General features: G+C 37.1%; 2 protein-coding genes across 3 annotated transcripts; both read left to right on the top strand.

Moving 5' to 3' along the window:
• The first annotated feature begins 14,691 nt into the window (after positions 1 to 14,691).
• LOC143379362 (aldo-keto reductase family 1 member C3-like) lies at positions 14,692 to 28,520 on the top strand. Of its 2 annotated transcripts, none has more exons than XM_076831933.1 (9): positions 14,692 to 14,802; positions 18,557 to 18,724; positions 19,534 to 19,650; positions 20,509 to 20,586; positions 20,981 to 21,103; positions 24,145 to 24,254; positions 24,512 to 24,677; positions 26,989 to 27,071; positions 28,272 to 28,520. In XM_076831933.1, exons 1-9 carry the CDS (start codon positions 14,719 to 14,721, stop codon positions 28,312 to 28,314), a joined length of 972 nt encoding a protein of 323 aa, XP_076688048.1. In that variant the 5' UTR covers positions 14,692 to 14,718; the 3' UTR covers positions 28,315 to 28,520. The 2 variants fall into 2 exon arrangements, with proteins under 2 accessions (XP_076688048.1, XP_076688047.1); XM_076831932.1 differs by lacking the exon at positions 14,692 to 14,802 and adding an exon at positions 14,952 to 15,387.
• Positions 28,521 to 34,936: 6,416 nt separating this feature from the next.
• Positions 34,937 to 57,196, top strand: LOC143412178 (aldo-keto reductase family 1 member C4-like). Its single transcript, XM_076872975.1, has 9 exons — positions 34,937 to 35,020; positions 45,014 to 45,181; positions 45,979 to 46,095; positions 46,887 to 46,964; positions 47,382 to 47,504; positions 49,511 to 49,620; positions 50,135 to 50,300; positions 55,567 to 55,649; positions 57,154 to 57,196. Exons 1-9 carry the CDS (start codon positions 34,937 to 34,939, stop codon positions 57,194 to 57,196), a joined length of 972 nt encoding a protein of 323 aa, XP_076729090.1.
• Positions 57,197 to 72,089: the final 14,893 nt, after the last annotated feature.

Genomic DNA, 72,089 nt, shown 5'->3' with positions numbered 1-72,089 from the left:
CAGGCAAGGAGGGAACCCTTCCAAACTCATGAATATAGCATCATCTGATTAAAAATCAGATGAAGATACATCAAAGAACAAAAATTTTGGACCAATATCCCTGAAGAGCATAGATGTAAAAATTCTTAATAAAATACTGGAAAATCGCATATTTAGAAGATAATGTAATGGGGTTCATTTCAGAGATACACGAATGGTTCAACATAAGGAAATCAAGAAATGTAATCCATCACATCAATAGAATTAAAGACAAGAATCACCTGATTGTCTCAATAATGCAGAAAAAGCACTTGACAAAATACAGCATTTATTCATGCACAAAACACTAGAAAAATTAAGGATAGCAGGAACATATCGAAACATTGTAAAATCTACATATGCTAAACCCAAGGCCTAAATCATTCTAAATGGAGAAAAATTGAATGTATTCCCTCTAGAGACTGGGTCAAGACAGGGGTGCTCTCTTTCACCACTCCTATTCAACATTGTCCTTGAAATTCTAGATAGAACAATTAGACAAAAGAAAGAAAGGAATACAAATAAGAAAAGCTCAAACTATCCCGTTTTGACAATGATATGTTTCTATATTTAGAAGACCCCTCCCAAAATCTCTTCTAGAAAGCTATAGAACTCAAAAAAAAAAAATTCAGCAAAGTAGCAGGATATAAAATAATGTCCATAATCATTTGTGTTCCTCTACACTAATGATGAACCAGTTCAAAAGAAATAAGGAAAACTCTTTGAATCACATTAACATCAAAAAATAAAAATTTGGGAATTAATCTAACAAATGGGGTGAAAGATCTCTACAATAAAAAAGTACAGAACACTAAAAGAAGAAATTGAAGAAAACTTTAGAAGATGGAAAGATCTCCCGTGATCTTGGATAGGCAGAATTAAAATTGTCAAAATGGCCATATTACAGATATAATGTAATTTCTATTAAAATTCCAGTGATATTCTTCATCGAAGTAGAAAAATCAGTCATGAAATTAATTTGGGAAAATAAGAGGCCCAGAATAGCCAAAGCAATTCTTATTAAGAAAAGTGAAGCAGGAGGCATCACAATACCAGACTTTAAATTTTACTACAGAGTTGTAGTAACAAAAATGGCATGGTATTGGCACCAAAACAGATATGAAGACCAATCATACAGAATAGAAGACTCAGAGACATACCCGCATGAATTCAGTTATCGCATACTAGCAAAGGCACCATAAACATACAATGGAGAAAAGATAGCTTCTTAAACGAATGGTGATGGAAAAACTGGAAATTCATATGTTGGAGAATAAAAATGCACCCCAATCTCTCACCCTGCACAAAATTCAACTCAACGTGGATCAAGGACTTAGGCATTAGACCAGAGGCCCTGCACCTACTAGAAGAAAAAGTAGATCCAAATCTCCACCATGTTAGCTTCAGAACTGACTCCCTCAATAAGACTCCTGAAGCACAGGAAGTAAAATTACAAATCAATAAATGAGATGGTATCAACCAAAAGACTTCTTCATAACAAAACAAACAATCATAAATGTGAAGAGAAATCCTACAGAATGGGAGAAAATCTTTACCACCTGTACCTCAAATAGAGTATTACTCTCCAGGATATACAAATAGCTCAAAAAATTTTTTATTGTTGTTTGTATTCTTGATAACTGCCATTATGAATGGTATGAGATGAACTCTTAGAGTAGTTTTGATTTGCATTTCTCTAATTACTAGAGAAGTTGAACATTTTTTCATATATTTGTTGATCAATTGTGTATCTTCTTCTAAGAAGTGTCTGTTCAGATCCTCAGCCCATTTATTGATTGGGTTGTTTTTTTTTTTTTTGCGTGTATGTGTTAAGTTTTTTGAGTTCTTTAAATATTCTGGAGATCAGTGCTCTGCTCAATATTCAATGTGTGTGTGCTAAAAATTTACTTCCAAAATGTAGACTCTCTTTTCACCTCATTGATTATTTCTTTTGCTGAGAAGAAGCTTTTTAGTTTGAATCCATCCCATGAATTGATTCTTGATTTTATTTCTTGTGCTTTAGGAGTCTTGTTAATGAAATCAGGGCTTAATCCAAAGTGATGAAGATGTGGGCCTATTTTTTTCATCTATTAGGTGCAGGGTTTCTTGTCTTATTCTTAGGTCCTTTATCCTCTTTGAGTTGAGTTTTGTGCATGGTGAGAGATAGGGGGTTTATTTTCATTTTGCTATATATAAATTGCCAGTTCTCACAGCATCATTTGTTGAAGAGGTTATCTTTTCTCCAATGTAGGTTTTGGCTCCTTTGCTTAGGAAAAAATAACTGTATTTATGTGGTTTTGTCTCTGTGTTTTGTATTCTGTACCATTGATCTACATACCTATTTTGATGCTAATACCATGCTGTTTTTGTTACTATAGCTTTATAGTATAGATTAAGGTCTGGTATTGTGATGCCTCCTGCTTCACTTTTCTTGCTAAGGATTGCTTTGGATATTCTGGGTCTCTTATAATTCCAAATGAATTTCATGATTGCCTTTTCTATTTCTATAAGAAACGATTGGGATTTTAATTGGAATCACATTGAATCGGTATAGCACTTTGGGTAGTAGATCCATTTTGATAGTACTAATTTTGTCTATTTAAGAGCATGTGAGATTTTTTCCACCTTCTAAGGTTTTCTTCAATTTCTTTCTTTATGTACTATAGTTGTCATTGTAGAGGTCTTTCAGCTCTTTTGTTGATTCCCAAGTATTTTATTTTTTTGAGGCTATTATGAATGGGGTAGTTTTCATAATTTCTCTTTCAGAGGACTCATCACTGATTAGAATACATTTAATTTATGGTTAATTAATTTTATACCCTGCTAAGTTGCTGAATTCATTTATTTGTTCTGAAGTTTTCTGGTGGAATTTTTTGGACCCTCTAAATATAGAATTATGTTGTCAATACATAATTATAGTTTGAGCTCTTCTTTTCATATCCCTTTGATTCTTTCTTTTGTCTAATTTCTCTGGCTAGAGTTTCAAGGACTATGTTAAATAGAAGTGGCGAAAGAGGGCATCCATATCTTGTTCCAGTTTTAGAGGAAATGCTTCCAATTTTTCTCCATTTAGAATGATGTTGGCCTTGGGTTTAGCTTCTACAATGTTGAGGTATGTTCCTACTATCCCTAGTTTTTGTAGTGTTTTGAACATGCTGCATTTTATCAAATGCTTTCTCTGCATCAATTGGTATAATCGTGATTCTTATCTTTAAGTCTATTGATGTAATGAATTATATCTTTTGATTTCTGTATGTTGAACCAAACTTGCATCCCTGGAGTGAACCCCATTTGATCATGGTGCACTATTTTTTAAATATGTTTTTGTATGCAATTTGCCAGAATTTTATTAAGAATTTTTATATCAATGTTCATCAGGGATATTAGTCTAAAATTTTTTCCTTGATGTGTCTCTGCCAGGTATGGGTATCAGTGTGATACTAGCTTCATAGAATGATTTTGGAAGGGTTTCCTCCTTTTCTGTTTCATGGAATAAGTTAGGAGTTTGGTATTAATTATTCTTTTGCAGTGTCTTTTTGATACTCCATCTACTCTAGAAATGTATTCAGTTGGACAGCTTGATCACATGACAAAAGCATAATTATTAAAAGCAAAGACATACAAGTGGGATTATATCAAACTAAGACACTTTTACATAGTATAGGAAATAATCAGCAAAGTCAAGAGACAACCTTCAGACAGGGAGACAAATACTCCAAACTATTCCTATGACAAGGGAGTAATATCTAGAATTTATCAGGAACTACAAAGAACATTAAAAAAGTGGCTAGCAAGCATATTTAAAAATGCCCAGCCATAAGGGAAATGCAAATCAAAAACATATAGGGAAGTCAATCTTGAACCCCAGTTAGAATGATTATTATTTAAAATTTCAAACAAGCCATGACAAACACTGGCAAGGATGTGGACATCTTGCACACTGAGGATGGGAATGTATGTTATTACATCCATTGTGGGGAACAGGATGGAGGTTTCAAGAATCTCTGTTTAATGAAGTACTAGAGCATATGTACTAACCTAAGATGAAAAACAAATCAGAAAATGCCTACAGGTGAGAAGGCATTGTCTCAGATGAAAGATTTTGACCCTTGAAATGTTTTGGGTAACACAAAATATCCTTTTATCAAAACTAAAGCTAAGAGGTATGTATTCCAAAAGTGTAAATTTTATATAAACTGATTTTTAAAAAATAATAATTGAATTGGGATGTGCCATGACTTGCACGGCCAATAATTCAGGAAAAGTGGGGGGGGGGGAGCAATGGGGGATTAGAAAAGGGAGACATACATAGAGAGAAATATGGGACCAGGTGAAACATTCTCTGATGGAGAAATAAGGACCCATAGCTAGCTCAGCACATTTATCATATGTGTTTTATCATCAAATTTTTTTTTTCTGTGAGAAACTTTCTTCAAAGCATGCAGGATTGAATGTCAAAGGCTAGTGAGTGACCAATTATAATTATCAGCTTGCATTCATAATTCTGTATCCTTGGCAGCTTTGGCTCAACTCAGAGTCAAGACTGATAGTCCTGTGCCTAGCACAAAACTTCCCTTAAGCAAGGTGTTATCATAGCACCTGGGCAGTCTTGACCTGCACCTTTGCACAGGAAGTTCCCAGTGCAGGTGCTGCTCCTGCTATAGAACAGAAAGTGTGAGTCAAATCACCACTTCTGACATCTCCCCCTTTTTTATTTTTAAAGCTCAAGTGATGGGCTATTATTTGGAATTGTTGGGTTTCTTCTTGGAACATGTGGCATCTTATCCTATTATTATAAAATAGTATTAATAGCAAACACATAATTCCAAAAATGTACCACATTGGTCCTTGATTTGGCAGAAGATATACCAAGATGGTACAGCATTGTATGTTTTAACATATTTCAGGGATTTAAACCATTTAAGTAATCAAGCATTTGTTTTGCAAGCCATGCAGTATTCACGAGATAATTCCTGCTCTTCTGAATATCCTGGATGTTATGATGTAACTCTATGAGGTCTAGACTGTCATTATTTCTCTGCCAAATGTCCACTAATTGATTTTTAACTTTTTCCGAATCCCATTGATAAACATTATATCTTGATGTTGTAACATAAACAAATTTATAGCTAGCATGGCCGTGAAGCCACTGTCTGAATTTAAGAGCAGAAAGCTCAATTTCTGTATTTATTTACCATAGCTTCCAGGGCATTTAATTTAGTTTCTATATTGTTATCCATATCTACCTGATTTTGTAGTGCTTTGGGAGTATTTCAAGCCAACTATTTAAGAAAATTAGCATTTTGAATTCTTTTGGATAAGGCTATGGTGATGTCACAGCAGAGACCTAAACAGATATCAAAGTAACTATTCCAAATGTGATGAGACAAGACAACGCTGGCGTCTATGCAACTGGATGTGAATTTGTTGTAGGACTTGAGCTCCCAGCATCAGAATAACAGGGCTCTGAAATGTTAGCTGGGATTAAAACAAATGAAGGTTGGCATAACATAAACACTCCTTGTCTTCTATTATACCTAGTAATGCAATTAGTCAGATTGCAACTTTGGCAATTTTCTTATTGACAAGTACTTTTTTGACAAGTACTTTTCTCCTGTTATATTTATTTTTATATTCCTAGAAATTAAAACACAAGGAGATTGTACATAGGCCCCAGGTCATAGAAGGGAGCCACTTTACAGCTCTTGTCTACAAGATTAGTTAGGGAGCTGCTGGTATAATTGATGAAATCTCAGTCAGCTATCAAACTCCACAGATCTCTTTGCATGCTACCACTGCTGAAGGTCAGAATATTACTAACAAGTCCCCAAAGGGTCAGAAATTTCTGATGTGGATGTCTCTTATCAACTCTGCGAGACCAGTCCAGAATATATCCACCACTGCCAGAGACATTTTGTCACACTGGCAAAATATTGACTGTGCCAATATCCCACCCATTTAGAAAAGGCACCCAATTTTGTTGTAGTATAATTAGAGCAGTAAAGTATTGGTGGATCCTTTGTGGAAACATTGTTATATCAGTGGGAGTTCCATTTTTGTAGCTGACATATATTTTTAAATCCCAGGAGCCATTAATGTTGACTCCCTGCTTCCCCGTATGCTGTCTTTTTCTCTGGGGTCACTTTTCAACAGTCAGTATTCTCACTGTGGGACCAATATATAGGCAGACTCCCACTATCTCCAGTATAATTAAAACCAATTGTATGAACAGGGGCAACATCTTTATCTGAAAAACCTTCCATTGTGTGTGTACATACTGGAATGGATTCTCTAGTCCACACAGCCTGGTGCACTAAATGTGGATCTGGGAAATAAGTCCAATAAGTTTCCCCATGAACTCTACTTACCTGATAGCTCAATAAAGCCAGCATAGCCACAAACATGGTGGCTGGAGATTTAGTACCTCCCTGCTGGTAGACCATCTGCTCAGCCTGATATGTCAGGCTCTTTAGTTGTTTGAACTTCAGCTTGAGATCCTCCATGGTGATAGTAAACAGCATGCTCAGGTATACAGATATGATGAGCTGCATCTTCTGGGAAGACACCAGCATGGCCTCTACCCCAAATTATCACCGAATCTGGTCCATTCCTTTATCCTGTTGGTAAGTCTCTCCACCAGACTTGGCCTGACGGGTCCACTGCAGTGAGAGCCATGTGTCACTCAGCAGCAGTGTGATGCTCAGCATCACAATTCAAAAAAATTACAACAAAGAGAGCATGACTCACACAATTTTGTGGGGTTCTATCTCCGCCTTTTTGTTTTTGTAATTGTAACTTAAGGGACAAGTGAGCCCACTCTACAATGGGCTGGCCTTGGGGATTGTAAGGAATACTAGTTTGTTGATCGATATGATACTGATTACAAAACTGTCAAAAAGAAGAACTGATATAAGCTGGGGCATTATGAGTTTTAATTTGTAGAGGGGAGCCCAGTACTGTCAAAGCAGCCAAACAGTGGAAATTATTTGGTGAGTATTTTCTCCTGTTATAGCAGTGGCAAAAACGAAGCAAGAACAAGTGTCAATACTAACATGGACATAGCACTGTTTGCCAAATTTAGGGATGTGAGTTTTATCCATCTGTCACAATTGGTTTGGTCAAAAAACTTGGTGATTAGCTTCAGTAGGTAAAACTGAATTGTGGACTACACAGTGAGGACATTGATGAACAGTTTGGTAAGCTTGTTCTCATGCAATGTGAAAATCCTTGTGTAAGCTGAGAGCATTCTGGTGATGTAAAGTATGAGAGGCTTCAGCACAGTCACAAAGAGACAACTGTTGACAGGCTGCAACAAGGTGATCAGCTGTAGCATTGCCTGTTAAAGTGCCTGGAAGTTATGAGTAAGCTCTGATGAGTCCAATAAAACAGGGATACTGACATGCCTGAATTGTTTTTTTGTAGCCTATGGAATAAATGAAATAACACTTCTGACTGTGTATGCTCAATGGTGGCTATTTCAATGTACATCACAACTCCTACTGTCTAGACAAAATCACTATAGATATTAACTGGCTCATTAGCAAGATAAAATAAGGCATGAATGAGAGCTTGAAGCTCTGCTTATTGTGGAGAGATGCAAGGAGTCTTTACCACTTTAGTGTGAGCAAAACTATAGTAACCAGCCTTATTTGTACTGAAGCCATCAGTAAGTACTGTGACTGCCTTAGATATCAGCTGAGCAAATATGATTGTTAGGAAAATAAATGAGGTTATAGTAGCAAACTGAATGAACTTATTGTAAGGATAATATTTTATTTGACCAGGAAAATTAGCAAAAGCTACCTGCCAAGCATGTAAGGATTGTCAAGCCAATGTTGTTGAACTGAAAAGTGTACCACAGTGAAAGAAGGCTCAGATCCCACAAATTGTATAACTCAATTCCTGTCATTATTAATAAATTGAACAATGAGATCATGAAATGGAGTCAGTATAAGTACTGGAAGTCAGCCTTACATTTTGTTTGTCCTATAAGTAATGCCCTTCTATCTCAAATTAAATTAGGTTGTTATATTGAAAGTTGTACTTTTGTAAGGCATTAATAGACAACAGTTTATAAGGAAAATACAAAATTAAATTAAAAAGAGTAAAAAATATTTAGTTTATATGATAGCTTTGAACCAAGAAATATAATTTTTATAATCTCAAATCTTTACTTCAAACTTTAGCTTCAGGAACACCAGCTTAGTAAAATGTTCTTTTAAGTCTTATACTTAAAGACTTGTATACTTGGAAGATATGAATATATCTAGTATACAAAGAAGTCAGTAACAGCACCACAATTACACTGAATGTTCTTGTATTACCCAAGTTTAGTTTTAAAGAAAAATTTAGAATCTGAAATATAACGCAATACTCTAAAGTAATAGTTACATAGTTCACAGCTATCATACAAACTCAGTATGTTTTTACTCTAGTTATATATTTTTTGTAAACTTTATAACTTTATTGTCTGTTAGTGCCTTATAAAAGTACAACTTCAAAAATAACAACCTGATTAATTTGAGAAAATGGTCAACATCTATAGGACAGAGAGGATGTAGTACTGGTACTAAACTGACCCCATTTTAATGGAAGAGGTAAATAACCCTAAAGTTACAGACATTAAAGGTAAAACCCAGTACTCTTTAAGATTGGTGAAACTGGCTTGATGGATGTGTAAGACCAAAACTTGGTAACTAAAGTTAAGAAGTAAAAGGGCCAAGAAAAAAAAAAGCCAATATTTGGCTTTTGCCCCCGGAGTTGGCTTGAACCCAGGGAATAATGGGACTTCTGTAAGGGCTTTGCAACTCTAGGCCACATGACCTCCTAATGAGGGGGATCAATGAGATCCTGGAGAACCAAAAACTGATGAGTGCACATGTTGCAAAGAGAAGAAGGGTCATTGAAAAGAGTCCCTGATGCTTCTATGGGAAGCCACGTGGTCAAGAAGACTGTGACTTATCTTAGGAGATGGCACTAGAGGACCAAAGAGGTCACAATTTCCCAAAAGTGACCCCTGAGGGAATTAAGCTGATTCTTAACAATAGATAGGAACAAGGTCAATTTGACCAGCTTGTTCTTAAATACCTAGCAAAACAAATTATAATTAAAGCACAGCCATACTTGGGCATTTTTAAAAAAGGCAATAGTTCTTTTAATGTAACTTAAGATGTACAACTAAATGTTGTGTTTCCATTAATAGTGACTCTGGCAATGTTACTAATATCCTCAAAGATTTACATTCCCAAATATAGGTCATGCCATATTTCCATGATCTTGTCATGGAAACAACTTCTTAGCTCTTGTACCTCCTGATGAAAATGACTAGTTTCTGTCATCACAATGTTCATCGACATGTTCCAGATGCTGCAATATTTATTTTGTATTTATCTCATTCTAGTACTCATGTTTTCTTATATATCTCATAGAAACAGAGACATCACAGATAACTTTACAACTTGTTCTTTCCAAACCAGATTTTTACAAGGGATCCCTCAACTGAACCAAAACATTCCTAAAAAGGAAACCAAAACTTCTCGCCCCACATCAAACCCTCTCAGCCCAAAGCAGCCAGAGCAGTCATTGTTCATTTCCCCTCATAGCATTAAGGGTTCCCAAAATCAGAGAGAGTATCAAGACTGGGGCAGCAGGACCGTCAGTGTAGAGAATGAATGATTGAGTTAGGAAGATGGGGGCTGATCCAAAAGAAAATGCTAATACTTGCAGAGCACTTTCCCCTCCTCCAACCTGTTGCCAAGGTTACCTGCCTTCAGCGAAATGTTCCTTCCAGCAAGGAGTTTTTAATGAGTACATTCTGGGTGGCTACTTTCCTGCCCTTGGCCATTGAACCTTTTGGGAAGGATGGGAGAATGGGGAATGAGAAGAAAAGAAACTTGAAATCTATGAAAGGGGCAAGGCACCCCCCTCCCAGAGCACAAGCGATGGACCCCTTCCTCTTCAGAGTAGTCTTGTCTCTTTCTGTTCAATTCTTGAAATAAAACTTTTTGCTGTTGCCTCAGTGTTTCTTGGGTGTTCAGTCTTCAACACCACTGGAATGGGGAATCATTCCTGATTTTCAAGACTGGTTTCACAATACTTATAAATTTCACTCATATTATATCTTCCACAAAAGAAAGAGATCTAACTGTAAGGGCCAATGTTTTTGAATAGTACATTATGAGCACAATTTCTTATTTGTAAGTCTATATCCTTTGAGTATACACTTTTTTTCCCCAGCCAGTATTTACTTCTATCATATATAGATACAGATATGAGCCAGAGTTGACATAGCACATTGCTTTTTGTTCAAGAGCATATTATCATTATGGCCCCCTGGCTGGTATCTGGGAACATTGACTTTTCACTTTTTTATAATACACAATGATGGTTGATGTCCCTAAAATGTTATGAATAGTGGAGTTCATTTATGTATTCTGCAGCTGTGTTCATAGTCTAGTTGTTCCAATGCAGTGGGATAGGTTGCCAAAAGACCAGAGAAAGTATCTGTAGACTGTACACAAGGCATAAGTCTTTATTGAGAAATGCTTATGAGGAGGGTCCAGCAGTGGCAGGCTGAACAGACAGCACCTCCCTCCCTCACATTGCTTTGCCAAGCAGAGCTTCCTCTTCTTCATGATGTTTTGTCCTGTGAACCCTGGTGGGATTAGTGACACTTATCCTTTCCACACCATAGAGAGAGGGGTTATGACTTGCATTGTTTTTATTTATTCTTTTTAGTTGTACATAACAGTAGAGTGTATTTTGACATACTAACACAAACATGGAGTATATCTTATTCTAATTAGGAGCCCAGTCTTGTGGTTGTACATGATGTGGAGATGCACTGCGGTGCATTCATATATGAACATAGGAAAGTTAAGTCAGATTTATTCCACTGTGTTTTCTATTCGACCTCTTCTCCCTTCCCTTCATTCCCCTTTGGAGCTGGAGAATATCATGCTAAGCAAAATAAGCCAATCCCCCCAAAACAAAGGCTGGATGTTTTCTCTGATATGGGGAAGCTAATTCATAGTAAGGAGGGGTGGCTAGGGAAGAATAGAAGTACTGTGGATTAGGCAGAGAGGAGGAGTGAAGGGAGGGTAGGGGCATGGGAGTAGGAAAGATAGTAGAACGAATTGGATATTATTACCCTATGTGTATATATGTTTACATGACCAGTGTGATTCTACATCTTGTACCACCAGAAGAATGAGAAGTAATACTCCATGTATGTGTGATGTGTAGAATACATTCTACTGTCACATATAACTAATTAGAACAAATAAAAAAAATGACTGGGAAAATCAACATATGTTGGGTAGAAATTTAAACTAAGAGAAAGAAAGGAGTGTACCAAGAAGTGGGTAATGTAACAGTGTCAAGAAGATAGCAGTCTTAAAAGACCACATTTTTTGAGGCATGCTTTTCACTTGTTATCTGAGATGGAAGTTTGGAGTTTCTAGGCCTCATCATATAGATATTAAGGGTCTGTATCAAAAAGTAGAAAGATCTGAAATAAATAACCTAGTGTTGTATTTTCCAATAATACATGTATAATATTTCAATATTCCTAATATAATAATTAGGAAATCAAGTATTATTTGCAACAAATTAGCAACCTACAACAATTTCCTCAAGTTTTAAACCTAATTTAGTTGAATTTTGTTTCTTACAACTGAAAGCATCCTAACCTAGCATTTTCTCCAATATTACAATTTTCAGCATTTAATACAACATTAAAAGCAGCTTTTGCCTTATTTGATATTGATCTGCATCATTTCACATCATGGCTCTCACTTATGGTAATCAGCCTTCATAAATTTAATATTTTATTTTTGTTGGATATTTAAATTTCTAACACAAAATTTCCATAGTCTGGAGAAGAAGAAATAGTCCTTACCATTTCAGGCAAATTGTGATAACCCTCTTTTGATATTTTGCTTTTCTATATTCCCCATTAGATATTGAAATCTCAAGGTAGGAGCCATCTCTTTTCCTCTAGGAGCCCTGTGTTAAACAGTGGGCTGATCATCATCAACGTGCACAGTATGCCAAACTCAAGGGATCACACAATTTGGGAAGAGTGTGTCTCAGTGGAAACAAACAGGGACTGGTCTTAGCTCTAGTCTTTGAGATGGTAGATTCTTCTAATATTTGCCCAACATTATCAAAGTTGCAATAGTCTCAATATAATTGCTTATAACAAAATAAAGGGCTGGGCTTACATCTTACTTGAATGTATAGATGCAAATTTTTGTATATAATGTGGGAATAACTAACCCTCTTAGCTCCCAAATTTAATAGCTCTGTTGTTTGTTACAGGATATGGTAAAATTTCTCTCAATGGAGGATTGTTTGGATATATTTTAGACACTGAAGTTCTCATTAGAATTTATCATTTGAGAATCTGTTGGATTTGATATGAATGTTTATATATGGCCATACTATTTTTATTCCCGTTGTAATCTGATCATTTCACTTTTTCTGTGTTTTAAATTAGCCTTCAATCTTTCAATGAACCCCAATAAACTAAAATACATACAATAAATTCCATGGTGAATTCTCTAAAGAAGCAGAGTTCACCATGGAATTTTTGTGAAGTTGTTTACTAGTGAGGTTTCTGGATGTGGATCAAAGGTGTGCTGGCCCTGTGTCCAGGACATTCAGGGAGAGATTGGGCACATGGTACCATATCCAAATAGACTACCTGGAGGCCAGGGTCAGTGCAGACAAACATTCTTATCTCAGAGAGAAGAGAGATGGAGACAATTTCCAGGAAATGCAACCAAGGTAAAGTCAGGAGACACCCCATAATCCAAGTTTGTATTTACAGGAGGAATAGGCAGAATTTTAGTAGTAAATGGAGAAACAGCAGAGAAGACTGAGGGCTCTCAGTGATGTTTGTGGCATTGAGCATAGGCAGTTTGAGAGAGAGTTCACAGGTCTGGATATCTGTCAGGAAATCCCTTTCTGTTTAATTTTCATAGTCAGAACTTGTCATCTAATCTAACTTTTCTTAGATTACAAAAATGAAATATTTTTTGTAGGGAACTAAAATACAAACAGAAGATTTAGCAATCACTCAGAGTCCCACATTTCAGAAGCACCCTAAGGGTTCAGTAGCATATTGTGAAATAATTTCTTAGAGCTGTCAGTCATTTTTCCTTCACTAAGCAGTGTGACTTATCACCTTTTTTGGTGCACACTTCTTATGATTGCACATTTATCAGCAAGGTACGTTTTCATTGAAAGCAAAATAAAAAGATTCAGAAAATATTTTGCCAATGAGAAAGATAAAAAGTCTATTTTTTTTTCAATTTTAATTTGATTCTTTTTGTGGGAGGGGTGTCAAAATTTAAACTCAGCAGTCCTTTAAAATTCTGTGTGTGTGTGTGTGTGTGTGTGTGTGTTTTGGGTAAGAGAGTTCATTGCTTCAAATACTGTGTGATTGAGAGAGGGCTTCATCTTAACAAAATCAAAACCACAAGAAAATAATATCTGTGTAGTGTGCAGAGATTTTCAATTTATGTAATAAACACTTTTTTCAAATTATAAAATGAACAAAAAATCTAGGTGATTAAAAACTATGTGAGAGTTCAATCCTAGTCTCATTATTCAGAAAGAATAAATACAGTTCATAGTCTTTCCTTTTATATCATGAATCTTTTAGAAACATAATATGTTGTTGATTATAATATATTCCCTTGTCTTGTAACTTAATTAAAAGCCCTTATACCTTTACTTAATAATTTTTTTATTAATAAACATTCATGTTTGATTTTTAATTGCTTCAAATATTCCATTTCATCAGTGCATCAATGTCTACACAACTATTCCAAAATTTGCAATAATTTAAGATTTTCCCATTTTTTACTTTTATCAATAATGTTGAACAAGTCCATAAAAATATAAAATGTCTTAATTTTGCATCTTACTTCTTGATAGTTTTCTCAAAGTTACCTTAAAGGTAAAAGCTATAATAAACGTTAGTCTCTGATTGCCTATTGCAAAATAACTTTCTGTGGCTGTAATAATTTGTCTTCCACTGAGAAGAATGTCACAATGAGTACATTTGTCAGGTCTGCATCCTCTTGGGACATGGTTGTCTAATTATGGAAAATATTTTAACTCTGATAAAATTAAAAAGGGTAAGTTTTGTTCATTTTAACATTCGATTGTTTTTCTGATACCCCCCCCCTCCCCGATGCTCATAATCCTTTTTAAAAAATGCTTTGTGTTTGTGTGCATGGTGTATGGTAGTTCATCATTTCTAATAGTGTATGATCAAGAAGTGGTGTCATCATGAACAACAACACAACAAATTCCAATACCAAAACCTAACAAAAGAAGAGGGATCTGAGGTTTTTAGTTAAAAATTGGTCAATAATCTATCAATCTCTTAAAATTATTCATGAAAATTTGGTAATCAGAAAATTTACTAAAAACAGCATTTTATCATTGTGTATTAAATTGCTTAAGATATTTTCCATATTAAATTATGGAAAATATCTTCTAATTCTCTTCTCACATGTGAAATATTGCTTTAACCCCACTCCTCCTATAAAATATTGCCTAATCATTAGACAGCAACTAAATTGGTCAACCATTAGATAAGCAGATGGAGTTGTGAAATCCAATTATTTAGTGCACTAGAAGGCAGAAGAAGAAGCAGAACCTATTCAGGCTGAGGAGTCACAGGCAATGAATTCCAAACATCAGTATGTGGAGCTCAATGATGGTCACTTCATTCCTAGGCTGGGCTTTGGCACCTATAAACCTCAAGAGGTAACAGTAAGGGGTTGGGTTCAGGGTTCAAAAGAAAGTAGACACAGGATGAATGGAATCCAATCTGGGTTGTCAAGTTACTTGGTTTGTATATAACACTCAGTGAGAGGGGGCTAAAGTGGTTCTCTAGTTCTCCAGGCGAGAGCTATTCCATGTGCAGGAGAGACAGTGCTCAGACATTGCTCTACGTCACTGTCTGATGGTGGGGTCACCCACTGAGTATTCCAGGCACTCATGTCCTCCCACCTACCAAATGTCAGTGTATTGAAACAATTTAGTAGAAAGATGAATGTCAGCACTTGGTTTTCACTGGTAATGGTTTCTGTTTATTTCTATACTTTGGGATTTTTTTTTTGATCTTCTAAACAGACAAGATCCAGAGACATTTGTGCAGCAAAAGGCACTTGAGATGAGAAGCATAGAATCATTGATGGGGAATACTTCCTTTCCAGTGTGAGATAGCCTTTGGCATTTCACAGAAAATGTTGGACCTTGGCCTAGGAGAATTTTTCATGTGCTCTCAACTGTGGGAAATTTACCTGAATGTATAACATCCTGGATAAGTCAAACTGGGACTTAACAAGGGTATTTGTGAATTGTTGGTCATTGTTCACGTGTGTTGTATTGATAGATGACCCTCTGAAGTAGAGCAAGATAAGTTCACTAGACTGGAACAAGTTTTGTATTCCAGTATCATTCTCTGACCACTTAATTGTGTGACAAGAGATCAATTCCCTGAAGTTTGAATTTAAACTTTTTCCTTCTGTAAGACTTAAGGAAACACTCAGAGAGCAATTGTAAGACCTGTGGCAGGACTTGGTTACATTGTAGGGAAAAGGGGCATGAAGGGTTTCACTAGGGCTTCAGCCCTGCTCCAAGTGCCCTTATACATAAGAAATTCAGGGCTAGTATCAGCAGATGGTGGTGGTAGGATGCAGTATGGCATTTTATTGGATTGCATGGAAAAAAAGAAACTTTTGAAATTTTTAAAACAGAAAAGAATGTGTTTGATCTACCTTTTTATTCTTTAATAAATGAACATTCAAATCACTGTCCAAATTTTGCAGACCATGCAATAATTGTCAACCTTACTCTTATTATATCTTCTAGAAATGATAGAGAGTTAGCTTTAAGGGTTGATGCTTGTGTGAATAACCCCTACAAGATGAGTATTATTTCATATTTGTAAGTCTACATCCTTAGAATATACATTTTTTCCCCCAGCCAATGTTTAGTTCTGTCTGTCATATAGAGAGATGGTTGTTGGCCAGAGGTGACATAGCACATTGCTCTTTGTTCAAGAACATATTATCAATCTGGCCCCTGGAGGGCATCTGGTTACTTGGATTTTTTTTCCACAACACACAAGGATACTGGTTCTCCCCAAAGGTACAAACAGTGGAGTGTATTTATGTATTCTGCAGTCATATTCATAGTCCTGTTGTTCCAGGGCAATGGGATAATAGTTTGCCAAAAGACCAGAGAAAATCCCTGGAGACTGCATACAAGCCAGAAGTCATTAGTGAGGAATGTCTATGGGGAGGGTCCAGCAGTGACCAGCTGAACCACAGCATCTGCCTCCCTCACATTGTTTTGCCAAGCAGGGCTTCCTCCTCCTCAGGACATTTTTCTGTGCTCAATGGTTGAATGAGCAACACTTATCCTTTCCATAGTGCCTTCAGTTCTATCCCAGTCACCACAGATAGAGGGGTTTCAACCTGAATGTTTTATTTGTTCCTTTTAGTTATACATGCAGCAGAGTCTATTTCAACATATTTATACAAACATGGAGTATATATTAATCTAATTAGGATCCCAGTCTTGTGATGTACATGATGTGGAGATTCATTGTGGTATCTTGATATGTGAACATAGGAAAATTAAGTCAGTTTTATTCCATTTTCTTTTCTATTCCTATCCTACCTCCCTTCTCTTCTTTCTCTGTTGTCTAATCCTCTGAACTTTTATTCTTCCCTATCCTTTCCTCCTTATTGTGTATTAGCATCCACATATCACAGAGAACATTTGACCTTTGCTTTTTTGAGATGGGCTTATTTCATTTAGCATTATACTTTCCAGATCCATCCATTTACTGGCAAATATCATAAAATCATTCTTCTTTATGGCTATGTAATATTCCACTGTGTACATAAACTACATTTTTTATCCATTCATCTGTTGAAGGGCATCTAGTCTGGTTTCATAGTTTAGCAGTTGTATTCTGATTTTGCTGTAGTATGCTGATTTTAACTCCTCTGGAGATTTATATATATATATATATATAGTAGTGGTATAACTGGGTCAAATGGTTGATCCATTCTTAGTTTTTTGAGGAATTTCCATACTGCTTTCCAGAGTGGTTATACCAATTTGCAGTTCTACCAGAAACGAATGAGTGTATCTTTCCCCCTACATTCTCATCAACAGTTGTTTTTTCCTGTATTCTTGATAGTTGCCATTCTGATTTTAGTAAGGTGAAATCTCAATGTGGTTTTTGTTTCCATTTCTCTAATTACTGAAGATTTTGAACATTTCTTCATGTACTTTTTGACTGTTTGATCTCTTCTTTTGGGAAGTATCTGTTCATGTCCTTTATCTCTTTATTGATTTTTTTGGGGGTTAAGATATTCAAACTCATTGTATGAAAAATAATGTGTTATCTGCAGTGCAAGTGGCAAAGATTTTCTCCCATTCTGTAGGCTCAAGAGAGGGGTTTTATATGTTGGGCTGCAGGAAACAGTGACATCATCAGCATTAACTTACTTAATTTGGTTATCTGATCAACATCCCATGGAGCCACTGTGCAGGCATACATGCAAAAAGCATCATTCCACAGGTAATATTAGCTTGCCCTCATTTCCACATGTATGAGAGAAAGTCAGAGTCCTTCAAGATAATATGTGTAGGCATGTACAGGACCAAGCTTAATCTCATTATTCCATAGTTAGACCGTGTGTTTTTTTGGAAAGGGACATGCAGGGCCATGGTGTTTTACTATCCTCTTTTCTGTAGAATGATATATATACGTTTCTCTGGGAGACTGGAACTGTGAGATGTCCTAGCAGAGCGTATCAATTTAAACAGCCCCACTGAAAACCTTAGGAAATTATCTCAACAGCTTTTCTTGTACAAAATATTTTCCATGTGATTTCAAAATTCACTGTAGGTGGAATTTAGTATATTTTGGTGTCTTCATTGGGAGATATTTTATAGTACCTTGCACAGTATGTCTTCTATACTCATTCCATATCCTCTTTTCCTTTATTAAAATTACTTAGTGACTTTGTCACATAAATGATAACATGACTGTACCTGTGGGCTGTGTCCTATGATTTCTTGTAGAAAATCACTGAACTTGAGTTGCTCCTGGGGTCCTTGGCTGCCAGTGTACTAAGATTTCTGTGTCTGAAAAGGCTTGCTGGATGCCAGATTCTTGTCTTCTAGGGCATGCCCAGACAAAGTAGATTTGGGGTCATTATTCCAAATACAGACCTAACACAATACATGGGCAAAGTTGAGTTTTGTGAAGTTTCTGCTTCTGCCCATGACATTCAATATTGCTTTTTGTCAATTTCCTTCAGACTTACAGAAGAGAAAATTGGGTATTCAAAGTTCCTTATCACACAATTAAGTTGTCTGAAGAAAACATTGCAATATAAAATTCCTGCTTGTTCCGTGAATTGTCCGTTTTGTTATGAGTAACTACTCACAATATGATTCTCAAAGTCATTTCTGGTATTGATTGTTCCTCTAGGTTCTTAATAGTAAGACAATAGAGGCCACCAAAATAGCTATAGAAGCTGGGTTCCGCCATATTGATTGTGCTTATTCATACGAAGTAGAAGAGGAGGTAGGACTGGCCGTTAGAAGCAAGATTGCAGATGGCACTGTGAAGAGAGAAGACATATTCTATACTTCAAAGGTATTGTGTATACAGGGTAAAAATTACTGCAATGTTATATGAAGAATTGAAAATTATGTTAGGTGATCAATTCTTGATGGAAGTGACCATTGATACAATATTTGTTCACATATAATATCCAGTATCATAAAAGAGAAAGATTATGAATTGCTACTTATAGTCTCTAAGTTTATGATATTAAAGTTCCTTTACTTTCCTGATTCTCCAATGAGCACTATGATTTAGTATTGGTTGTGGTATTAGGAAGAATTATGGTTTCATTATATCCTGGGAAACTTGATAAATTTTCTCATCATTCTAAATATCAACATTTTACATTTTTGATTTTTTAGAGAACGATGTTGGTCAGTCTGTGGGTAGTAAACAATGTGTAGCTAACGTGTGTTGATTCATGTCTTGCACATATTAAAATGGTCAAAATGTGTTTCCTTTCAGTTTTATAAATAGAAAAATATTAATTCTTATCTTTTGAAGTGGATAGATGAGATAGAGTAACCATAGTTTCGTAAATTCTATGAAACACAATTCAGAAATTCATTATTGTTATGCGATAGAATTATATTGCTTGAGTAATTCCTTCCATCGTTCAATTGATCGACTAATAAAAAACAAAATATATAATCCAGTTTACATAAATAAGTCAGATGAATGGAAACCCAAGTCCTGAAGAGAACACCATCCCTGCGATCCACAGTATATAAGCAAAATAAAAATGAGTGTTTCAATGTTTCAAATGTTTCAATGTTTCAATCTTCCAAATATGGGCAACACGTTAATCCAGTCCAATTTCCTTTTATTAACCTCTGCAGCTATGGTTCACTTTTCATCGACCAGAGCTCGTCCAACCTTGTTTGGAAAAATCACTGAAAAAACTTAATTTTGACTATGTTGACCTCTATCTTATTCATTCCCCAATGGAGCTGAAGGTAGGAAACTTGCATCATCAAGCTTATTTAATTTCAGCCGTCAGCATGACCATTATTACCATAGATGGTTGAATGAAGCTTCTATTATAAATTTATTTAAACTTAATTTATATGAATTATAGAAACTCCTAAAGATTTAGATTCATTGTTAGAAGGGATATTCAGAAACCTCAGTGTTTATTCATCCATTATGTCTGCATTACTAGAGGTTTGCTTGGGTTTTGTCCTTGCCTTTTCTACTGGTTGTAAATGGGACATTGGGGCAGTTCAAGTTTCAGGTCATTAGTATTTGATTGGGTCTCTTCCTCTCCCAGCGTCAAACCAATCTTAAATAGAAACTTGAAACTATCTTAGGTACACTACATATTCTTGGACCCACCTGTGTCCAGGTAGATAAGGAATACTGTTTAACCTGTGTCATCTCTGAAATCCATTATTGCTGGAGATCAATCCCATGTGTCTATGGACTTTCCCAGTGAAAGACAGGCATTTCCCCAGGGCCATGTGTAGGGACAAGAAAAGTAACATAATCCAACTAGGAGACCCCATTAAGATGACTGAAAAAATCATATTAAATTACACACACATACACACACAATTATATATATGTACACACACACACACACACATATATATATAATTGAACATATAGAAAATTTCAAGTAAAATAATTTAGGAAGCTAAGCATATAAAGGTATTCCTTACACCTCCACATTTAAATAGCTTTTAAATAGATGAATATAGAGTACTGCTCCATGTATTTCATGAAGGTTTAGTGACCTATCCCCTAGATATATCTAGTAGCCTTGCTGTGTGTGGAATTCAGTAAGATTGCTGTGATGATCACTTCTATTGCAGCCAGGGGAAGAGCTTTTTCCACAAGATGAAAAAGGAAAAATGATATATGACTCAGTGGATCTCTGTGCCACGTGGGAGGTGAGTGCCTGAAGGAGTGACCTCACAGGAAGACCACAGGGTGACATTAAGGTCATGCTTTCTCCTGAAATTTTGGGTCTAGAAATCATTATGTTTAAAAGAGTTTTTGTTTGTTTATTATATGGTGGGAAGGAACGATTACTGGAATGTGACAGAAGGAAACCAATGACACTGAGGACGTGCAGTCAGGTCTGATGCCCTGAAGAGGACACAGGAATTCCTTACTGGCTCTCAACACCTTCCCATATCATCTTTACCATTTTTCTCCTCTTCACAATCAATTCATCAGCTTTATTGTCATTCCTGGACAGTGCTCCTATTAACAGTTCTGTCTTGCCTTCATAGTGACATAGTTGACTGTACATATGCCTCTTCCCAACCCCTTCCTCCCAAGGCCATGGAGAAGTGCAAGGACGCAGGATTGGCCAAGTCCATCGGGGTGTCCAACTTTAACCGCAGGCAGCTGGAGATGATCCTGAATAAGCCAGGCCTCAAGTATAAGCCTGTCTGCAACCAGGTGAGAGCCCTGAGCCTCCCTGCCATCTCTTATAACACTTCCTTGTTTCTGTATCACTGCCAGGTGTCCATTGCTCCTGTCCCCCAGTTCATTTGCCTTTGTGGAACAGAAGAGTCTAAGACTAGTGCCACTGTCCCGGAGTGTTTGGAAGAGTCTCAGTTGTGTCTCTGCTGGGTGAATCCTCCTTAGTGAAAATGAGGGGAAGATCTTAGTGCTGTTTATGGGGAAATCAGGTGATGTAAAGGTGACCAAGAAGGAGGGTGGTTGTTCATCAGACTTTAGGGGCAAGGTGAGCTTGTCCTTGAGCAATGAAGGATGACTGAGACCGGATGGGTGAATGTTCTGTGGATGGAATTTTATGTAGGAAAGAAGGCCAGTACATAGGAATGGGTAGTGAGCAAGAAAAGAGAGAAAATAGGAGATCAATGGTCAGGTTGGTGTGGAGGTTGGGTTCTTTTGTCCTTGTTATCTCTTACTTCAGCTTTCTGGACTCAGAGGAACATTTAACAGGAAAGAGTAAAGTAGGGCTTGTGAAAGTTAAAGGATTCAAGTAAGTTAGTTGCTTATGGTGATAACTGATGATGAATGAGATCCACATTCAGGAACTTTTAGCTGATTGTACAGTTGGTCTTGTGCCTGAGCCCCTTTTACTTGCTTTTCTTGATGCTTTCAGATAAAAAAATCAACTGTGTAATCACATCTATTCTGTGCATAGTTCTGTGCTCTAACTTACTTTTTGACAACATTCACTGTTGGAGTAATTGTCTTTGCTTGGGAAACAGAGCTTATAAAATTCATGAATTTCATATATGTTGATAGAGCATGATAAATTTCAAATATAAGTGTTAAAAATTGAGAAAAAATTAGTATTAGTTTTATCCCAATATTTTTTTATCATGAATATTTTCAAACATACAGAAAAAGTTAGAGGATGATACTGGGCATCCATATTTTCCATGCTTTATCTAAAACTGTTGACTTTTGGTTTCACTGCAAGATGTTGATTTATGTGTATACATCTGCACACTTATGTGTGATACTTTCTACATCACTTCAAAGTAAATTGTAGACTAGAGCATATTCACTTTTAGAGACCTCAGAGCACATCTCGTAGGAATGAATATGTTCTCTCATACAGCTCAATTCCATTACTCTATCTAAAGGAATTTTAAGTCTCTCACAGCATCTATGTCCAGTCTGTATTCAAATTTCCCATTGCTTTTCTGAAATATAGTATATAGTTCTTCCTCTTTTTCTGGATGCAACTGTGGTTCACATGTTGCTTTCTCTCGTGTTTCTTAAGATCTTTTCACACAGAATGTTCTTCCAGTGCTTTTCCACGTGACATGTTGAACCAGGATCTTTTTCAAACTGTCTTATTATATTGGTTAACGTGTTTTTACATTCCCATTTTCTATTAGTTAGGAATTAGTCTTCTTACAGATCAAGGGCCTGCAGAGGAGCCAAGGCAGCCAGAGTAGTCCTCGGTTACTGGTTTTTGCATCATGCTAGTACAATTTCAGACATGTTGCTCAGAGTAGCAGGCCATGAGTTTATTAGAAAGTATAAGAAAGAAGAAAAGAGGACTCTCAAGAGACAGAGTAAATCCCCTGAGAGGGGAGAGGGAGGGAATATCCATCCTGTCTTCCAGTTTTATTGGGTGTTGCATGGAAGACTTCAGAGCCTTGCCCAGGTTCATCTCTTGCTTTTGATGACAACAGCATTGCCTCAGATTTTCAAGTCTCCATTGTGCATGTTCTTGCTCTGCAGAGATTTTTAAGTGTGAGTCATTTTTTTTTTTTTAATGGGGAGACAACTCAGAAAACACACGAAGTCCGAATTTGAAACAAATCAAAGAATTTTATTTTGCCAATTTTACCTGACCAGGTACCGCTTTGGTCAGAGACCGAGTAGCTCTCTGGAAGAACATCAGCCACAAGTTGTTTGTGACCAAAGTATTTAAGGAAGAAAATAGAGAAGAAAATCATACCCCAGGAACTTTCCTATAGAATTTTGCAAATTACAAGCAAGCAGAATACAGGGGTTGTAAATGCAGTTAGCAGAGCAAAAACAGAAAACCATATCCTCCTTTATGGGGTCTATATCCCCATTTGTATAGGTCTACATCCTCATGTGTATGGGTCTACCCCAAAATAATTTAAAGAAAAAAAACCACCTTGAGAATGGCCTGTGTAACAAGTTCCTCACGGGAAGTAAGAAGATGGAGTCCCTACTTACTTATACTTGTCTATAGTTATTTCTTATACTTAACTACTGTTCTAGTAACCTATATCCATCTCTATATTTATCTGTAACTATCTGTAACTATATTAGACTTCTGAGCTTATACTTATCACCTTACATTATCTATATCTTGTTGTTAGCAACTTAAATCCTATGTCTTACAGTGATTATATTGTTGTATTGTTACTTTTTAAAAATCTTATAACTATGGCAGACTGGAGTAACTTAACATTACTAATTCTATAACACTTATCTTATAATCCTATTATTTTACTAATTAATATCTCATTAACCTGTAATTTCTAATCTATAGCCTATAACCTATAACCTGTATTGATTAAATTCAGACTATAACATTCTCCCACATTGACTTGTTCGATTTGGAACTTGTTCTTACAGATTATGGTTAGGTGGAATTCTAAGCTTCCTAAATACTGGAATCTGGTTTTATTGGTTGTTTTGTTTTTGTTGTTGTTAAATGTATTTTTTTTTGTTTTATTTTTTTAGTTCTTATTTATTTATTTATTTCTTAAATACATAATAATAAATGGAGTACATTGCATTCATAATTATCCATTCACAGCACAATTTTTTGATGAACAAATTTAACCAGATGTCACCTGAAGAATGCCTACCAAAGGTCTTTCAAACTTATCCTCATAAGTCTTTGAGGATATCTCTTGATTTTGGCTCAAGTTTCCATTTTTAAAATTCAGCTTCTTTTTCTTTGACATTTTGGATTCATATTAACATTAGTGTTTATTAGAATCAGATACTTTCTATCTTGTCCACTGCAGGTAGAATGTCATGTTTATCACAACCAGAGGAAATTGCTGGACTTCTGCAAATCCAAAGACATTGTTCTGGTTGCCTATGGTGCTCTTGGAACTCAACGATACAAAGGATGGTAATGAGAACCTCAGGGAGTTGACCTCAAATGCCATTAATGATGAGCTATCTATAGTCCTACAAGACTCAGAGTTCAAAAGGTCACTCTCAACTGACCCTGGAAGAGCAGAACATTTACATTTCTGGGAAGATCCCATAGGACACTGATGCTGCCGGTCCAGGGACAGCATTTGAGGATCCCTGTTTAGAGTGGGCTCAACAGACTTGAGGAGACTATGGGAGGAAGATGCCATAGTCTCCTGTCTTTCCTTCCAGGGTTGACCCGAGCTCCCCAGTTCTCTTGGATGATCCTGTTCTTGGTGCCTTGGCAAAAAAGCACAATCGATCCCCAGCCCTGATTGCCCTCCGCTACCAGCTGCAGAGAGGAGTTATAGTTCTGGCCAAGAGTCTCAACGAGAAGAGGATCAAAGAGAACATTCAGGTATAGAGAAGGGCTGTGGGCACTGGGGTTGTTACACAGACTCCTTTACATCTGTGCTTCTTTGAATACTTTAAGAATGTTTTTGTAACAAGTCAATATCCTCAGCATGTCCTCCATATGTAAGATTTCAGGTGCTTTCAGAAGTGTGTTTTCTTACTCTACAATGTGACAGGCAGTGTAGCAAAATAAATTAGGATTGGATAAAGCACAGGTTTTCAGTATTTCTAGCCATGCATATGTAAACCTGTGCAAGTGACATCTTTTTTTTTTTAATTCTGAAATGAGAATTTGGATTGGGTGATTTTTATTCCATAAATTATAATTTTATCTTACATTTCTCCAAATACTTGATATATTTTAATATTCATATATTTATTCAATTTGAATTTTTCACTATTGACTGTCAGTTTATGAGTTGCTCATTTAATAGTTTGCTTTTCTTTTCATTTACAAGTGGGAGAATTTTATTAAACCATTACTTGGAGTAGTTGCAAAGAAAACTTCCTCAATATTGAGGTCAATACAAAGAGCTTTTGTTACCTCATAATTCTATGATTTGCCTGTTTGCCTTGGCTCAGTCTGAACTCAGTGAATGTCTTTCAACTACCCTGGCTGCTCAGGTTTTGTAATGCATTTCTAGGACAATGCGTTCCCTCTGCTTCAGTCCTGCTTGCTCTGTTCTCTGGGGTGTCTGAGCTCCCCTCCATAGAAGTTCACAACCACCAGTTGATGACCCAGGCTTCATCTCATCACATAGCCCTGTCCCCAGGTGGTGCATGGATCATTGCAGAGCCTTCTCATGCCTCACCTCAGAATGGGCACATAGCTGCTTTCACCAGGCTCTAATGGCCACTTCGTTAGAGACCAGACAATATTCTGGAGATAGGGAAACATACATGGTCTCTTAGTGAAAGAAGCTGCAATTTCACATGAGTTTGGATTCTGGGAGATGTGAATTACTGGGGGTAACATTTTTGCAAACAATTGACCACTTTTATATTCTCTGGATATATTTTTCAGATTTAGATATATTTGTTGAAATATATTCTCCCCAATTCCACTTTACTTCCATGCTCCTTTTGCTATATTTTCATGAAGAAAATTCCTTGTCTTATTTTTGTCTTTATGCCTTCATTTTGTGGTTGATGAATGTCATATTTTTTCTTATATTGGGAACTCAACAGTATTATATTACATTTCTTTACAAAACTTTTACAACTCTTAAATTCCACATTTAATTCAACTGCAGTTTTTTTTAATATTATGAAATAAAAATCTAAATACACACATAATTTTTAAATGCCTAGTTAAACATCCCAACAAGAGGATTTACATTTCTGACTACTTTTCTATTAAAAACAATCATTTTATCATTGTTGATGCAGATTGTCCTTGTTTGCTTTATATTGCATTGGAGCTCTTAATAAATTTGAAAGAAACTACTTTTTGAAACTTAAAGATTTTAATCTATGATTGTGATATGAATTTCCAATATTTAGCTAGTCTTTAAACATATTGCACCAAACTTATCTATGAAGGCATTTGTATAAATTTTGTTACATTTATTCATATAGGAGTGATAATTTTGATAATCTTTAAATAAAATATCCCTTTTCATTTTAAGAATTTCTAAGTGTGCAGAAGAGTTCACAGAAGAATGCCGAGAATGCTACTCATCCAATTCCTCAATTGTTAAATTTTACTTTCTTGTCATTTTTAAGGAAATTACCAAGGATTTAATTATCCATTTGTTTCAGTATGTTAGCAATTCCTGAAAATTTTCCATGTTTTAAATGCCTGAAGTTTAGACAAAATGATTCTTGGAGCTAGGTCCTTTGTTTTTTGAGCAGGATATTATTAGTACCTTAACAGTTATTGGCATAAAAATGTTGAACAAAAGTCATTGTTGAAGTTTTTATCTGTCCATTGATGGAATGTAGAAAACAAACTATCCTTGAAAATCATGGAATTATCTTACATAGTTCAAAATGTGGCCTCTAGAGTTTTCTGGGTTTTTTAAAAAATGTATGACACTGTAATCTTGGGATAACATTAGCCTTATTTTGCTACAGTTTCTTTTTGCAATTTCTTTTTGTCTGTAATTGTACAGTTTCTATATCTTACATGTCAAAAGTGATTTCTATTTGTCACCTGATATTTACAGACTATTTGAGTATTCTTTTGATGTCTTTAGTAACTTTTGGAAACTTCTTAGATTATTAAATGTTTCTGCAACAACATGATTTCATTGGATTTCCAAGATTTGCAATATACAGTCTACATAAGCTAAAAACTTTCTACTGTGTGATAGGTTTTTGATTTCGAGTTGACTGCAGAAGACATGAAAGTCCTAGATGGCCTGAACAGAAATTTTCGATATGTTACTTTCAAGATGTAAGTAACTTTAGTAGACATGTGTCCTTTGGTTGTTATTTCAGGTCTTTCCCTCCTTTTCAGTACAGTTTTGATCAGAACCCAGACACTGCATTTGGTTATCAAAAGGCTTCCATTGAGGAGAATATTTGGCTGTGAATTAAAAAAGTAGACATCTCAACTCAGTGGATAAAGTAGTTTTGAGAAGAGAGATTCAACAATGGAAGAATGTGCAGGGAAAACACCTTTGTTGAAGAGATTAATAGTCATGAAAAAATCTTTACTCCTTTTGATGCATTAGGGTTTTAGAATCTGGCATTGGACATATATTATAAGTGATGGTCAACAAGGAATATATTATGTTCCTTCTGCCTGTGTGAATGTTAATTCATAATAGAAATTAATGTGATGGTGTTTGAAAGGGGATTAGATAATCCATGGTTACACGTGCTTAAATATTGGCTGGTTTATTATTATCATTACTAATATTTTTGGCAATATAGATAAAAATGAAGGATGAAGTAGGAACATAATATGAAGAGACAGTAAAAAGCAATTGGAAATTCTTGTTACCTATTAAGTATTTCAAGAAGTAATGATTTTCTGTTGTATTGTTACTAAAGTATAGAGATGTAAATATTATATGGTGAGCTCCAGGGGTTTGCAGGTCTATCTTACAAACAACATTCTTTCCATATGTGAATCTAGCACCATGTCATGTGTGATGGGCAGTGAGCAAAAAAAATCAATGAATTAATGAAATGGAAGTGAGATGGCTAGCAATATACTGTACACCTAAAATAGCTTTTGTATTGATCAGTATCTGAACTTGTCCTTATACTAAACATGGCCTAAATGGATGTGTCATCCTCCACAATGTAAGTAAATAAACGTGGTACAATCTGTTTCTGCTTTCACTGAGAATATGAAATAAGAAAGAATTAATTTGATTGGTAGATTGACTGATAGAGCTAAAGAAGATGAATATGAATTAATTCTTATCTGTGTGAGATTTTTGTGTTATGTTCTCAGGAAGGAAATAGAATTTGAATAATTAGGTATAATTATAAAACCATTTCCTAAAGCTATATTCATGATAGTAGACATGGCAGATTCTACAATCACCCAGAAAATATAATGGAGCTCTTTGGTGTCACTTCTTTTCCTTTGTAGAAATGGAGTCACTGAGTCAATGTTACACATTTTTATTTCTCATTTTAGTATGGCTGACCACCCAAATTATCCATTTGCTGATGAATATTAACCTGGAAACCTTTGTCCTGACTTCTACTGGTATCCCTGACTTCAATTGGGATTCCGGAGGTGGCTCAGATGCTGATGATTGGACACATCGCTTCTGTTGTTAATCCATGCTTCTTAACAACTCACATTCTGCTACAGCAAAGTTCACCAGTCCAGTAATTACATTTTTGTCAATTTATGAAAACAAAATAAACTTGTTTTCCTTAAGATTCTTGCATTCACTTTCTCTGTTACATTTATGACTAGTTTCTTTTTGACTCATTATGAACAAAAACTAATTTGGCCACCAGCCTGTAAGCAGGTGTTTGGAGATGCTAACACATTTCTGGGGTGGAAATAGATAGGGGTTCTCAGGCTCTAGGGAAGTAGTAATTGATATTTAGTATTCAGTGTTTCTCTAGCTCATGGAGTAACAAGATAACACACTGCATTTAGGTCATGGTTCTTAGTCTGCAAGATGAAGCACACATGGAAAGGAGGATCAGCAAGCCAAGGCTCCCTTCCTGCAGCTCAAGGACCAGAGCTCCTGGAAACTGGGAGTGAGGTTTTCCTTTCAGATGGTTGTCAAGGAGGTGAGAAGGGATCAGGCCTGGAATTAGCATGAGGATTCAGATGTGCAAAGGTTGAAGAGGACAGAGTGGAGCACTTCTCTGTTTGGGACTAATGGGCAAAAGGTTTTTCTTTTTTCCTTTTTGGTGCATATAATTATATATAGTAGCAGGATTCATGATTCCAAATATATGCATGCACATAACATCTGATCCCTCTCATATCTCAGTAACTTTCCCTTCTTTGCCCTCCCCCTCCGCCTGATCTGCTTGCTCTCTCCTCATCTTCCTTCCATTATTATTATTTATTTTATGTCATATAAATTTACATGTATATTTAGGAATGATTTGATTTATTGATCTACTGTGGTATATTCGTACATGGAAATAGCATAAAAGGGTAGGTTTAATTTCCCAGTTACTTGCCCATGTCTTCCCTTTTCCCCTCCCTTCTTCCTCTTGATTCCCTTCCTTTACTCTGCTGGTTTCCCTTTCACCAAATGTTCTTTTGATAATTATATTCTGCAGACAAAAAGAAACTTTTTTGCATACTTTATCCAATGCCAGAGTTGGAGTCATGAATAGCATTAAAAAGAAAAGCTGAAACAATTTTAATTAGAATATGTTTGGAAATATTCATGTCAATTAGGATGCATTTACAGGAAGGAATTTCATAAATCACTTGGAAATTTAGAATATAGAGTGATGAGAGAAAATGTTGGACTAGAAAAGCTCCAGTTTCTCCCATGGAAACATCAGGGAACTATTTATTAGACTTTGGTGAATTAACACTAGTCATGTTCTATGAACACTCAGTTGTTGAAAGCAACAAAGAAAGCTCACAAATGAAGAAAAATGAAATTCAAAATGGTAGACAATTTTAGAGTAGGTGCCTTCCATTGCCAAAACCTACTTTGCACGGTGTGGTCTTGTTCTGTAGGTATTGTCAACAGAGCTATCAATTTCTTTCCTCAAAGCAAAGGAACTGTACTGAAAGAGTCACTACATCTTATCTAGTCACAAACTTTGTAAGATATCAGAGTAACAAGTCTGTGCTTATCATCACTAAAACAACTTGCTTCTTCCTCCCCGCCAGGCAAGCAGCACAACCTCCTAGATAATTGCTGAAATTAGATGACAGCCCTCAGCAGATCAGAGAGGCGGGTTGTTACTCACAGTCCAGCAAACACCAGATTTCATGGCACATGAAAGGAACAGAAAATAAATTCTAGGGTACATATAAATGGCACCTAACAAAAGGGGAGCCATTTGTAGGTACCTTAGAAATCGTCAAAAAGTCTTTGTGTACCATAGAAAAAAGATGAAATTTGATTTTTTTTTCTTTTTTTAAAGAAAATAAATAAAATAACCACCAGTAGCCTTTCCCAGTTCATGAAAAACAGACCATTACTGTGCAAGAGTGGAGGAGAAAATTGAGGCCCTTTGTGACATTGCAGTAGGTTCTGTGCACACCATGGCCAGCCCTTAGAAACCAATGGGGCTTATGCTCTCCAGGGGGGATTCAGCAGCTTTCAAAGATTTGGAATGCTCTTGGATGCAGGCCAAATGTAGGTGGAGAAGGGATTTCAGGGGGGAAATTTGTCATTTTCAGGGGTTGCTTTTATTTGGCTACAACAAGGCATAAAACCTATAAAAATAACATATTGGCTTAACCCTCATTGACATGTTTACTCCCATCACAAAAACAAACAAACAAACAAACAAAAAACAAACCCCCAAAACAGAAAGAACAAGCTCTGGATATTGTCCATGTGAATCCTGTCTCTTACTTATTCTGTGTGTTGACATCATTTTCAGGATGGGAGCAGACCCCACCCCCCGCCCCGGACCCGGCCACCAGCAACAGCAATATCCAGATTAGGAAGAGGAGCCACCTCTTTTTAAAATAACCTTCTCAGAACAGAGGGTTACTTACACAGAAGCCCCCAGAAGGATCCTTTTCATCTGGCATTGACTAGGACTGGGTCACAGCCCTTTTCCCACAGTGACCATATGCTAATGCCAATGGAATTCACATGCTTCCCATGCGTGACCCAAACATAATTTTCAACATAGAAGTCAGGGACCACATTCTTCTTAGACTTGCAGTCCCTTCCCTGATTTATCTTCACATCTTCTAGCTTGGAGACTCCAGTGAGGGTCTGGATGGTCTTCAAGGCACAGGTGATGCCCAGGAGGATGTGTGTGTCCAGACGGTCCCCCACCATGACAGTGCGCTTTCCACGTTGATGCCGTGTTCCTGCCACACGCAGTGGAGGACTAAGCGGCTGGGCTTCCAGATGATGATGGCCAGACATTGGGTGATCCTCTCCACCGCTGGAACCAGAGAGCCTGTACCCGCGATGAAGTGGCCTTTTGTCCATGTTGGTGCCCAGAAGCAGGCAGCAGGGCTGCAGGTAGCTGCACAGTCTTGGCGAGTTTCGTGCAGCTGCTGGGCGGTTGGAAGCCCATCACCACATCGCCCAGCATGCCTGGGCCCAGTAAGGGCTCAGCAGATGCAGCAGGTGTCCTAACAGCTGGCCTCCTTCTTCACCATGGCCAACTGCCACTTGTCATAGACATATTTCTTCTAAGTAGCTGGGACAAGGACAGACCAATAGGGGAAAATGACAGGTCTCACCCAGCAGCAGGTCAGTTACAGGAGAAATGCAGAGTGAGAGGAGTCTGACCAGCTTTCACTTACTCTGTTATTCAATGCAGTGTGAATACATCAGCTTGTATGGGAACGTCACAGAGGAAAGAAGAGAGACCCAATGCCTGCAGCTCTGGTGGATCAGGAATTGGATGCATGGAGATGTGGTAGAAGCCACAGAGCAAGAGGCCTGCTTAGCATGGAATGGTTAAAGTTAATATTTCATCTTAGTTACCTCAAGTATACTTTAGGTATGAGTACAAATTCTTAGGAGATGAAAATGCCAAAAAACTCAAATTAGCAACTCAAATCAATCTCCTCAAAATTTAAACCAAGTTTAATTGAATTTTCTGTTTCTTATAACTGAAAGCATCAGAACCTAGCAATTTTCAATATTATAATGTTTAGCACTTTATTTTTAAAAACAGCTTATTTAAGTTTTTGACAGAAAATTTTCATAGTTTGGAGAATAAGAACTATTATGGTATTATGTAAAAATGTGGATGTGTAACCGATGTGATTCTGAAATCTTTGTAATGTTTTGAATAACCAATAAAAAAAAAAAAGAAGAGTGTCCACTGATCAACAGACCTTTCTGCAGCATAGTTACAACATGACCCCTGTCCTTATCATTTCAGGAAAATTGTGATTAACCTCTGTTGACTGAAATCATAATGTAGGAACCATCTGTTTCCACCTTGGTACCTTTGTTAACCAGCTGGGATGATCATCATGGATGCACACAGCAAGTCAACCTCAACATTTCAGACAATTTGGGAAGAGATTGTCTCAACGGAAACAGAGACTGGTGACCACAGGAGCCACCCAAGATCTTAGCTGTAATTTTTTAGATGGTAGATTCTTCACCTAGTATTTGTTAAACATTATCAAAGTTGTGTAATAGCCTCAATATAATTGCTTATAACCAAATAAAGTCCTGGACTTACATTTCATCTGAATTTATGGATGAAAATATATCTATATAATATTGGAATAACTCATTCAGCTCTCATATTTAATAGCAGAGTGATTTGTTCCAGGATATGGTAAAATATCTCTCAGTGGAGGATTGGTCAGATATATTTTAGTCATAGAAGAGCTCTTTAGAATTTATCATTTGAAGATCTAAGAATTTTTTATGGATTATTATAAACTCCTTATGTAACAGTGAAGTGTGTGTTTGTATATATATATGTATATATATATCCATAATATTTTATTTCTGCAATCATACCATTTCATTTTTTTCTGTGATTTAAATTGGCCTTCAAGTTCTCAATAAACACCAAGACACTATAAAGAAGCAGAGTTCACCATGGAAAGTTGGTGAGGTTGTTGACTAGTGAGGTGTGGTGGATGTGGAGCAAAAGTGTTCTGGCCCTGTGTCCAGGACATTCAGGTAGAGTCTTGGGCACACGGTTCCGTGAGTCCAGGTAGACCGCTGGAGGCCAGGATCAGTGCAGACAAATATTCTAATCTCAGAGAGAAGAGAAATGGTGACAATGTCCAGGAAATGCAACCCAGGTAAAATCAGGAGATACCGTAATCCAAGTTCATATTTCACGAGAGGGAATAGGCAGAATTTTAATAGTAACTGGAGAAACAGCAGAGAAGACTGAGGGCTCTCAGTGATGTTTGTGGCACTGAGTAAAAGCAGTTTGGGAGAGGGATGGTTTTCTGCCAGAAAATTCTTTATCTTTAATTTTCAGGGATAGAGCTTTTTACCTGTTATAAGTGAACATTTATCTTAGATTACAAAAGAGAAACATTAATTGTAGGGAACTTAAAGACATACAGAAGATTTAGCAATCTCTCAGATCCCCCCTATTCAAATAGACCCCTAGGCTTCAGGTGCATCTGCAAAATAATTTCCTAGAGCTTTCAGTCATTTACCCTTCACCAAACACTATAACACAGCAGCTTTTTGGTGCATTCTTCTTAGGATTGCACACTCATCAAATATGGATGTTTTTATTATAAAGCAAAACAAGAAGATTCAGAAAATATTTTGCCAATGAGAAAGGTAAAATGTCTATTTTTTTTTTCAATTTTAACCTTTGGTGCTTTTTGTGAGGGTCAAAGTTTGAAAAATTCTCAACAGTTCTTTTAAATTCTGTGCATATGTTTGTCTGTGGGTAAGACAGTTCATTTTATCTAATAATGTATGATCGAAAAGGGGATTCATCTTAACAAACGAAAATCACAAGAAAATGGGATCTGTGTAAGGAACAGAGCTTTCTATTTATATAAATAAAATTTTTCAAATTTTTTCAAATTATGAAGATTGAAAAAAAAAGTCTAGGTGATTTAAAAGCATGTAGGAGATCAATCCTAGTCTCACTATTCAGAAAGAATAAGTACTTGGAGTTTGTAGTTTTTCCTTCCTTTATTATGCATTTTTATGAATGTATTGTGTTGTTGATTACAACATATTAATTTCTCTTTTAACTTAATTAGAAGCCCTTATTTGTATATTTAATAAATTTTATTAATAAACATTTAAGTTTGACTTTTAATTATGTTAAATATTCAATTTCATCAGTGCATCAAAGTTTACATAGCTATGCCAACATTCGTAATTATTTAAGATTTTCCATTTTTTTCTTTTATGGATAATGTTGAACAAGGTCATAAATAATATAAAATGTCTCAAAGTTGCATCCTACTTATTGATAGCTTTCTCAAAATTATCTAACAGGTTAAAGCTATAATGAACATTGCCTGTTGCAAAATGACTTTCCATGGCTGTAATCATTTGTCTTCCACTGAGCAGAACGTTGCAGTGAGTGCAGATTTTATTGCATACTTGTCAGGACTGAGTCCTCTTGAGAATCCGTGTCAGATTATACTTTACCAATCAGAAAATTAAGAAGGATAACATTTGTTCATTTGATTATTTTTCTGATACTCCAAAAAAAATGCTCTACAATTCTTTTAAAAACAGTTTTTGTATTTGTGCACATGGTGTATGATAGTTCCTCATTCCTAATAATGTCTGAGCAAGAAAAGGCTTTATCATGACCAAAAGAAAAATAAAAAACGAAAACCAAACAAAATACAAAAGAATGGGGATGTGAGGTTTCCAGCCCAACAAATGGTCAATAATGGTTCAATCTTGTATGATAACTCATGATAGTCTTGTTGAGGAGTAGTTTTCCTAAACACAAACATATTTTTTATCACTATGTAGTAATTTAATTGAAAATTTTCTATATGAAATAAGAGGGCAGGTTCCAATTATCTTTTCATACCTGGAATATTGCTTTAAACTCACTCCTCCCATACAATGTTGGCTAAATATTAAACAGCAAGTAGAATTGGTTAACCATTATATAAGCAGTTGGGGCTGTGAAATCCAGTTATTTATTCCCCAGGACGGCAGAAGAAGAAGCAGAACTTACTCAGGCTGAGGAGTGACAGCAATGAATTCCAGACATCAGTATGTGGAGCTCAGTGATGGTCGCTTCATTCCTGGACTGGGCTTTGGCACCTATAAACCTCCAGAGGTAACAATGTGGTGTTGGGTTAAGGGTTCAAAAAAAGATTAGACATAAAATGAACGGGATTCAATCTGGGTTGTCAAGTGACCTGCTTCCTATGTGACTCTCAGTTTCTCTATGCTAGAGCTATTCTGTGGACAGGAAAGATAATGGACAGACATGACTCTATAGCATTGTCTGATAGGTGGTCACCTATTAATATTCTGGGCCTACCCCACCACCTCTCCACATTTCAGTCCATTTACCAACTAGGTAAAAAGATGAATGTCAGTACTTGGTTTATACTGGTACTGGTTTCTGTTTATTTCCATACTTCAGGAAATCCTTTTTCCTTCCAAAAAGTCAAGTTCCAGAGACATCTGGATAGCAAAAGGTCCTGGAAACAAGAAGCATAGCATTGATGATGGAGATCATTCCCTCCGCACTGTGAGGAAGTCTTCAGCATCTCACAGAAAATGTTGACCTTGGCTGCAAAGAATTTTTCATGTGCTCTCAAGTGTGGGAAATTTACATGAATGTAGAATATAACACTGGGAAAGGGTATTTGTGAATTCCTGGTCATCACTCATGTGTGTTGTATTGACAGACGACCCTCTGAGCTGGAGTGAGCTAAGTTCACTAGACTGGAAAGAATTTTGTATTCAGACATCATCCTCTGACCGCTTATTGTGTGGCAAGGGACTAGTTTCCTGAATATTGAATTTAAACTTTTTCCTTCTGCAAGACTAAGGAAGCATCCAGAGAGCAATTGTGCAGACCCATGACAGGATTTGGTTAGGTTGTAGGGGAATGTGGCATTGAAGGGGGCCACTAGGGCTTTATCCCTGCTCCAAGTGCCCTTATATCCAAGAAATTCAGGGATAGAATCAGTTGAGGGCAGTAGCACCCAGAATCACATTCATTTTATTTCCTGGAAAAAGAAACTTCTGAAAATTTTAAAAGAGAAAAGAACATGTTTGATATGCCTTTTTATTGTTTAACAAACGAACTTTCAAATCATCATCCAAATTTTGTAGGCCACGCAATGATTGTAAATGTCACTCTTATTTTGCAAAAGAGGGATTGATTTATCTTTAAAGGCTGATGCTTATGTGAATAACCCCTTATAATATGAGTATAATTCCTTATTTGTGAGTCTATATCCTTAGAGTATACAGTTTGTTCCCTCCAGTGTTTAGTTCTGTCATATAGAGATGTGGTTGTGGGTGGGAGGTGACATAACACATTGCTGTTTGTTCAAGAGCCTATTATCAGTCTGGCCCCTGGCTGGATCTGGAATATTTGATTTTTCATATTTGCATAACAACAAGGATGTGGGCTTTCCCTAAAGGGTACAAACAGTGGAGTTTATATAAACATTGTGCCCTCAGGTTCATAGTCCTATTGTTCCAGGGCAGTGGCTTAGGTTGCCAGAAGACCAGAGAAAATACTTGGAGAGTGCAAACGACGTATCAGTCCTTATTGAGGAAGGTCTAAGGGGAGGGTCCAGCAGTGACAGGCTGAACCATAGCACTTGCCTCCCTCACATGCATTGCCAAGAAGGGCTTCCTCCTCTTCAGGACATTCAGTCACGTAAGTGCTGACTGGATGAGTGACTCTTATCTTTTCCACAGTGCCCTCAGTTCTATCCTAGTCACCATGAAGACAGTGATTTTAAACTGAATGATTGATTTGTTTCTTTTTAGTTATACATGACAGTAGAGTCTATTTTGACATATTGTACAAACAAGGAGTATATTGTTTTCTAATTAGAAAACCCAATCTTGTGTATGTACATGATGTGGTGACTCACTGTGGTGTCTTCATACTTCATAGGAAACTTAACGTCAGATTCATTCCACTGACTTTCTTATTCCCCTACCTACTCTATTCCTTTCGATTCCCCTTGTTTCTCTGAACTTCTATTCTTCCTTTCTCTTGCTCCCTTGTTGTTTGTTAGCACCCACATATCAAAGAGAATATTCAATATTTGGTTTATTGGGACTGGCTTATTTCACTTAGCATGAGTGTTTCCAGTTCCATCCGTTTAGTAGCAAATGTCATGAAGTGATTCTTTTTTTTATCCTGAGTAATATTCCTTTGTGTATTTTTTACTAAGTTTTCTTTATCCTGTTGTCTGTTGAAGGGTACCTAGTTTGGTTCCATAGTTTAGCTATTGTGAATTGAGCTACTATAAACATTGATATGGCTGAATCATGGTAGTATGCTGGTTTTAGCTCCTTTTCATGTATATGAAGAAGCTGTATAATAGAGTCAAATGGTGGTTCCATTTTTAGTTTTTTGAGGAGTCTCTATACTGCTTTCCTGAATGGTTACATCAATTTGGAGTTCCACCAACAATACATAGGTGTAGATTTTTCTCTACATCCTCAGCAATATTTGATGTTACTGTATTCTAGATCATTGCCATTCTGACTGGAGTGAGGAGAAATCTTAATGAAGTTTGAATTTGCCTTTCTCTAAATGCTAGAGATGTTGAACATTTTTTCATATACATGTTGTCTGTATCCCATCTTTCAAGAAGTGTCTGTTTAGTTATTATGCTCATTTATCGATTGGGGTTTGTTTTTGGTGTTAAGCTTTTTGACTTCTTTGTATATTATGCAAATTATCACTTTATCTGCAGTGTGGGTGGCCGAGATTTTTTTGCCATTAACAAGGAAAATCCCAGAAAAGGGAATTTGAGGTTTTTACCGCAAGCACAGCACTAACACAAGACATGGGAAAATTTGAGTTTTGTGAGGTCACTCCTTCTGCCCATGATTTTCAAAATAACTCTTTAGCAATTTCTTTAATTCTTACAGAAGAGAAAAATGGACATTCAAAGTTCTGTGGACTAGCCCCTTATCACATAATTAGGGTGTCTGAAGAAAACATTGGAATTTAAAATTCCTTCAGTCTAATGAATTGCCCACTTTCTTACTATAAGTAAGAAATCATTAATTGCCGCAGTCTGGCTGGGCACAAGATCACGAGCCACTCAAACAGGAACAATCTTTATTTTTGAAATAGCCGCCAATACCACGTACGCGCCCGGGAAGATTCCCGATCCACCCACGCGGCGTTCCCCCTGGTCTCCTCCAGGAACCCCAGAGTAAGTTCCTCCCCCGGAATTCCCTCCTACTGCACTTTCCCAACCAATGGGAACTCTCCAGGAGTCCCGCAGCAGGCCGAGGTAAACAGCAGGAGTCCAGTATCCATATGAATGTGATTTTTAACATAATCATATCATCTCAATGGCTAGCTGGCATCACCTTTCAATCAAAAATGCCATGCATCATATTAATTGGCTGTGGCTCTTAGCATCTCCCCCATTCTGTTTAATTAAGCAACAAGCAATGTGGCTAGGGACCGTGCCTGTTAGGTTTGTCCAATTCAACATATGGTTCTTACCCGTCATCGGAAAACTGACCTTTAGGTGTCAGCCTCCTGTCTTAGGTTGATACCACTGCAATTGGATCATACCCGTCACTGACTACCGGTCCAGCATATAGCCATACTTGTGGATAGGCCTATGCACCAGTGGGGGGGGTGAGGTTCTTTGCCTCACCTCTGTTGGCCCCCAAAATTAGACCATCACTAGTAGAAGGGAGGAGGATACAGAAATGCCACGACACCAAATCAATTGACGGCTCCTTAGGGAAAATTGCATCACTGGTGATACATCAGCAAAGATACGCCAGCATTACCATAATTCGCTGCATCAACAGATAGATCACAGTGCATACAAGTGATACATAGTCCAGGCAAGTTCTGTAAGCAGTTCAAAGCGGAGGAATCTATCACTATGTCCATTTCCTCCCAAGATAAATTGACTCATTGATTGAGCATTACTTGTTGAGTTATTATTCATTGATGTATCAGTTTATACAGTTTGTTGTGATAATTATCGAAGAAGTTGTAGTCTGGTTTCATCTTTGTCTTCACCGGCACTAGGATGAAAATAGGAATTCTGACAATGATGTTAAAAAAAAAATGTAACATTTCAACAGGTACTAAAGAAAACATTTTTTAGAACAATTTACATTATCCTGAACAGAATTATTAAATATAATGAAAAGGAAAGGTGAAAGTAAACAAACAGATCTGTTAACCTGCTTATTTGTACACATATTAAAACAATCTTCAACAGCTGTTTACCCAATTTAAATTAAACCATTAAAATCACGTGAATAATAAAAAAAATTTGGATCCATATTTATGAGCGCTCCTCATATATGATATATGGACATACGCACATACAGACATACAACACAAAACAGAAGTATGCACACGTAACATACAACACATAAGACAATAGTAAAGGCCTTGTAGCTTTACCTAGGTGAGATCTCCATTGCAATGTTAAAAACTCTACAGTCAAAAAATAAAACTGATCAGAAAAACATTAACCTAGGTTTGTATGAGCTCAAAAATAAAATAGAACTTTATGTTGTGGGAAAAAGCAATAATAAAATAGATATTGAAAAAAAGTATCCTGGTTAATCACTGTCGCAGATGTAAGAATAGCCAAGCTGGAGTTCTGGATATCAGCTGTTATGGATTTCAGTCAAATCATCTTCTTTTTGGTTTGTAGAAATTGTTTTAGTTAACCTCTCTGGAATTCAAATCGGCTGCTGTTCTTCCTGTGGAAAAACACAAACAGAGCCCCAATTCCAGACAATCACTGGGTCAGAACCTTTCCATTGTCCTGTTAGAATATCCTTCCATTTTTTGGATTCAAATGTCTTTCCGCAGCACTAAGCCCTGATGAATACAAATTTGAAAAGTTTAGAGTAAAAAGGGTTATTTTAAGTTTATCTTTGGGGGATATATACCCCTTTCCAATTCCCTCCTTTTGTTTTAATAAGTACATTTTAATAGTTTGGTGAGCTCTTTCAACTATGCCTTGTCCCTGTGGATTGTATGGAATTCCTGTTATGTGAGTAATGCCAAATGATGAGCAAAATTGTTTAAAAGAGGTAGAAGCATAACCAGGACCGTTATCTGTTTTTAACTATTTTGGAACGCCCACAGTGGCAAAATTTTGTAAGCAATGAGCTATAACATCTTTAGTTTTTTCTCTGGCATGAAGGGAGCCCATCAAAAATCCAGAAGAAGTATCAACTGTAACATGCAAATATTTTAATTTTCCAAATTCTGGCAAGTGTGTGACGTCCATCTGCCAAATATGGTTAGGTATCAGTCCTCTAGGATTGACTCCAAGATTAACTTGTGGTAAAAATGTCACACAATTTTGACATTGTTTTATTATATGTCTGGCTTGTTCTTTAGTTATTTTAAAACGCTTTTGTAAAGTATTAGCATTGATATGGAACCTTTTATGAAAATTTATAGCGTCTTCTATTGTGGAGAAAATATGTATGTCATGTGTAGATTTATCTGCTAATTCATTGCCCAAACTAAGGGCTCCAGGCAATCCTGTATGTGCCCTGATATGTCCTATAAAGAATGGATCTTTTCTGTCCCAGATTAGACTTTGTATAGTGGAAAACAAAGAGAAAACAGTAGAAGAAGGGGAAATCCTACCAGCATCTTCAAGGGATACTATAGCATTAACTACATACTGACTATCAGAAAATAAATTAAATACAGAATCTTTAAACATCATAAAAGCTTGTAATACTGCATTAAGCTCTACCTTTTGAGCTGATTGTTTGGGTTCTAAAAATGTAAAAGTTTGATCAGGGGTAACTACTGCTGCTGTACCATTATTTGACCCATCAGTGAATATATTTGGAGCATTCATGATAGGGGTCTTTCTTGTCATTTTTGGAAAAACTACAGGATGCTTAGACCAAAAAAACAACAAAGGATTAGATGGTAAGTGATTATCAAATGAAACATTAGATTTACACATGATTATTGCCCAAGTATTTAACTCATTAGCTAACTCATCAATTTGATCCATAGTATATGGAGTAACAATTTTATTGGGAGAAATCCCAAACACTCCCTTTGCTGCTTTTATTCCTTTGAGTATTAATTGTCCTACAGCCTCAGGATATCTAGTAAGAATAGTATTAGGAGAATAAGATAAATGTATCCACAATAATGGACGTTCTTGCCAAAATACTCCTGTAGGAATATTTTTTGTTGGTATTACAATAAATAATAAAGGCAAACTTATATCAATTCTATCTAAGTGCATATTTTCCATATATGTTTCAATGATTTTTAATGCCTTTCTTGCCTCAGGCGTTAACATGCGGGGTGAGTTTGGATCTGATGGACCTTTTAGAATATCAAATAAAGGTCCTAGCTCTCCTGTTGGTATACCTAGATAAGGCCTTATCCAATTTATGTCTCCCAATAACTTTTGAAAGTCATTAAGTGATTTGAGTTGATCTACTCGTATTTGAATTTTTGGTGGACGGACCATGGTTGAGGATAATAGAACTCCTAGATAATTAATTGGAAGATTTAATTGTACTTTATCTATTGCTATCTCTAGATTATAACCTTTTAATAAATTTGTAAGTGTGGCATAACATTCTAGCAATGTGTTTTTATCTTTATGTGCCAATAACATATCATCCATATAGTGAAATATTTGTAGTTCAGGATTTTGATTTCTAAGTGGTTGGATTGCTTTGTTAACATAAATTTGACACATAGTTGGACTATTAGCCATCCCCTGAGGGAGTACTTTCCATTCATATCTCTGATCAGGACCTTCATGATTTAGTGCAGGGATAGTAAATGCAAAATGTGGACTATCCTCAGGATGAATTGGAATTGAAAAAAAAAATCTTTAATATCTATAGCTAAAACATACCAGGTTTTTGGTAAAGCAGACAATTGGGGAATCCCTGATTGAGCAGGTCCCATAATAACCATCTCATTATTAATGGTTCTTAAATCTTGTAATAATCTCCATTTACCAGATTTCTTTTTAATGACAAAAATGGGAGTATTATGGGGAGATACGGAAGGTTGTATATGTCCCTCTGCTAATTGTTGTTTGACCAGGTCATGGGCTACTTGTATCTTTTCTTTAGTCAAGGGCCACTGAGGAACCCACACTGGTCTGTCTGATTTCCAAGTAATTTTGATTGTCTCAGTGGCCCTTTTTGAAAACCCAATCCATGTCTATTTATTTCTTGATCTATTTGAATTGGTGCTGTCATACCTTGTTCTTGTTCTCTTAATCTTTTTTCTTTCCTAAAGCCTTGTCTAGCCCTAGTAGTGGGCACGTTAGGACTGATGTTATTTGTTAATGTCAAACCTAATTGATCTAGGACATCTCGTCCCCATAAATTTATAGGAAGATGATCCAATACATAGGGCTGTATAGTCCCTTCACATCCTTTAGGATCCTTCCAATCTAATACCATTGCACTTCTATGGGGATTAGTCGCCACTCCTAGGCCTCGAAGCGTTTGAGTGGCTTGTTGTAATGGCCAATGTTTTGGCCATTCTTGACGAGATATGATGCTGAGGTCAGCACCTGTGTCCAGCAGCCCATTAAAGTCATGTCCTTGAATATTTAGTTTTAGCATGGGGTGAGAATCTAAATTTAAAAACAGCATAGCCCAATCTACACCTGTGGAGCCCAATCCCCTGGTACCTCTTTCTACAGTACGTCTGGAAAATTTATCATGTAGGCTGGGTACTATTAATAACTGTGCTATTCTATCTCCTGGTGAAAGTACTGATATACCTCTTGGAGAACTAGCTATAATTTTTATTTCACCTTCATAATCGGGATCAATTACCCCGGGACTTATCATAAGTCCTTTTAGTGTAGAAGAACTGCGTCCCAATAATAAGCCTACTGTTCCTTGGGGAAGAGGTCCTTTTACTCCTGTGGGAATGATTTGAACTCCCATCTCTGGAGTTAGTACTGCTCTTGCAGAGGTGCAGATGTCCAACCCTGTGCTCCCACTAGTTTGTCTGATGAGGGATCTAATGGATAATGTGTCCTGGGCACTACCTTGATGGTGCTGCTGGGTTCCTCTATTGCCCCGTATATTTGTGGTTTTGGGCCCCGGAGCATTGGGCCCTCCAATCCGTTTTTTGGCAATGGAGCCTGATGCCTTTCTCCATGATATCATGGGTAAACACTTGGTCCTTGTCCGTTTTTTGATAACGGAGTGCCCTCTATGGTGGTTTGAGAACGGCATTCATTAGCCCAATGTCTCCCTCTACGGCATCGTGGGAAAATACCTGGTATTCTATTCCTTTGATACCTAGCTTTGTTAAACCTTCCTCCTATGGGGCAACTCCTTTTAAAATGTCCTGTTTGATCACAATTGTAGCATGTTTTTGGCCTGGCATCTAAAGCCTGTTGTACTGCTGCTAAGACTTGCCCTTGTTCATTAATGTCTCTACACAATTTAATATATGTGTTTAAATCTTCATGTTTCCATGGTCTAATGACCTCTCTGCAGCAACGATTTGCTTGGTCATAAGCCAGTTGTTTTATAAATGGCATTGCCTGTTCTGTATCTCCAAATATTCTAGAAGCTGTCTGAATAAGCCTATCTACAAATTCAGCGTAAGGTTCATTAGTTCCTTGTATTACCTTAGATAACTTTCCTTGTAAATCTCCATGCCCCTGTAAAGTTTTCCATGCCCTAACTGCATCTACAGCAATTTGTGCGTATACACCAGGATCATATTCAATTTGTTGCCGTTGACCCTCATAAGGTCCCTTTCCTAACAACATTTCTAGATTTCTTTGAGGGTAACCGGCTGCTGCATTTCGCCTAGCTGTCTCCGTGCAAAATTCCTCATTGGCAACCTTCCATAACAAATATTGTCCTCCATTTAGCACAGATCGACACATGTTAGCCCAATCTGCTGGTGTCATGTCCAAGTTGGTAATAGATTCGACCATACTTATGGTGAAGGGTGCTTGCGGGCCATAGGTTGTTACAGCCTCCTTTAATTGCTTCACTGTTTTGAAATCTAAAGCACGGTGAATTCGTTGCCCTCCCGCCTGCTCAAGTACAGGGCATGCTAATTTTTGGGGTCCTGCCTCAGGATTTTGTCCATCAACTACGGGGGTTGAGGGCCACTCAGCTGTAGGTGGAGCTGTTGGTTGAATTACGCCCTCTGGTGATAGAACGGAGTTAGTAGCAGCCTCCTGTTGTAATTCCTCGCCTGATGGTTGTTTTTCCTCTAAGCTTTCTTTCTTCAAATTTTCCTCTGTCTGACTAACTTGAGAGACCTTCTCTTTTGCTTGACCTGACATGTTTTCTACCACAGTCTGGACCTCTAATAATTTACTTAACAGTCTTTTGGTTTGTTTTTTACTAGTTTCTAATCTACTATAAAGGTAACACAACCCAATAAGATAACATAAAACAAAACCGAAACAGAATGAAACAAAAACGGAGCAAAGAATAGTTGTATCAATTTTCTCTTTCTCAGGGCTGAACAACTTCAAACCTTGAGCCAACGATTTTTCCCAGTTTGCCTGAGAAAATTCTAGGGATAGGCAGCTTGAAACAAAAACAAAATGAATCAAAAGAAGAACACATTGTTTTTTGAAATGGTCACCCATTCTGTCGCCTTCCCTCAGGGGCGAGCAATTTTACTCACCTCCAAGCTTCAGGCGTCCCCCGCTCGGGCCACCAATTGCCGCAGTCTGGCTGGGCACAAGATCACAAGCCACTCAAAAAGGAACAAACTTTATTTTTGAAATAGCCGCCAATACCACATACGCACCCGGGAAGATTCCCGATCCACACACGCTGCGTTCCTCCTGGTCTCCTCCAGGAACCCCAGAGTAAGTTCCTCCCCCGGAATTCCCTCCTACTGCACTTTCCCAACCAATGGGAACTCTCCAGGAGTCCTGCAGCAGGCCGAGGTAAACATAAACAGCAGGAGTCCGGTATCCATATGAATGTAATTTTTAACATAATCATATCATCTCAATGGCAGGCTGGCATCACCTTTCAATCAAAAATGCCATGCATCATATTAATTAACTGTGGCTCTTAGCAATTAATAATATTATTCTCCAAATACTTCTTTTGTTTGTTCCTCTAGGTTCCTAATAGTAAAACAACAGAGGCCACCAAAATAGCTATAGAAGCTGGGTACCGCCATATTGATTGTGCTTATGCATACCAAGTAGAAGAGGAGGTGGGACTGGCCGTTAGAAGCAAGATTGAAGATGGCACTGTGAAGAGAGAAGACATATTCTGTACTTCAAAGGTATTGTGTATACAGTGCAAAAATTATTGAAATAGATATGAAGAAATGAAAATTAGCTGATGAGTTATTGGTAAAATGTGAATTATTGGTACAATGTTAATTCACATATAATATCCAGTTTCAAATTAGAGAATGGTTATGAATTGCTACTCACAGTCTACAAATTATGACTTTTAAATTTCTATACTTTTCTGATTCTGGAATCAGCAGAATGATTTAGTATTAGTTGTGGAATCAGATAGAATTATGACCAGATTATGGTTTTGTTTTCTCCATGATGACTTTCTAAAATTTCTTATGATTCTAATATCAACTTTAACATTTGTTTTTATCAAAGATCATTTTGTAGGAAAGTGTATGGGGAGTAAAGAAGATGTAGCTAAAGTGTCTTGATTTTTGTTTAGCATATATTAAAATGTTCAAAACGTGTTTCCCTTCAGTTCTTTAAATTAAAAAAATTCTTGTGAAATAAATGGATGAAATGGACTAATAATAGGTTTACAATATCTATGAAACACAATTCAGAGATTCAATAATGTTAGTATCTGATAAAAATAATATCTTTTGAGTATTTACTTCCATAGTTTGATTGATTGGCTAATAATAACCAAAAATATAATCCCATTCACATGAATAGGCGAGATGAATGGAAACCCAAGACTTGAAGAGAATATCATCTCTGTGATCAACAGTTTCCAATCAACAGACAAATGAATGTCTCAATATGAAGTTAAAAAATTTCTCAAATATGAGTCCTGTATGAATCCAGTCCAATTTCCTTTCTTTAACCATTGCAGCTATGGTGCACTTTTCATCGACCAGAGCTGGTGCAATCTTCTTTGGAAAGATCACTGAAAAAACTTCATCTTGACTATATTGACCTGTATTTGATTCATTACCCATTTTCAATGAAGGTAAGCAATTTGTATCATCAAACTGGTTCAATTCAAACCATTCCTAGGACCATCATTACCAAGGATGGTTGAATTAAGCTTCTATGTAAAATTCTACAAACCTAATTTATATGAATTATAGAAAGTCAAAACCATTTAGATTTGTGATTAGAAGTAATCTTCAGAAACATCTCTGTTTATTCATCCCTTATATCTGCATTACTAGAGGTTTGCTTGGTTTTGTTTTAGCCTTTTCCATTGGTGGTAAATGTGACTTTGGGGTAGTTCAAGCTTCACAGTGATTAATATTTGTTAGGGTCTCTTCATCTTCCAGCATCAAATCAATCTTGAATAGAAACTTGAATGACCATCTTAGGTACACATACACATGTGTCCAGGTAGATAAGGAATATGGTTTAACCTGTGTCATCACTGAAATTCACTATTGCTGTGATTAATTGCATGCAAGCATGTATCCTCCCAGTGAAAGAGAGGAATTGACACAGGGCAATGTATCAGGAGAGGAAAATTAACATAAGCCAACTAGGAGACCCTATGAAGAGAACTGCAAAAATCTTTTAAAATTATATATATGCATGTAGATAATTTGATGTAAGAGAATACAGGAAGATAAGCACCTAATGGTATTCCTTACATCCACGTGCAAACACTTTGTAAACAGATGAATATAGAGTGATACTCCACTTATTTCATGGGTTTGAATGATCCATTCCATAAATACACCTAGCATCATTGCTATACATGGACATATGAATTTGGCAAGATTGCTGTAATGATCACTTCTATTTCAGCCAGGGGAAGAGCTTTTTCCAAAAGATGAAAATGGAAAAACAATATATGACCACGTGGATCTCTGTGCTGTGTGGGAGGTGAGTGCCTGAGAGAGTGATCACATAGGAGGCCCACAGGGTGACAGTCAGGTCATGATTTCTCCTGAAATTGTGGGACAAGCAATCATTATATTTTAGAGAGGATTTTTCTTAGGGTGGTGGGGAGGAATGAATTACTCAAATGTAGTAGAGGGAAACATCAGAGAAAAATGGTGACAGTGAGAAATGCACCACCTCCCTCCACATGCAGGGATGTCTAATTTCCCAGGGACACAGGGATTCCTTTTCTGGTCTCAGTACTGTGCCCAATTATCTTTACCATCTTTCTCTTGTTAATAATCAGTTCATCAGCTTTGTTGTCATTTCCTGACAGTGCTCCTATTAATAGTTCTGGCTGGACTTTATACTGACATAGTTCATTGTTCAAATGCCTCTTCCCAACCCCTTCCTCCCAAGGCCATGGAGAAGTGCAAGGACGCAGGATTGGCCAAGTCCATTGGGGTGTCCAACTTTAACCACAGGCAGCTGGAGATGATCCTGAATAAGCCAGGCCTCAAGTATAAGCCTGTCTGCAACCAGGTGAGAGCCGTGAGCCTCACTGCTGTCTCATTTCTTTCCTTGTTTCTGCACCACCTCCAACTGTCCACTTCTTCTGTCCCCCAGTTCATTTGTCTTTGTAGAACAGAAGAGTCTAAGACTGTCTTGGAGGGTGTGGAGGGTTCTCAATTGTACCTGTCTGGGTGAATCCTTAGTGAAAATGAGGGAAGGAACTTGGTGCCCAGTTTTTGTAGAAATTTGGTGACGTACAGGTGATCTAGGAGGAGAGTTGTTGTTCATCTGACTTCAGGGACATGGTGAGCTTGACCTTGAGCAATGGAGGATAACCAGAGACCAGATGGGTGAATGTGTAGTGGCAGGAATTATGTGTAGGAAAGAGGTCCAGTGCACAGGAATGGGCAGTAAGCAAGAAAGAGTGAAAACAGATCAATGATCAGGTTTCGTGTGGAGGTCGGGTGCCTGAATCCTTTTTATGACTTATTTCAGTTTTATGGACCCAGAAGAATCAATTAGGAAAAACAGCAGAGCTCATGAACATAGCAGGCCTGAGAGGAATTACTTGTTTATGGTGATTCTGATGGTGGATCAAATTCACATTCAGGAACTTTAACCAGAATATACAGTTGGCCCTGAGCCTAAGCCCTGTTATCTTTCTTTCTTCCATGCTTTCTGATATCTAATCAACTGTTTAATTACATGTATTCTGGGCATGGTTATTTGACTGTGTTTGGAAAACATAGACCATAACTTTTATAAATGTTGATAGAGCAGTATAAATTTCAAATATAATTGCTAATAATTGAAAATAATTTTGTATTAATTTATCTTAATTTTTTTATCATGAAATTTTTCAAACATACAGAAATTGAGAGCATGATATAGGACATTTTTATATTCTACCTTGTATCTAAAATTGTTGACTTTGGGGAACTCTGTGAGATGTAGAATTTTTGGATATATCTGCATACACCTGAGTAATATTTTGCTAAATTTCTTTAAAGTCTATTGTAGACTAGAACTACTAACTCTTAGAGAACTCAGGGAACATTTCCTAGGAATGAAGATCATATCTCACACAGCACATTTCATTATTATACCTAAAGTTGTTTGTAAGTCTCTCATACCAGTCTGTGTTCATGTTTCCCATTGCTTTTCTGAAACATCTTGTATACTTCTTTCCCTTTCCAGGATGCCACTCTGGTTTACATGTTGCTCTGTGTCATGTTTCTTAAGCTCTTTTCAGGCAGATTGGTCAGTCACCCAGTGCTTTTCCATATAATCGTGAACCAGGATCTTTTTTCCAAACTGTCTTATTATATCAGAGAACTTGTTTTTACATTCTCATTTGGACTCAGGAGTTAGACTTGAATTCTTTTTATAAATCAAGGGGCAGGTATAGTGGTCCTCATTTACTGGTTTTTGCATCACTCCAGAAAAAAGTTGCAGACATGTGGCTCAGACTTGCAGGCATGAATTTACTACAAAGGATAAGAAAATGGCAAAAGATGAAACTCTTAAGGGAGAGAGTGAATCCTCTCAGAAAGGAGGGGGACGGCATGCCCACCCTGGCTTCCAGTTTTCTAGGGAGTCTCTTGGGAGTTTTGTAGTTCTGCCAACCTTCACCTCTAGACTGTTGGCTGACAGTAGGGTGGCTTCTGATGTCCAAGTTTCCATTGTTCATGTTCTTGTCCACAGAGGGGAGGTTTTCAAGGCTGGGTCACTTTGTCCCACCCTGACTGGTTCTAATTGGAACTTGTTCTTACATATATGATTAGGGAGATTTATTCTAAGCTCCTTGAGGTATAGACTAGGATTTATAGGTTTTGATGAACAATTTTACACAAATGTTATCTGCAGAATATCTATCAAATGTCTTTCAATCTTATTCTCATGAGTCATTGGTCAATCTTGGTTAAAGTCCAAGTTTCAATTTTTAAAAAAATTTAGCTTTTTTTCTTTGGCATTTTGTTTTCATATTAACATTAACATTTTGTAGAATGAGATACTTTCTGTCTTGTCCACCGCAGGTAGAATGTCATGTTTATCACAACCAGAGAAAATTGCTGGACTTCTGCAAATCAAAAAACATTGTTTTGGTTGCTTATGGTGCTCTTGGAACTCAACGAGACAAACAATGGTAATGAGAACATCAGGGACCTTACCTCAAATGTCCTATAAGACTCACATTTTGGAAGATCACTCTCAAGTGGCTCAGGGACAGGAGAGAATTAGCACTTCTGTGAAGGTCCCATAAATCACTATGCTGCAGGTCTAGGGTCTGCATTTGAGGATGCCTGTTTAGAGTGGTTCAAATAGACCACAGTGTGTTTTGTGTTTTGGTGTAATGGTGCTTGCCTGTCATTGCAGTGTCTGGGGAAGCTGAGGCAGAAAGATTGTAAACTTGAGGCCAGCCTCAGAAACTTAGTAAGACCCTGTGTCACAAATAAAAAGGAGTAAGCATTTGCATCTCAAGGAAAATAATTTTTGATTAAGTCTGTAGTAATTGCCCTTAGACACTGCCGTCCCCCCTACATACACAAACACATACCAAAAACAAATAAACAAACAAACAAAAAACACCACCCAGAAATAAATGATATCTTCCTAACTACTTGGCCTCAGGACTTAAGCACTTCTTTCTTTCCTTCCAGGGTTGATCAGAGCTCTCCAGTTCTCTTGGATGATCCTGTTCTTGGTGCCTTGGCAAAAAAGCACAAGCGATCCCCAGCCCTGATTGCCCTCCGCTACCAGCTACAACGAGGGGTTGTGGTTCTGGCCCAGAGTTTGAAGGAGAATGAAATAAAAGAGAACATTCAGGTATAGAGGAGGGCTGTGGGAATGTGGTTTCTTTACATGTGTGCTTCTTTGAAACGTGGAAGGATCTTATTGGGTCCAGTCAATATCCGTAGCTTGTCCTCTGGATGTAAGTTTTCAGGTGCTTTCAGAGTGTGTTCTTTTACTCTACAGACAGTGCAACTGGATAGAATTAGGTTGGATAAAACACAGAGATTTGGTTTTCAGCATCGGTAGCCATGTATTGTGTAACTCTTACAAGTGACGTCTTTGTATATTTTTTAATTTTCCAAAAATAGAGTTTGGATTGGGAGACTTTTATTCCTGACATTATTATTTTTTTACACTTCCCAAATACTCAATCTATTTTAATATTCATATATTTATTCAATTTGAGTTTTTTCACTTGTCACCTGTCAGTTTATGTATTTCCCATTTAGATGGGTTGTTCATCTTTTTATTCTCAAGTAGGAGAACTTTTTTGAACCATTACTTAGAGTAGATGCAAAACAAACCACCCATAATTTTGAGGTTAGTGCAAAGAACACTTGTTTATTTCATAATTCTAAGGTTTGACTATTAGCCTTGGCTCAACCTGAAGTCAGTGAATGTCTTCCAGTTACACTGGATTTTCACAATTTTGTAATAGATTCTCATATGCATCCACAGAACATGTGCTCCCTCAGCTTCAGTCCAGCTTGCTCTGTTGTCTGGGGTGTCTGAGCTCCCCTCCATAGAATTTTACATCTACCAGTTGATGATGCAGGCTTTATCTCATCACATAGCAGTGTCCCCAGGCAGTGAATGGATCCTTGCAGAGCGAGCCTTCTGATGCCTAGGTAGACTCACAATGGGCACATCACTGCTTCTACCAGGTTCTAATGACCAATGCAAATTATAGACCATTCGAGACTCAATAGGTAGGGAAGTAGACAGAGTCTCTTAGTGAAAGAAGCTGCAGATTCACATAGGAGATTGGATACTGGGAGATGTGAATTATTGTGGGAGCATTTTTGCAAACAATTAACCACATTTATGTATTCTGAATAATGTTTTTCAGATACAAATGTATCTGTTGAAATATGTTCTCCAAATTCTCCTTATGGTTTCTTTTTCCTTTTGGTATATTTTCATGAATAATGTTGATTCTCTTGTTGTTTTCACGTCTTTAGTTTGTGGTTGATGAGTGGCATATTTTTCTTACATTGGGAACTGAACAGCCTTAGTACATTACTTTACAAAAGTCCTACAGTCTTTAACTCCATATTTATTTTAACTGCAGATTTTTTTTAAATGTTATTTTAACTAAAATCCAAATGCACACATAATTTTAAAATGACTAGCTAAGTTTTGCAGTAACAGGAATAACCTTTCTGGCTACTTTTCTGTCATCAGTTGTCTTATTTGCTCTTTTTCAAAATCTTCATTATCATGGAAAATCAGTCTTTCTGTTCTATATCACCAACCTTTTCTACCTCTTGACTCATTTTTAAATATCTTGGCTATTGTAGATTGACCTATTATAAAGAATTTAGAAGCACTTTATCAATCTCTTTCTAGATTGTTGCTGTTTGCTTGATATTGCATTGAAACTCTCACTAAATTTGGAGAGAAAAGCACTTTAAAATATTAAAGAGTCTAATCCATGATTATGCTATGAGTTTCTAATATTTAGCTAGTCTTTTAACATACTGCAGCAGCATCTAATGGAAGATTTTTATTTCACTGTCAAATCTGCAGCTTAATGTTCCTGGGTATAGTACTCTTAGCTGGTATGCATTTTCTCTCAGAGCTTGATATCTATTATTCTATGACTTCCTAGCTGTCAGGGTCTAGTTTGGGAAATCAACTGAGACCCAGATTTATGTTTCTGTAAACATGACCTGTCATTTTTCTCTGGAAGCCTTTAAAATTTTTATTCTTTATGTCAGGCATATTCATAATAATGTGTTTTGTGTCGATCTGTTGTAATTTTGTATATTTGGGGTCTTGCAAGGCTCCTGTATAGGATTTCCATTTTCATTCTTTAGGTTTGGGAAATTTTCTGATATTATTTCATTGAAAAGATTGTGCATTCCATTGTTTTGTATCTCTGAGCCTTCATCTATACCAGTGAATCTTAAATTTGGAATTTTTAGGTTATCTCATATTTCTTGGAAATTCTGTCCATGGTCTCTTAACATCTTTTCTCCATGATTAGCTTTATTTTTAAGATTACATATTTAGTCTTCATTGGCTGAAACTATTTTCTAAGTGGTCTAGTCTATTGGTGATGTTCCCTGATGAATTTTTAATTTGGTTTATTGATTCCTTCATTTCAAGGATTTCTGCTTGATATTTTTTTTCCAGAATATTTGTCTCCTTATTGAAGTGATCTTTCATTTCTTGTATTTTTTCTCTGATTTCACTGCTTACATCATACTTTACTTTTTAGATCAATTTAACTATACAAATTTTAAACTCCTTCTTTAAGATTTCTGGTGTTGATGAATTTTGTTACTGGAGTATCTTTGTTTGGGGCAATTTCTTACCTTGCCTTTTCATGTTGTTTGTGTGTCTACACATCTCAGTATGGATCTGAGATAGTAGAGTTTCTATTCTATAGACTTATAGCGTCCCTGGAGGTTTTCAGTACTTAACCATTTAGGTGGAGAGAAAGAATAACAGCAAGGAATCAAATGATATACAGCATTAATCTAAATATTTATTGTTTTGACATCTACAATGTTGTCAATGTAAAGACAAATAATATCCACAATTATTGAATACAATAAAAAGAGTTTGCTACAGTGTTTACAATTTCATATGGTGGAAAGTAAGAGAACAGAGGTGATGTAGGATGTAATGATTATGAGGAAAAAGGAGGGAAGATAGAATAAAAAATTAAAGGAAGTGCAAAAGAGAGAACAATAGAGATTGGCCATTAGCAGAGGAAAAGGAGGAATGATAGTCAAGGGAAACAGAGAAGTGAGAGAGAAAAATAAAAGTTTTTTATTTAAAAAATTTTAAAAATTAATAATGAAAAATAAAAGTAAAATAATACAAAACTAAAATATATTAATCAAACATCCTAGTCCTCAAACAATTGATTCTTGAGAAACAACTGGTTCTAAAAATGCTATAAATTAGGAACAATATCAAATATGAATATATACAAATGTCCACAAAACATTAAGGTCACATTTGAGCAGAGAAATGAAAAAAGGGAAAAAAAGAAAAAAGATTTCAAAAATTAAAGAATTGTTTCTGTTGGAGTTCAAAATATTCTCAGCTTCCGTTCTCAGCAGTTAAGTGGGCTTGTTTGGACAATGATACTTGCTCACCCTCATGGTGGTATTGCTAGGGTGAGACAGGTAGTACCAGAGGCAGAACTCTTAGAGTCAGGATTTATGCTTAGGCTCCAGACTCTTCACTGCATGGAATTGGCCCAGAGATTTCTAATCAGCCTCCCTATAGGGCCTAGCAATTGCTGGTCCATGCTAAAGACTGTACTCCAGTGATCTCCCTTTGGGCTCCACACATGTGGTGGAAGGGTCAAATTTTAATCCACTATATCACCTGGGGACTGTATGGTTCCTGGTCTTGGGTTAGTCTCCAAACTCAATCTCTCCATCTCCCACCCTTTCCAATTCCTAGCCAAGTGAGTCTCTCCCAGCTGGTCCTGGAAGCAAGCAAGATCTCAGTGGGAGGGGCGTGCTAGGAGGGTTTTCACAACCAGTTGTCCCCTGTGTAAAGCTCTCTCCATAATAGATATTCTCCTGGTTTCTTAGGCTTACTTTATGTTGTGCAAGTGGGTTTGCTTGGCCTGTATTTAGGCCAGACTTGGATTTACCAGGAATCAGGGCCCTCAGCTGCCAGCTCCCTGCACTATTGCTGCAAAATGATTCCTTCTTTTGTCCTCCACACACCACTTTGAGAGATGTGATTTCCTTCCCATACGAGGATATTGTGTAGCACACCTTTTAGTTTAAAAATATGGATTCCATTAATTCCTTTATCCTCTGTGCTCAAGGAGGGACCGATCTGGCTGGTGCTTCCAACTGTGGCAGTAGCTGTGGTGCTGGGCATTTCTTCCTGATTTGATTAGTCTAACTTAATGAGTACCCAATATGTTTTGAGTGTCCAATATGAAATTCCAGAAAAGTCACCCCCTTATTTCGTTTGTTCATCTACCTTACTGAGAAACTGCTTTTCTGGTTTTATGCCACTGAGCAGCCAGGAAATTTGACTTTATATTCAGCCAACTTGAAACCTCTTCAGCAAACTTCTCCATGAAGGCCTTTGTATATATTCTGTTAGATTTATTTATACAGTAGTGATAATTCTGATAATCCCTTTTCATTTTGAGAATTTCCAAATGCACAGAAAAGTTCAAAGAATTCTGTTAGTACCATTTACCTCATTCATCAATTGTTAAATTATAAACATTTTACTATTGTCATTTTTTGAGGAAATTACTTATGATTTAAGTATCCATTTGTTTAGGCATGTTAGCAATTTGTGAAAACTGTTTTCATGTTTAAAATGTCTCAGATTTAAACAAGGTTATTCTCTTTCCACACCTCCTTTTACTTTATGAACCTAATTAATAGGATATAATTAGTATTTTAAGAATTTCTGACTTAAAAATTGTTGAAGAAAAATCATTATTGAAGTTTGAAGTTTCCATTGATGCAATATAAAAACCGACCTGTAGCTGGGCACAGTGGCACATGCTTATGATCCCAGCAGCTCAGGAGGCTGAGGCAAGAAGATGGAGAGTTCAAAGAAGCCTCAGCAACAGCAAGGTGCTAAACAACTGAGTAAGACCCTATCTTTAAATAAAATACAAAATAGGGGTGGGGATGTGGCTCAGTAGTCCAGTACCCTTGAGTTCACAACCTGGTACCTTCCCCTCTTCCCCCCAAAAGAAAGATATCAAAGAGTATCCTTGGAAATTATTGAATTATCTTACATATTTCAAAATGTTGCCTCCAGGTTTTTTGGGTCTTTTAAGTGCATGATACCGAATCTTGGTATAATATTAGCTTTATTTGCTACAGCTTCTGTTTAATGATCTCTCTTTGTCTGTAGTTGATACAGTTTCACTACATTATGCATTAGAAATTATTTCTTTTTAATTTTCATCTGATACTTATTGACCATTTGAATGTTTTGCTTCATGTCTTTAATAAGTTTTGGAAACTTCTCAGATATCTTAAATGTTTCTGCAGTTATCTGATTTCATTGGATTTCCAGGAATGGCAACATACAATCCATGTATGTTAAATGCTTTCTCCTTGTGTGATAGGTTTTTGATTTCGAGTTGACTGCAGAAGACATGAAAGACCTAGATGGCCTGAACAGAAATTATCGATACCTTGCTGCTGAGTTGTAAGTAATGTTGGTTGACATGTGACCATTGTTTGTTTTAGTTTCAAGTCTTTCCCTCTTATTCAATGGAGTTTTGATCAGACCTCAGCCACTGATGTGGCTGACAAATAGCATCTGTGGAGGCTGTTGGGAGAATATTTGGTTTTGAGTTTGAAAATGGAGACATCTCAATGCAGAGGATAAAGTCATTTTTGGCAAGAAAGATTCAAAAGCAAGGGAAGAGTGTGCGGAGAAATCATCCGAAGAGAATTATAGTCATGAAATAATTTTTACTCCTTCTTGATGCTTTATGGTTACAGAATCTGACAGTGCACATATATTATAAGTGAGGGTAAACAAGGAATATATGTCCCTTCTGCTTGAGGGAATGTTAATTTATAATAGAAATTAATGTGATGACAAGTGAGAAGAGATTAGTTAATCAATGATGATATGTCCTTAAAAACTGGAAGGTATATTGTTATCATTTGTAATATATTTTAATGTAAATTAAAAAAAGGAAAAGGAGGAATGTAATACCAAGAGAGAGTAGCAAACAATTGACAATTCTTGCTCCCTTTTAAATACTTCAGGAAGTAAGGATTTTCTGTTGCATTGTTTCTAAAGTATAGAGATGTAAATATTCTATGGTGAGCTCTAGGGGTTTGCATGTTCACCTTATAAACAACATCTTTTCCATATCTGAGTGTACCACCGTGTCATGTGTGATCAACAGTGAGAAACTAATTAATGAATTAGTGAAATGGAAGTTAAATTGCTATCAAAATACTCTACCCTAAAATAATTTTTGTATCGGTCAATATCTAAACCTGTTTTTATACTAAAGATGGCATAAATGGATGTGTCCTCCTCTACAAATATGTATCCACGTTGCAATCTTTATCTGTTTTCACTGAGAAGAAGAAATAAGGATTTTCCTTGCTTTTTTTGTTATTGGTTGTTCAAAACATTACAAAGCTCTTGACATATCATATTTCATACATTAGATTCAAGTGGGTTATGAACTCCCATTTTTACCCAAAATACAGATTGCAGAATCACATCGGTTACACATCCACAATTTTTACATAATGCCCTATTAGTACGTGTTGACAGCCCCAAGGAGCCTCCTGCAATCTCACCATGAAATGTAGAGTGGGACCCTGGGTTAGGCAAAAAGAGGTTGTTAGATAAAAACCAAGGACATGTGAATAAAGACCGAACCCTAGTTAATCACAAAAAAAAAAAAAAAAGAAATAAGGAAAGATATCTTTGTTTGATACAGCTAAGGGAGATGAATATGAGTGAATTCTTGTTTCAGTGAGTTTTTTTGTGTGCTGTTCTAGAAAAGGGATTAGAATTTGAATAATTTAGTTACCTTTCTGATAAAGCTATATTCAAGAAAGTAGGAAAGACCGATTTCACAAACACTCAGGAAATATAATGGAGTTTGTAGATGTCACTTCTTTACCCCTGTAGAAAAGGTGTCACTGAGTCTGTTACACAATTTTCTTTCTCATTTTAGTGGAGCTGATCATCCAAATTATCCATTTGCTGATGAATATTAACGTGGACACCTTTGTCATGACTTCAACTGGTATCCTGCATGTGGATTGTGATGCAGGAGACAGCTCAGGTGCTACTGATTGGACACATCACTTGTGTTGTTAACCCATGTATCTTAGCAACTCACATACTGCTGGAGCACCCTTCACCAGTCCAGTAAGGAAGACACTAAAATTTCATCAATTTTTGAAAAAAATAAAGTTGTTTATCTCAAGATTCTATATTCACTCTATTATGTTTATGATTACTTTCTTTTTGAGTGATTATGAACAAAACCTAATTTGGCTATCAGCCTGTAAGCAGGGGTTGGTGATATTTTTGAGGTAGGGGAATATAGGACTTCTCAGGATCTAAGGAAGTAGCAATTGGTATTTATTTTTCAGTGTTTCTCTAGCCCAGGGAATAATCAGAAAAGAGAATACATTTAGATTATGGTTCACGGTCTGCAAGATGAAGCACATAGGGCCAGCATAAGCATCAGGTCAAGGGCTCCTTTCCTGCAGCTTGAGGACCAGAGCTCCTGAAAACTAGGGAATAAGATGGTTGTCAGATGGTTGTCAAGGAGGTGAGAGGAAAACCATACTGTAAAAAGTGTGAGGGGTCAGATGTGCCAAGGCTGAAGTGAGCAGAGTTGAACACTTCTCTGCTGGAGGACTATGATAAAAATTCTTTATTTCTTGCACATTATAATTATTCATAGTAGTGAGATTCATGATGCCAAATTCCCACATACACCTAACATTTGATCAATCTCATAACCTCAATAACTTCCCTTCTTGTCCTCCTCCTCCCCATGATCTGCTTGCTCTACTCTCCTGGTCTTCCTACTATTATTGTAATTTACTTAATGTGATGTATATGAACTTTTTTATATTATATGATTTGATTTTATTCATATACTGTGGTATATGCATAACTGGAAATAGCATAATAGGGTAGATTTCATCCCCCAGGTACTTTCCTATGCCTTTTCCCCCTTCCTCCTTTCTCTTAATTCCTTTCCTCTACTCTGTTGTTTTCCTTCTACCAAATGTTCTTTTGATAATAACACTCTAGAGATAAAAACCCCCAATTTGTGTACTTTATCAAATACCATAGCTGGATTTGTGATTAGCATTAGAAGAAAAGTTGAAACGACCTTAATTATAATATGTTTGGAAATATTTATGTCAAATTGGTTGCATTCATAGAAAGGAATCTCATAAATCACTTGAAAATTTAGAATATAGAGTGATGTGAGAAAATGTTTGACTAGTAAACCTCCAGTTTCTCCCATGGAAACATCAAGAAACCATTAGATTCTGGGGAATTAACAGTATACACGTTTTGTAAGCAGTCAGTTGTCTAAAGCACCAAAGAAAGCAGGCAATGAAGGAAAAGGAGATTCACAATGGCAGAGAATTTCAGTGTGGTTTTGCCTGCCTGCCTGCCATTACCAAAGCTGTGTCACACAGAATGGTCTTGGTCTTTAGGTAGTGTCTACAGGGCTATCAACTTCTTTCCTCAAAGCAAATTAACTCTACTACAAATCAGTGCATCTTATCTGGTCACAAACTTTGGAAGATACCAGTTAGTAAGGCTGTGCTTATCATCTCTAAAACTCCTTGCCTGGGCATGCAGTGTAACCTCAAAAGTGGTTGCTGAAATTAGACAACACACCTCAGCAGATCAGAGTGGTGACTTGTTTCTCATAGTGCAGCAAACATACATATCTCTTAGGTTTACTCCCATAACAAAAAGGCAAGAGGAAGAATAAGCTCTGGATATTGTTCACATGAGTCCAGAAGTTCTCCCATCTACTCCTGGCCCTTCCCTCTTCTGTGTGTTGACATCATTAGGCTGGGAGCAGAGCACCCAGCACAGCAGCACAATATCCAATTTAGGAAAAGGAGCCAGCTCTTATTAAAATTGCCTTCTTACACCAGAGGGATACTGGCAGAGAAGCCCCTAGCAGGATCCATATCCTGTGGCATTGAGTAGGACTGGGTCACAGTCCCTTTGAAACAGTGACCACCTGTTCATGCCAATGGAATTAACATGAAAGACTCACAAATAAGCTGGATGAAAGAGATGTTAGAGAGACCACCATCTCAGTCACTGAAGTCATAATGACAGAGCAGTGATTTATTTAGGTTTCAATTTTTTTCCAGTGTTGCCTAGACTTTGAATTTCTTGGGAAACTTAGAATCTTGTGATAGCTCAAGTTTTATTTCAACCAAAAGTGTATGAGTCTTTTGGTTGAAGACTTAGGTTTAAGTGAATTGGTCTATATAAATAGCCATGAAATGATTAGTTCTCATTATAGACATGTTTCTCCCAGATAGTTGGTACAAGGACGGATCAATAGGTGAACAGGACAGGCCTCACCCAGCAGTAGGTCTGTTATAGGAGAAACGTAGAGAGTGAGAGGAGTTTTCTGAACTTTCATTTACTCTATTATTTTGTTTTCTAAATTTTTAAATTTGTTTTAATGAGTTATAGATGATAGTAGAATGCATTTATGTACTTTGATGTATCATACATACATGGAATATAACTTCTTATTTTTCTGAGTATACATGTTGCAGAATCATATCGGTCATGTAGTCACATATATACATACAGTAATGATGTCTGTTTCATTCTTCTAACTTTCCTTTCCTCACATCCCCTAACTTCCCTTCCTGTCATTCCCCCTACCTAATCTAAGGTAACGCTATTCTTCCCTAGTGCTTCCGGCTTTATTGTGAATTAGAATTCGCATATTAGATAAACCATTTGGCCTTTTGTTTTGTGGGATTGGCTTATTTCTCTCAGCATGATATTCTCCAGCTCCAATCATTTACTGGAAAATGCCATAATTTCACTCTTCTTTAAAGCTGTGTAATATTCCATTGACTATATATACCACATTTTCTTAACCCAAATAATAAATAGGCTAATGAACTGAATAAACACTTCACAGAAGAAGAAATACAATTGGTCAACAAATATATGAAAAAGTGCTCAAAATCTCAGCAATTAAAGAAATCCCAATGCAAATCAAAAGTACTCTAAGTTTTTATCTCAATTCTGTCAGAATGGCAATTATCAAGAATACAGGCAACAATAAATGTTGGCAAGGATGTGGTGAAAAATGTACACTCATACTTTGCTGGTGGGACAGCAAATTGGTGCAACCACTATGGAAAGCAGTATAGAGACTCCTCAGAAAACTGGGAATGGAACCACCATATGACCCAGCTATCTCACTCTTTGGTTTATACTCAAAGAACTTAAAAATCAGCATACTATAGTGACACAGCCACATCAATGTTTATTAGCAGCTCAAATCACAATAGCTAGACTATGGAGCCAACCTAGGTGTCCTTCAATAGATGAATATTATTTAACACAATGTTAACACTTCATATTTTATGGGTACTTCTCAGAGGAAAGAAGAGAGACCCAATGACTGTTGTAATTCAGATGTGTCACAAATTGATGCATGAAAACATAGTAGAAGCTACAGAGCAAGCAACCTGCTTAACATGGCATGGTTACAGTTAAGATTTTACCTAGGTTACCTCAAGTATACTCTAGGCATGAGTAGAAATTCAACTATACTCTAGGCATGAGTAGAAATTCTTAGGAAAATGCCAAACAACTGGGGAGCTTCTGGTGTCTGCATGAAGAAGGACAGGTGATGTCACATATCTAGGGCAGAAATTTAAGCTAAGAGAATGAAAGGAGTGAACCAAGAAGTGGGTAAGGTAACAAAGTCAAGTTGATGGCAGTCAGAGAGAATTGCAGTTTTACAGACATGGTTTCAACTTGGAGTCTGACATGGAAGATTTGTGTTTCTAGACCTCATGATATAGATATTGAAGGTCTCTATGAAAAAGCAGAAAGATCTTCAATAAATAACCTAGTACTGCACTTTCCCATAATACCTATATATTATATCAATATTCCTAAAAGAATCACTAGGAAACCAATTGTTTATTGCTCCCAAATTAGCGATCTGCATCAATTTCCTCAAACTTTCAAACAAGTTGAGTTAAATTTTCTATTTCTTACAACTGAACTGAAAATATCAGAATTCAGCAATTTTCAATATCACACTCTTCAACACCTTACGCAACAAAAATAAAAGTAGCTTGTGCCTTTTTGGTTATTGATCTATGTAATGTCAAGCATGGTTCTCACTGGGAGTTATTAGCTTTCAAAAACTTAATTTTTTAATTATTTGTTAGTCAAAACATTACAAAACTCTTGACATATCATATTTCATACATTTGATTCAAGCAGATTATGAACTCCCATTTTTACCCCATATACATATTGCAGATTCACATCGGTTACACATCCACTTTCTTACATACTGCCATACTAGTGTCTGTTGTATTCTGTTGCCCTTCCTATCTTCTACTATCCCCCCTCCCCTCCCCTCCCCTCCCCTGCCATCTTCTCTCTATACCCAATCTACTGTAATTCATTTCTCTCTCTTGTTTTTTTCCCCTTTCCCCTCACTTGCTCTTATATGTAATTTTGTATAACAATGAGGGTCTCCTTCCTTTACCATGCAATTTCCTTCTCTCTCTCTTTCCCTTCCCCCTCTCATCCCTGTTTAATGGTGATCTTCTTCTCATGCTCTTCCTCCCTATTCTGTTCTTTGTTGCTCTCCTTATATCAAAGATGACATTTGGCATTTGTTTTTTAGGGATTGGCTAGCTTCACTATCTGCTATCTTCACAATCTTCTCTAGTGCCATCCATTTCCCTGAAAATTCCATGATTTTGTCATTTTTTTCGTGCAGAGAAATACTCCATTGTGTATAAATGCCACATTTTTTTATCCATTCATCTATTGAAGGGCATCTAGGTTGGTTCCACAGTCTAGCTATTGTGAATTGTGTTGCTATGAACATCATAGTAGCAGTATCCCTATAGTACGCTCTTTGAAGGTCTTTAGGGAATAGTCCAAGAAGGGGAATAGCCGGATCAAATGGTGGTTCCATTCCCAGCTTTCCAATCTCCATACTGCTTTCCAAATTGGCCGCACCAATTTGCAGTCCCACCAGCAATGTACAAGTGTACCCCTTTCCCCACATCCTCGCCAGCACTTGTTGTTGTTTGACTTCCTAATGGCTGCCAATCTTACTGGAGTGAGATGGTATCTTAGGGTGGTTTTGATTTGCATTTCTCTGACTGCTAGAAATGGTGAGTATTTTTTCATGTACTTGTTGATTGATTGTATGTCCTCCTCTGAGAAGTGTCTGTTCAGGTCCTTGGCCTATTTGTTGATTGGGTTATTTGTTATCTTATTGTTTAATTTTTTGAGTTCTTTGTATACTCTGGATATTAGGGCTCTATCTGAAGTGTGAGGAGTAAAAATTTGTTCCCATGATGTAGGCTCCCTATTTACCTCTCTTATTGTTTCTCTTGCTAGGAAAAAACTCTTCAGTTTAAGTAAGTCCCATTTGTTGATTCTTGTTATTAACTCTTGTGCTATGGGTGTCCTATTAAGGAATTTGGAGCCCGACCCCACAATATGTAGATCGGAGCCAACTTTTTCTTCTATCAGATGCAGAGTCTCTGACTTGATATCAAGCTCCTTGATCCATTTTGAGATAACTTTTGTGCATGGTGAGAGAAGGGGATTTAGTTTCATTTTGCTGCATATGGATTTCCAGTTTTCCCAGCACCATTTGTTGAAGATGCTATCCTTCCTCCATTGCATGCTTTTAGCCCCTTTATCAAATATAAGATAGTTGTAGCTTTGTGGATTAGTCTCTGTGTCCTCTATTCTGTACCATTGGTCCACCCACCTGTTTTGGTACCAGTAACGAAGAGAAGAGAGAAAACTCAAATTACTAACATACGGGATGAAAAAGGAAATATCACAACAGATGCTACAGAAATACAGAAGAGAATTAGAAATTATTTTGAAACCCTATATTCCAATAAAATAGAAGATAGTGAAGACATCGATAAATTTCTTAAGTCATATGATTTGCCCAGACTGAGTCAGGAGGATACACACAATTTGAACAGACCAATATCAATGGATGAAATGGAAGAAGCAATCAAAAGACTACCAACCAAGAAAAGCCCAGGACTGGATGGATATACAGCAGAGTTTTACAAAACCTTTAAAGAAGAATTAATACCAATACTTTTCTTTTCTTTTTTTTTTAATTAATTTTTATTGTAGGTTGTTCAAAACATTACATAGTTTTTGATATATCATATTTCACACTTTGATTCAAGTGGGATATGAGCTCCCATTTTTACCCCATATACAGATTGCAGAATCACATCAGTTGCACAACCATTGATTTACATATTGCCATTCTGGTGACTGTTGTATTCTGCTCCCTTTCCTATCCTCTACTATCCCCCCTCCCCCCTTCCCTCCCCTCTTCTCTCTCTACCCCCTCTACTGTAATTCATTTCTCCCCCTTATATTTTTCCCCCTTTCCCCTCACTTCCTCTTGTATGTAATTTTGTATACCCCTGAGGGTCTCCTTCCATTTACATGCAATTTCGCTTCTCTCTCCCTTTCCCTCCCACCTCTCATCCCTGTTTAATGTTCATATTCTTCTCATGCTCTTCGTCCCTACTCTGTTCTTAGTTACTCTCCTTATATCAAAGAAGACATTTGGCATTTGTTTTTAAGGGATTGGCTAGCTTCACTTAGCATAATCTGCTCTAATGCCATCCATTTCCCTCCAAATTCTATGATTTTGTCATTTCTTAATGGAGAGTAATACTCCATTGTGTATAAATGCCACATTTTTTTTATCCATTCGTCTATTGAAGGGCATCTAGGTTGGTTCCACAGTCTTGCTATTGTGAATTGTGCTGCTATGAACATGGATGTAGCACTGTCCCTATAGTGTGCTCTTTTTAGGTCTTTAGGGAATAGACCGAGTAGGGGAATAGCTGGATCAAATGGTGGTTCCATTCCGAGCTTTCCAAGAAATCTCCATACTGCTTTCCAAATTGGCCGCACCAATTTGCAGTCCCACCAGCAATGTACAAGTGAACCCTTTTCCCCACATCCTCGCCAGCACTTGTTGTTGTTTGACTTCCTAATGGCTGCCAATCTTACTGGAGTGAGATGGTATCTTAGGGTGGTTTTGATTTGCATTTCTCTGACTGCTAGAGATGGTGAGCATTTTTTCATGTACTTGTTGATTGATTGTATGTCCTCCTCTGAGAAATTTCTGTTCAGGTCCTTGGCCCATTTGTTGATTGGGTTATTTGTTATCTCATTGTCTAATTTTTTTAGTTCTTTGTATATTCTGGATATTAGGGCTCTGTCTGAAGTGTGAGGAGTAAAGATTTGTTCCCAGGATGTAGGCTCCCTATTTACCTCTCTTATTGTTTCTTTTGCTGAGAAAAAACTTTTTAGTTTGAGTAAGTCCCATTTGTTGATTCTAGTTATTAACTGTTGTGCTATGGGTGTCCTATTGAGGAATTTGGAATCCGACCCCACAGTATGTAGATCATAGCCAACTTTTTCTTCTATCAGACGCCATGTCTCTGATTTGATATCAAGTTCCTTGATCCACTTTGAGTTAACTTTTGTGCATGGCGAGAGAAAGGGATTCAGTTTCATTTTGTTGCATATGGATTTCCAGTTTTCCCAACACCATTTGTTGAAGATGCTATCCTTCTTCCATTGCATGCTTTTAGCCCTTTTATCGAATATAAGATAGTTGTAGTTTTGTGGATTGGTTTCTGTGTCCTCTATTCTGTACCATTGGTCCACCCGCCTGTTTTGGTACCAGTACCATGCTGTTTTTGTTACTATTGCTCTGTAGTATAGTTTGAAGTCTGGTATAGCTATACCGCCTGATTCACACTTCCTGCTTAGCATTGTTTTTGCTATTCTGGGTCTTTTATTTTTCCATATGAATTTCATGATTGCTTTATCTATTTCTACAAGAAATGCCGTTGGGATTTTGATTGGCATTGCATTAAACCTATAGAGAACTTTTGGTAATATCGCCATTTTGATGATGTTAGTTCTACCTATCCATGAACAGGGTATATTTTTCCATCTTCTAAGATCTTCTTCTATTTCTCTCTTTAGGGTTCTGTAGTTTTCATTGTATAAGTCTTTCACCTCTTTTGTTAGGTTGATTCCCAAGTATTTTATTTTTTTTGAGGATATTGTGAATGGAGTGGTTGTCCTCATTTCCATTTCAGAGGATTTGTCGCTGATATACAGGAATGCCTTTGATTTATGCGTTTGATTTTATATCCTGCCACTTTGCTGAATTCATTTATTAGCTCTAATAGTTTCTTTGTAGACCCTTTTGGGTCTGCTAGGTATAGAATCATGTTATCTGCAAATAGTGATAATTTGAGTTCTTCTTTTCCTATTTTTATGCCTTTAATATCTTTCGTCTGTCTAATTGCTCTGGCCAGTGATTCGAGAACTATGTTGAACAGAAGTGGTGAGAGAGGGCATCCCTGTCTTGTTCCAAATTTTAGAAGGAATGCCTTCAGTTTTTCTCCATTCAGAATGATGCTAGCCTGAGGCTTAGCATAGATTGCTTTTACAATTTTGAGGTATGTTCCTGTTATCCCTAGTTTTTCTAGAGTTTTGAACATAAAGGGATGCTGTACTTTGTCGAATGCTTTTTCCGAATCTATCGAGATGATCATATGGTTCTTATTTTTAAGCCTATTGATGTGGTGAATAACATTTATTGATTTCCATATATTGAACCAACCTTGCATCCCAGGGATAAATCCTACCTGATCATGGTGCACAATTTTTTTGATATGTTTTTGTATCCGGTTCGCCAGAAGTTTATTGAGGATTTTTGCATCTAGGTTCATTAGAGATATTGGTCTGTAGTTTTCTTTCTTTCAAGTGTCTTTGTCTGGTTTAGGAATCAGGGTGGTGTTGGCCTCATAGAATGAATTTGGAAGTTCTCCCTCTTTTTCTATTTCCTGAAATAGCTTGAAAAGTATTGGTATTAGTTCCTCTTTAAAGGTTTTGTAAAACTCTGCTGTATACCCATCCGGTCCTGGGCTTTTCTTAGTTGGTAGTCTTTTGATGGTTTCTTCTATTTCCTCAATTGATATTGGTCTGTTTAGGTTGTCAATATCCTCCTGACTCAATCTGGGCAAATCATATGACTTAAGAAATTTATGGATGCCTTCACTATCTTCTATTTTATTGGAGTATAAGGATTCAAAATAATTTCTGATAATCTTCTGTATTTCTGAAGTGTCTGTTGTGATATTGCCTTTTTCATCCCGTATGCTAGTAATTTGAGTTCTCTCTCTTCTTCTCTTCGTTAGCGTTGCTAAGGGTCTGTTGATTTTATTTATTTTTTCAAAGAACCAACTTTTAGTTTTGTCAATTTTTTCAATTGTTTCTTTCATTTCGATTTCATTAATTTCAGCTCTGATTTTAATTATTTCTTGTCTTCTACTTCTTTTGCTGTTGTTTTGCTCTTCTATTTCTAGGACTTTGAGTTGAAGTATTAGATCATTTTTTTGTTGGTTTTTTTCTTTTTTTAAGGAATGAACTCCAAGCAATAAATTTTCCTCTTAGAACTGCTTTCAATGTGTCCCATAGATTCCGATATGTTGTGTCTGTGTTTTCATTTATCTCTAAGAATTTTTTAATTTCCTCTTTGATGTCTTCTATAACCCATTGATCATTTAGTAACCTATTGTTCATTCTCCAAGTGATGCATGATTTTTCCTTACTTCTTTTATCGTTGATTTTCAATTTCATTCCATTATGATCAGATAAGATGCATGGTATTATCTCTACACCTTTATATTGTCTAAGAGTTGCCCTGTGACATAATATATGATCTATTTTTGAGAAGGATCCATGTGCTGCTGAGAAAAAAGTGTAACTGCTTGATCTTGGGTGGTATATTCTATATATGTCAATTAAGTCTAGGTTATTAATTATGTTATTGAGTTCTATAGTTTCCTTATTCAACTTTTGTTTGGAAGATATGTCCAGTGGTGAGAGAGGTGTGTTGAAGTCTCCCATGATTATTGTATGGTGGTCTATTAGACTCTTGTACTTGAGAAGAGTTTGGTTGATGAACATAGCTGCACCATTGTTTGGGGCATATATATTTATGATTGTTATGTCTTGTTGGTGTATGGTTCCCTTGAGAAGTATGTAGTGTCCCTCTTCATCCCTTTTGATTAACTTTGGCTTGAAATCTATTTTATTTGATATATGTATGGACACTCCTGCTTGTTTCCGAAGTCCATATGAGTGATATGATTTTTCCCAACCTTTCACCTTCAGTCTATGTATATCTTTTCCTATCAAATGCGTCTCCTGAAGGCAGCATATTGTTGGGTCTTGTCTTGTGATCCATTCTACTAGCCTGTGTCTCTTAATTGGTGAGTTTAAACCATTAACATTTAGGGTTATTATTGAGATATGGGTTGTTCTTCCAGCCATATTTGTTTATTTATGTTACTAAACATGGTTTGTTTTCCTCTTTGATAATTCCCCCCCCCCCTACTGTACTACCTCCCGCTGTTTGTTTTCATTGATATTTTACATGTCCTCTTCCTGTAATATTTTGCAGAGGATGTTTTGAATAGATGGTTTTCTAGCTGCAAATTCTTTTAACTTTTGTTTATCATGGAAGGTTTTAATTTCATCTTCCATCCTGAAGCTTAATTTTGCTGGATACACAATTCTTGGTTGGAACCCATTTTCTTTCAGTGTTTGAAATATGTTATTCCAGGATCTTCTAGCTTTCAGAGTCTGTGTTGAAAGATCAGCTGTTATCCTGATTGGTTTACCCCTAAATGTAATCTGCTTCCTTTCTCTTGTAGCTTTTAAAATTATCTCCTTATTCTGTATGTTGGGCATCTTCATTATAATGTGTCTAGGTGTGGATCTCTTATGATTTTGCACATTCGGCGTCCTGTATGCTTCTAGGATTTGGGATTCTGTCTCATTCTTCAAGTCTGGGAAGTTTTCTCGTATTATTTCATTGAATAGATTGCTCATTCCTTTGGTTTGGACCTCTATACCTTCCTGTATCCCAATGACTCTTAAGTTTGGTCTCTTTATGTTATCCCATATTTCTTGAATGTTCTGCTCATGGTTTCTTAAGAGCTTTGCTGAGCTGTCTATGTTCTTCTCCAGTTGAAATACTTTGTCTTCATTGTCTGATGTTCTATCTTCTAAGTGTTCTACTCTGCTGGTAGTATTCTCAATTGAGTTTTTAAGTTGGTTTATTGCTTCCTGCATTTCCAGGATTTCTGTTTGTTTGTTTTTTATAACCTCTATCTCCCTGTATAATTGATCTTTTGCTTCTTGGATTTGTTTATGTAATTCATTGTCGAAGTGGTTGAAGTGGTCTTTCATTGTCTGATTTTGCTGTCTAATGTCTTCCTTGAGACTCCAGATCATCTGAAGCATGTATATCCTGAATTCTTTATCTGACATTCCATCTGCTGCAGATATTACCTCTTCTAAAGTTGAGTTGACCTGCATTGCTTGTGGTCCTTTCTTTCCTTGTCTTTTCATACTGATCGCGTTTCTTTCTGCTTGGTGAAACTGTTGTGTTATTGATTTTTCCCCCTATATATTTATATTGCTCTTGTATAGTTGCAAAGTCTCCCTCGCAGGCTTTGGCGGTGGTTCTGCCCCTCCTCCAATTGGGGCAATGTGCCTACCACGCCGGCAGGCCGCTGTGCCTGTACTTTCAGTGGGCCTGTTCTTTCGGTGGTCACAGGTCCGTCTACCTTGCAGTCGTGAGCAGCGGCTCTGCCCCTCCGCTGGCCGCTAGGCCTGTTCTGTCTGTCGGTTGCAGGTCTGTCTACCTAACAGGCGCTGGTGGCTCTGCCCCTCCCCCAACCGGGGTGATGTGTCTGGCGGGTCACTGGGCCTGTTTTGTCAGTGGTCATGGTTCTGCCTACCTTGCAGGTGCGTGGGGCAGCTGTGCCCCTCCGCAGGTTGCTGGGCCTGACCTGCCAGTGGGTCGCAGTTCTGCCTACCTTGCAGGCTCGGGGGGTAGCTCTGCCGCTCTGCGGATTGCTGTGCCTGTTCTGCTGGTGGATCGCGGGTCCGCCTACCTTGCAGGCACCCGGTGGCTCTGCCTCTCCCCCAACCGGGGTGGGGCGATGTGTCTGGCCGGCCGCTGGGACTGTTCTGTTGGTGGTCACGGTTCTGCCTACCTAGCAGGCGTGTGGGGCAGCTGTGCCCCTCCACAGGTTGTTGGGCCTGACCTGCCGGTGGGTCGCAGGTCTGCCTACCTTGCAGGCTCGGGGGTGGCTCTGCCGCTCTGTGGATTGCTGTGCCTGTTGTGCTGGTGGGTCACGGGTCCACCTACCTTGCAGGCGCCCAGCGGCTCTGCCTCTCCCCCAACCAGGGCGATGTGTCTGGCGGGCCTCTGGGCCTGTTTTGTCGGTGGTCACGGTTCCGCCTGCCTTGCACGCGCGTGGAGTAGCTGTGTCCCTCCGAGAGTTGCTGGGCCTGACCTGCCGGTGGGTGGCAAGTGCGCCTACCTTGCAGGCGCGGGGGTGGCTCTGTCGCTCCGCGGGTCGCTGGGCCTGATCTGCTGGTGAGTCGCAGGTCTGCCTACCTTGGAGGCGCCCGGCAGCTCTAATACCAATACTTTTCAAGTTATTTCAGGAAATAGAAAAAGAGGGAGCTCTTTCAAATTCATTCTATGAGGCCAACATCACCCTGATTCTGAAACCAGACAAAACATCTCAAAGAAAGAAAACTACAGACCAATATCTTTAATGAACATAGATGCAAAAATCCTCAATAAAATTCTGGCGAATCAGATACAAAAACACATCAAAAAAAATGTGCACCATGATCAAGCAGGATTCATCCCTGGGATGCAAGGATGGTTCAATATAAGAAAATCAATAAATGTTATTCACCACATCAATAGTCTTAAAGATAAGAACCATATGATCATCTCGATAGACGCAGAAAAAGCATTCGACAAAGAACAGCATCCCTTTATGTTCAAAACATTAGAAAAACTAGGAATAACAGGAACTTACCTGAACATTGTAAAAGCTATCTATGCTAAGCCTCAGGCTAGCATCATTCTGAATGGAGAAAAATTGAAGGCATTGTCTCTAAAATGTGGAACAAGACAGGGATGCCCTCTATCACCACTTCTATTCAATATACTTCTTGAAACACTGGCCAGAGCAATTAGACAGACAAAAGAAATTAAAGGCATAAAAATAGGAAAAGAAGAACTTAAATTATCACTGTTTGCGTATGACATGATTCTATACCTAGAAGACCCAAAAGGGTCTACAAATAAACTACTAGAACTAATAAATGAATTCAGCAAAGTGGCAGGATATAAAATCAACATGCATAAATCAAAGGCATTCCTGTATATCAGCGACAAAACTTCTGAAATGGAAATGAGGAAAATCACCCCATTCACAATATTCTCAAAATAAATAAAATATTTGGGAATAAACCTAACAAAAGAGGTGAAAGATTTACATAATGAAAACTACAGAACCCTAAAGGGAGAAATAGAAGAAGATCTTAGAAGATGGAAAAATATACCCTATTCATGGATAGGCAGAACTAACATCATCAAAATGGCGATATTACTGAAAGTTCTATATAGGTTTAATGCAATGCCAATCAAAATCCCAATGGCATTTCTTGTAGAAATAGATAAAGCAATCATGAAATTTATATAGAAAAATAAAAGACCCAGAATAGCAAAAGCAACTCTAAGTAAGAAGTGTAAATCAGATGGTATAGCGATACCAGATTTCAAACTATACTACAGAGCAATAGTAACAAAAACAGCATGATACTGGAACCAAAACAGGCAGGGGATCAATGGTACAGAATAGAGGACACAGAGACTAATCCACAAAGTTACAATTATCTTATATTTGATAAAGGGGCTAAATGCATGCAATGGAGGAAGGATAGCATCTTCAACAAATGGTGCTGGGAAAACTGGAAATCCATATGCAACAAAATGAAAATGAATCCCCTTCTCTCGCCATGCACAAAAGTTAACTCAAAATGGATCAAGGAGCTTGATATCAAATCAGAGACTCTGTGTCTGATAGAAGAAAATGTTGGCTCCAATCTACATACTGTGGGGTTAGGCTCTAAATTCCTTAATAGGACACCCATAGCACAAGAGTTAATAACAAGAATCAACAAATGGGTCTTACTTAAACTAAAAAGTTTTTTCTCAGCAAGAGAAACAATAAGAGAGGTAAATAGGAAGCCTACATCATGGGAACAAATTTTTACTCTTCACACTTCAGATAGAGTCCTAATGTCCAGAGTATACAAAGAACTGAAAAAATTAAACAATAAGAAAATGAATAACCCAATCAACAAATGGGCCAAGGACTTTAACAGACACTTCTCAGAGGAGGCCATACAATCAATCAACAAGTACATGAAAAAATGCTCATCATCTCTAGCAGTCAGAGAAATGCAAATCAAAACCACCCTAAGATATCATCTCACTCCAGTAAGATTGGCAGCCATTAGGAAGTCAAACAACAACAAGTGCTGGTGAAGATGTGGGGAAAAGAGTACACTTGTACATTGCTGGTGGGCCTGCAAATTGGTGCGGCCAATTTGGAGAGCAATATGGAGATTCCTGGGTAAGCTGGGAATGGAACCACCATTTGACCCAGCTATTCCCCTTCTTGGACTATTCCCTGAAGACCTTAAAAGAGCTACTATAGGGATACTGCTACAATGATGTTCATAGGAGCACAATTCACAATAGCTAGACTGTGGAACCAACCTAGATGCCCTTCAATAGATCAATGGATAAAAAAGTGGCATTTATACACAATGGAGTATTACTCTGCACAAAAATATGACAAAATCATAGAATTTGCAGGGAAATGGATGGCACTAGAGTAGATTATGCTAAGTGAAGCTAGCCAA

Source organism: Callospermophilus lateralis, chromosome 13 (genome assembly GCF_048772815.1).
Source record: "Callospermophilus lateralis isolate mCalLat2 chromosome 13, mCalLat2.hap1, whole genome shotgun sequence".
NCBI lineage: Eukaryota > Metazoa > Chordata > Mammalia > Rodentia > Sciuridae > Callospermophilus > Callospermophilus lateralis.
Note: the sequence above shows the minus strand (reverse complement) of the source record. Positions and strands in the feature narration are given on the sequence as shown.

Bases quoted from the DNA above. Each gene is read 5' to 3' on its own strand.
- LOC143379362 (XM_076831933.1), top strand. From the start codon at position 14,719: ATGAATTCCAAACATCAGTATGTGGAGCTCAATGATGGTCACTTCATT. The intron at 19,651-20,508 runs GTAGGAAACTTG...CTTCTATTGCAG, and splicing joins ATTCCCCAATGGAGCTGAAG to CCAGGGGAAGAGCTTTTTCC. The intron at 24,255-24,511 runs GTAATGAGAACC...CTTTCCTTCCAG, and splicing joins ACTCAACGATACAAAGGATG to GGTTGACCCGAGCTCCCCAG.
- LOC143412178 (XM_076872975.1), top strand. From the start codon at position 34,937: ATGAATTCCAGACATCAGTATGTGGAGCTCAGTGATGGTCGCTTCATT. The intron at 35,021-45,013 runs GTAACAATGTGG...TTGTTCCTCTAG, and splicing joins GCACCTATAAACCTCCAGAG to GTTCCTAATAGTAAAACAAC. The intron at 50,301-55,566 runs GTATAGAGGAGG...CTTGTGTGATAG, and splicing joins AAATAAAAGAGAACATTCAG to GTTTTTGATTTCGAGTTGAC.